Raw genomic sequence first — 72,089 nt, forward strand, 5'->3', positions numbered from 1 at the left:
TTCCCTGTAAATTTGAAATCATAACGTCGAGAAAATCTGAAGTTACAGTGATTTGTATATTTACCATTATTTCTATGAAGTCTAAATTAGAGCTTTTTTATGGCTTTTTTTTATATTAGTGCACAGAATTTACAAATAAAACTGTCTACATGACTGACACTCGGCATTCAAAAGATGATTATTCAAGCCTCTTTGCAGCTAGTCTGAGAATACTTTATCTAGAGACAACGCTACTAAAGTACTTTGAAGTTTTGGACCTATAATAAAGTAAATTTTGAGTATTGAATTACCACGTTCAATGTTTTTACCACTACTAATTGCAACAAAATCTTATCAATATGTTGATCAATGTGATTTAATAGCGTGATTGACCGCCTATTGTTGCTTCTCCGTTATTACAAGAGCAACTATACATGCACAAGAAACCAACGGATGTTACTTAGGATTAGTCGCAGCACTCTCAGTGTGTAAGTAATGGAATTCTCATTCCTTGTACTAAGCAATACCGCGTCCTGCTGCGTCCGAATACATGTCAATTGGGGTTATGGAATAAGTATTTACGTGATACTATCTTTGAGGAAGCCGTTGGAATCCTCTGCACTTCCACGAAAAGTAAATGGGAGTTTGGAAAATTGGAAGTGGTTATATTACAGATTCGTCTTGGTAAACAAAACGCTTAATTAACATAGTCCTAGGGATCATCACATCATTTTCACTGGTTATATCCTGTTATACCTCTCTTAAAACATAATGAAGTCATCAACATAATAAATAAAATAACATAAATAGTAATCCTTTTATATGCACAAAACATGACTGAATCAATGTATAAGCGATACCTTTGATGACGAACTATTCAAAGATTTCGCATGATGCAAATCATGTAGCATCAATCCAAAAAGTAATCTATCAGTATCTAAAGGAAAAGTCGACGCTTATAGTATCCAATAATTCTAGGAACTTAACAAAATATAAGGCTTGTTGCTTTTACATAATTGGCAAAACATGAAACAAAGGTAATTTCTACAATAAACTCCTACTAACTATTAATTGAACAAACACATATATAAACGTATCCCCTTCGCTGTCATCAACAAGATGTGAACCATCATATTTAACTTATTTAAAACACTAGCATAAAATGATCTCACTAGTTGATAATCCAACCTCGACTGAGCAACATGGTGCCACTTTCAAATTGTTCAGGTACGCCAATATGCTTATTTGGGCCATAACGAAACACTGCCCCGCAAAACGCGCAGAAATGAAACAAAATTCACAAAAACGAATCCATTTGCTTATGATTTAACGAAACACTGCATTTCTTCAATGTAAGATATAAGTTGAATGCAAATATGTTAAGATAATATGTGTCGAAATTATTAAATGCGTGTTGCGAACGCTATTTTAGACGATTGAAAAAAATCTTAATGACTCCAAAACTTCAAAGTACTCTAGTTATGTTGTTTGTTGATAAAATAATCTCAAACTAACTTCGAAGATAATTGACTACTATATTTTTTGAATGCCGATGGTCAGTCCTATAGACATTTTAATTTGCAATTTAAGTACACTTTCATAACAAAGGCATATAAATCAGCCCTAATTTAAACTTCACAGAAATAATCGTAAAATACAAATCACTGTAACTTCAGATTTCCTTGACGAAATGATTTCAAATTTACAGAAAAGCTGCTTGGATATCACATGTTTCGAATGTTTAATGCAAAGCTGGTGATAATTTGGCTGGTTTACAAGATAATAATGATGCACCGTTGGGAAATATTTATAAGCATGTGAATTTCCCTTCCAAAATAGCTCAAAACTTTCAAATCACTATAACTTTCGATTCCCTCGTTAGAATATTTTCAAATTCACGGAGAAGATGCTTGAATACTATATCTTTCGAATGGTAGGTGCCGAATTCATGGACATTTTTTTCTTTTAATAACGGTTTCTGGCACACCGCGCGGTAAGATTTTTCTCAAGAAATGCGGTGTCAAAGATAGATTTTTCTTGCTAGGTCGGCCTTGATTTATATTGCTGTTTGCGTTTGAGGTGCAAACCTTGGCTAACTGAGTTTCAAATGCGGTAACACAAAGCAATCAAAGGATAATTAGCAACCATGATCGATATCACCGCCAACCTAGCAAAGATAATCAAACTTTGGCTTCGCCTTACTTTTGAAAAATCCTACCGCGTTTGGTGTTCCCGCTTTTTATATTTGCGTTTCAAACGCACGCAGCAATACAATCGTTGCTAAGTGTCCTTTGATTGTTTTGTGTTTCCGCATTTGAAGGACGTTAAGTCAAGATTTGCATCTCAAATGCGAACAGCAAAAAAAAAAAGGTTTGTTTTTGAAAAAGTTCAAACTCTTCGGAACCTTGCCATCATATCGATGACATTTTTTACGAAATTCCCGTGAATTCCTAAAGTTGTGACATTTTCCAAAAAACACACTAAAAAAACAAAGCTAATTTCCTCAGCATTGGATTGACCAAAATTTTAAAACAAGGTGTCATTAGAACCGTAATCTTATATTTTCTGACGAGCGCTCACGATTCTTTTACAAAAAAAACTGAAAACTATTCAAAATCAATGAAACAGTCATTCAAGTCATCGTGCAAAAGTTTGAGTTCACCCCTCAGTATGGTGTATCGTGCAAAAGTTTGGGTACACCTGAACTTAGTTAAAACACGAAAAATCTGTGAATTATCAAACCAATCATGTATACGCTATTATTTGCGTTTGAAAAAGCTATGAATTATTAAAATCGGTTGAAAAATGGCTGAGATATTGAAAAAAAAAATGATTTGCGTGGCTCAGGTGAACCCAAACTTTTGCACGATTTGCATCATATTGAGGAGTGAACCCAAACTTTTGCACGATGACTTGAATGACTGTTTCATTGATTTTGAATACTTTTCAGATTTTTCCGCCAAAATTTCGTGAGTGCTCCTCAAAGAATATATGATTACGATTCTAATGACACTTTGATTTAAAATTTTGGTCGATCCAATACTGAGGAAATTAGATATGATTTTTCAGTGTGTTTTTTTTGAAAAATGTCACAACTGTAAGTTAAAATTTAGTATACAAAATAAAAAAAATAAATTTGGAAAAATACATACGAAGTAAGAATAACTCTTCGCCTTTCGAATGCGGCCTAGAGAGTTTCAATTGGACGTGTGATTACAGAGATATGGACTGAACACTTTTGTATGTTTTTAAAGGGGTGAACCCAAACTTTTGCACGGGAGTGTATAAGGCAATCTGACGTTTAATCACCTTTCTCTCTTTCACGAACTGGAATGTTCGCCCGATATCTTCACGCTATTCTGCACACCATCCAAAGGGAAAGCTGTACTCGTCCATGATTTTCCATAGCTGTTCGCGGTGGATGCTATGGTAAGCCGCTTTAAGGTGAAACAACTCGGAATCAAAAGATGGCCGTCACAATGGCTGACTTGTGCTCCTACTCACGTTTTCAAAGGCACTAAACTGGAGAAATAGCCGGGTAGTACACAAAGCCAAAATAAAAAGTTCACTGTTGTTGGATGCTCTCTTTGCGAGATTTGTGCCTTTGAAGTTCCAGTGTAATCTTAGAAGTTGATTCCAAACTGTGTCACCTTAAAATTGATCAACAGGTGATGCGTTGGGACTTGGTATTCACGGCATTTCTGGAGGATTTGCCGTACAGTGAAGCTTTGGTCCGTCGTCGAGCGGCCGTTGATGAAACCAGCTTGATAACTTCCCACAAACTCATTTGCTATTGGTGATAGACGACGGAAGATAATCTGGAATGGCACTTTGTAGGCGGCATTCAGGATAGTGATCGCACGATAGTTTTCACATTCCAGTTTGTCGCCCTTCTTGTAAATGGAGCTTATGACCCCTTGCTTCCACTCCTCCGGCAGCTGTTCTGTTTCTCCAATTCTGACAATCAGTCGGTGCAGACAGGCGGCCCATTTTGATGAGTTCAGCTCCAATACCATCCTTACCAGCGGCCTTGTTATTCTTGAACTGGATGATGACATCCTTAACTTCCCTCAATATGGGGGCAGGTTGGTTCCCTTCATCCGCCGTGCTGACGTAATCACTTCGTCCGCTGTCGTGACTATCTGTGCCTGTGTTCTCCGTGCCATTCAGGTGTTTATCGTAGTGCTTCTTCCACCTTTCAATCACCTCACGTCCGTCCGTCAAGATGCTTCCGTCCTTATCCCTACACTCCCTACTGCTCGTAGAACTATCGCATTTCTTGTGAACGATGCAGATTTTCCATTTTGTCGTATTCCGCTTCTTTCAGGCGGCGCATGTTGTCCCGGAATAGGCGGGTTTGCTACTTTCGTTTTCTTTTATATCGCTCAACGTTTTGTCGCGTTCCTTGCTGCAGTATTGCAGCCCGCGCTGCATTCTTCTCCTCCAAAACCTGCCTGCATTCTTCGTCGAACCAATCGTTACATGTCCTCCTTTCCACGTACCCGACGATGCTCTCGGCTGCGTTGTTGATGGCTGCTTTTATGTTGGTCCAGAAGTCTTCAAGAGTGGCTTCGTCAAGCTCGCCCTCTTCCGGCAACGCTACCTCGAGATACTGCGCGTATGCGGCAGCGACGTTCGGTTGGGCCAGTCGCGCTAGGTTATACCGAGGCGGGCGTCGATACCGTACATTGTTGATGACGGATAGTTTTGGGCGCAGTTTCACCATCACTAGATAGTGATCAGAGTCAATGTTAGCACCACGATAGGTTTTGATGTCGGTTATATCGGAGAAGTGCCGTCCATCGATCAAAACGTGGTCGATTTGTGATTCCGTCTGCTGTGGTGATCTCCAGGCGTAACGATACGGGACGCTGTACTGGAAGTAGGTGCTGCGAATGGCCATGTTCTTGGAGGCGGCAAAATCTATCAGTCGTAGGCCGTTCTCGTTCGTCAGCCGGTGGGCGCTGAACTTTCCAATCGTTGGTCTGAACTTCTCCTCCTGGCCAACCTGAGCGTTCAAATCTCCTATGATGATATTGACGTCGTAGCTTGGGCAGCGTCGTACTCGCGTTCGAGCTGCGCATAAAATGCGTCCTTGTCATCATCAGTGCTTCCGGAGTGAGGGCTATGCACGTTTATGATGCTAAAGTTGAAGAACCGGCCTTTGAGCCTCAACTTGCACATTCTTTCGTTAATCGGCCACCACCCGATCACGCGCCTTTGCCTATCACCCATCACTAAAAGCTGTTCTCAGCTCACGTGTGTTGCCGCAGATTTAAATCTATGCTTCCGATGAAGTTTAGAGATTTGCAGTTCCACATACCGAGTTTCAAATCGCTAGTCCATTTTCGTCGCTGTGGTCTTTGCCGATTGTTCCGGTCCGTATTTTCTCGTTGACGTTCCTGTGCTGCCGCAAGGAAGGTAGATACGAACGAACCGAACAGCTACAATGGGTAAGTCACTGTCGATTTCTATAAATTCGAAAGAGACACTCAGCAAGACGCCGAGGGAAAGGGGGGTTTGTAGCCTTGAGGTTACGCTTTCGCTTCATATGCGGAAGGTCATGGGTTCGATTCCCAGTCCCTCCACAAAAAACCCGTCCAGCCACCAGAAGATACCGTGCTTTGGGGAGCACATCCATCCTTCGTCAGTATCAGATGGTGACTGAGACAAACTGACCCACTTCGCAGGCAGCTAGCCTCCAGCAGAGCTCTCTCCTACCTGCTCGGTGTGAGTGGCCACGAGCACAGAGTGCCTAAAAAAAAATGGGCGCCGAGGGCAACGGTGTGCCGCACATTACTGGTTTTCTCCATCTGTATTTGCCACTGAGGGAGCGGTTTATAGCGATAGTAGACGTACGATTCACCCCATGTAGAGCAATAACCCAAGGGGAACTGACGTGTGTCAAAAGCTCTGTATTGCTCAGATTGTGAGCAAAACCGTTAACGTTCCACTGGAGGCAGAACTTGGTGGGATCGGGTAGAGTTGGTGTGGGGAACCGGGATCGGAAATCACAGTTCTCGGATGGTGAGTTTTTTGTGTGGGATGATGAAGATGATGTATCTTTGCTGTTCTCAGAGTGATGGCTGGGAGAATTTGGAGGAGTTATAGTAGTGGAACGATTTAGCGGGTCACCCCCGAGGGATACTCCGGAGATCTTGACGACGCAGGTGGGAACATCATCGAAACTATATGAAGGGAACCCGGAATAATCCTTGCTTCCTATAGGTTCATGTTTCCGAGGCATTCAAACGATGGGGTGTCAATGCATCGGTGGTGAACACCCAGAAGCGGTGAAATTGGATGTACAGCTAATGTGAGTGCAGCAGTGGTTCTGTCGGAGTTGATTTGTTCGGAGAAAAGGGGCCGGTTGTCCAAAGAAGATGACCCGGGTGTCCCTGATGACGGTGGTGTTGCCACTGCAATGGCGGCGGGGTTAAGGTTCTTAGAGTACAGCGCAGTGAAGCTCCGAGGCTGGTCATCCATTAAAGGTGACCTGGGGGCCATGTCGTTCTAGCAGTAGGAATGGTATGTTGCGGTATGGTTTCAATGACATCAGAATTCGAATCCTTGAGGGGCTTTGTGGACGATCCACTGACGTCCGAAAAGAGTGGCCCGGGGGGCTCTGGCAGTTAAGCTACAATAGGGTCCGGGAAGGGGTGCTCGGAATGTATTGTGCTCATGACGGGGTGGGAATTACCATCCGGGTAGGAGTGCCCGGGGTGCCATTTTTTTATTATAATTCAATTTATCTGCTAATCATTACTCAAATTTATAGAGAACATCATCACAGAATTGGATGATTTTTGTTCAAAAGACTGTGGAAGCATCATATTGTTTTGTACTCATTCAAAATTATGAACACAAATATTTGCAGCCATGTGAATTACAAATCATACTAGAGTGTCTATCCCGTGTTTACTGAGATAACAAATTTGAAAGTACACCTAAACTGCCGCAAATCGCAAGTCAGTATCATCTGTAAAAAGTAGACATTGAGAAAATTGACTGAGATGTTTTCAATCTCGTTTTCCATACAAATATTCAAAAAATTCTAGGGGATTGGAACATGAAATGAAACTTTCATAATTTGCTTTTCACTCCGTTACCTTTCCAAGAAAAATATATAAAGATGACCACATAACGATCATTTTTATGTTACACGATGCGAAAATCTGCAGTGGAACTGACAGGCGTTTACTTTTCATTATGGGACAATTCGACTTGGTGTTTTTCCTATTTTTACTGAACAAAAAGTGATTTCTCGTTAATGTAGGCGAAAGATCATTAGAAGATATGAAGAAAACTGATATCAACTCAAGGAGACGGACCTGGTGTAGTGGTTAGAACACACGCCTCTCACGCCGAGGACCTGGGATCGAATCCCATCCCCGAGATAGTCACTTAAAAAAAAATCAGTGACAACTTCCTTCGGAAGGGAAGTAAAGCCGTTGGTCCCGAGCTGAGACGAGACTCGCGAAGACGGTCTTCTTTTTCTGTGATTGCTGAGTTTTTTTCTTATTCCACTTTGTGCATACCAATTATGCGCAAGCTGTTCAAATCCTCACATGAACCTCTCAGCAAAAAATGATTAAGTTTGCATCACATCGAATCATAAATAGCCATTTGAGTGAAATTTCATGCCAGCAAACGTAGCAGACATTAGAAATAATTAATCTTCTGCTTAGATTTATCAGCAACTTTGGAAAAAACTGCTCCTCCGACTGAGGTTTTTAATAACAGTTTACTTTGAACACAATACTTTTCACTTTTTCAGCCATAAAAACGGTGGACTGCATTTGACGTTTCGTGAGAGGGGAATCTGGGCTGCATATGACGTTGATATTTTTCCTCTTCGCGAGTCTCTCTCAGGTCCCGAGATGAACTAGCCCAGGGCTAAAAATCTCGTTGATAAAGATAGAAAAAAAAAAAATGATATCAACTCAATTTGACCAATATGCAGATGGGACTGGCTTACGATTCACGGCAGTAAACTTCAGTCAATAATTTTCAGTAATTATTTCTAGCATGATCTACAATACCTTCAATGATATTCAATGGTTTCTTTTGTTCTAAAGTTTTTATGGCTTTACAGATGTTTGAAGCAAATTGCTTAAAAATTATGACTTAAGTTTTTATCATACTTCCATTCATAAACTTTATAGAGAATTCAAAAAAAAAAATCCATAGCAAACCCGTAATTAGTCAAACTAAGTTTTGATTTTTGTTAGGTTACTTCATCAGAATAAGAAAGTCTTATCCGAAATGTGACTTGCTATAATTAACATATTATTTGTATAATTGTATTGTTAAATTTGTACTTTCATTTCAACCGAAATGCTAGTTTTATTGAAAATTTGATAAAACCCGGGATTTCCTGGGACAAGGGTAGAATTTTGTCCCGATTCCCGGGACGAGCGGACACTCTAAATCATACAATTCACTGAAGGAGCTTTCGTTCAGTTTAGTAGAAGAACAGTTATAGGGTATTTGGCAACATTCTCAAATTTCACACAAAAAGCGATACAAGGGGCTGTCAAAAATCACCAATATTGGCGTTATGACATTTTTGAATGAACCCTTTGGGTTGAAAACGTGTTAGCATAGGAAGGAGCATTTATTATTTTTTTCAGAATAGTTATTTTGTAGACGACCAGGGAGCACATAAAATATAATAAACTAATGGTTCAGAATGATTATGCCAATGGAAAATAGTTCAGTGTTTGGATTTTGATCCGAATAAGCCGATCGAACCATATTCGGAGAGTGTGACAGTTCGTAAACCATAACAGTTCGTGACACATCGCATTCGGAGAGCCCTATGAATGTAAACATTCAGTCTCTCGATTGGTACGTGGTACGAGAGCAGCAACTCTCACAGACTGCTACAGTATCGAGCAATTCGTGTGATTTATGTTTTGCATAAAGTTGGTAATAACTTTCAAATTTTCTGGTAATTCAGCCTTTAACAACCTAATATTAATCTATTGGACTATTGAACACCTCTTTGGTTGCCAACATAGCACAGAAAATAGAAAATATTCTTGATGTTTCTTGATCAGAATGAGAGTCGGTCAGCGAATGTTACAAGGTGTTAACACACAGTGATCGCCAAAAAGTGGATGGTGTGTGGCTGTCTTGTTTTCGTTCATGGCTCGTTATCTTCCACGAACGATAAATGTCATACATGTTGTATGAATGCAGGTGGATAAATGGGATGAAATTATGGCTGTCAATGATCGTTAAATTTTCCAAAGCCTGAAATTGTTCAATAATCGATTGAGTGTGACTTTATTTTTGGGTTGAAAAATTGAATTACGGACGTTAACAACCATTTTCGAACTACCGGGTACCCCTGTTGGTTTGACCACATTTAATCTGAACCCTTTTTAATTTGTACCCCGCTAATTTGCACATCGTTCAGATTAAAAATGGTTCAAACGTCATTTAGCTTATGGACCGATGCACGAGTTCACTATCTGACGTTTGAGAGGTGCCTTGTTATTTACGTGACCATGGCAACGAATGAATTCGGCACCGCTCAAACGTCAAATTAGTGAACTCGTGCATCGGTCCATAGAACAGAGTAAAGTGGAATGGAACGCTGTGGAACGGAACGCAGAATCAAAACAAAACAGTAAAAGAGGTAACACGTTTCTATACTTCACTGCACTGTGACGTCACGCATCAATTTTGACAGGTACTGGTCCTGTTGTTTACAGTTTGGACTTAGTACTTTTTTCGAATCATTCTTAATTTCGTGAAAGTTTGCTGCGAGAAGAGGTCAAATCCACTGCAGATACCCACGGATCGTATTATTCTATCTTCCTACCGTGGACAATCGTCACCATCAGCATGCTGGTGATAGAAATGCGAAGATGAAAAAATGATGGAAAAAACGACTAAGTCCGAAACGTAAACAACAGGACCAGCAGCTGTCAAATAAGTGAGGTTAGGCTCGTCATATGCAGCGCTCTATGGTGACTTGATGTTCAAATTAAAAATGAACCCCGATGGTTTGCATGAGGTAGGTACCGTTCAAATTAGCGGGGGTGTACGGTATAATAAATTATAGAGTATGTATATTTGATGACATGTGGATGTTACTTGGAATTGTTTCCTGAAAACAAAGCCTTTCAAGTCTTGATTCTAGCTCAAGGATAATTTTTCACATCGCATTTTACCGTTTTTGCTATTTTGATACGAATGGAAAAACTCAAATTCTTATGTGAAACATGTGTAGAAAATAAAATCATTCTGAATAGGAAATAATATCTTTACTAAAATAACAACAACCGATAACATAATGCTCACATATTGTAAGTTTGGTCAATTATTAGAAAATGCATTTCGCCGAAGTTGGGTTGTTCTCGAAATCCATGCAAGATACTCTACTTCGGAAGTAGGGTGCATGTAACTTTTTACCGCGCCGACAATATTAAGGATTTTGCCCTCTAATAGACTCACACCTAAATAATTTTGTCACACCAAAATATTCTCCCACCATGTTTGCCATATATTGGATGGCGTCGTAGCTAACAAAACCAACAAGTAACGCACATGTAACGCATTATGTTGGATTGTACATTGAATGCAAGTTGCGTGCTTCTATTAAAGTGCCATAGAAACGGACGTGTGAGTATTTATTTTTCCACGTTCAAAATGTGCACGAGAATCTATTCCTCAACAAAACGAACAATAACGTATTTCGTATACTCCCAATACGACAATTCGTCCGGTGGGGTGTGCTGCTGTCGTCATGATGATGGTTGACGAGAGCAATGTCAAACTCATTCATGATTTCAAAACATTCGGAACAAAATATTTATTTTCACCGCTTACTTCACTTGTGTATGAAATTGAATGAGATCCAATGGTAGAGAATTCATTTATCTACCCAATGGTATTTTTAGGGGCAGCGGAGAATGTTCCGAAGCGTGTTTTATTCAAGCGCAAAAATCGCTCAGGCGAAAGTTCCAATGAAACTAACCTCACATATCCTGGTTTTCCAACCTCAAACTAGTGCTCCTACCAGCCGGATCTCAATTTTTATGAAAGTAGTGCAATAATACAAAAAACAAACGTATGTAGAACATAGAGAATGGATATTCCTACCTTTTCCGCCTAACTGTTTTACTGTGAATTGTCTTATATCAGGAAAATAAAACATTTTTCCCACAGCGGCGTGTGATGGATGCGTGAAAAATTAAATCTCTCATCATCTGACTAGTTACGCTACCAATGTATAGATGGCTAACAGTATGTTGCGTTTTGCGATTGGAAGCGTATACATTGAACGAAAACTCCGGTCGCACATAGAATGATCATTGACTCATCCGAGCCCCATACCTATTTTCAGACACAATCAAGATGATTTTCATCTGCGGAAAATCATCTGCTTACAAATCACTCCGAATGAAAATCATCCAGTCTTGGAATGATTTTTATCCTTCGAATAGATGCCTCAAATTAAATGATCATCATACATGCATGTAAGCAATCCCCATTCCATTGTAGTTAATAATTTAAAAGAATTCAAATAAAAAATAAACAACTTCAGAGCATTGTTGGTGAATGTACATTGTTATTTATTTTCTTAACGAGGTTATCATATATATTATTTACCAGTCTTCAGGAACAGATGCCAACCTACCGAATACATTGTATGACCTCCAAATACTTGCAGATTTGCGACCTGTGATTGGTAGATACCATTAAGAAGTGTTAAATGAATGATACAAAAGAGGCTAATGTAAAATTACAAGTGCAATTATCTGTAAAATTCACCCAGAAACGCTTGGAAAACCACGCTGCCGTCACCATGTTTACGTTTAGATTTAGAAGATTGTTTTGACATTTGACCATCCCCTTTTCATCTGATACTTCAGACAGTAATTCGCTCCCAAGACGACAATTCGTCCGGTGGGGTGTGCTGCTGTCGTCATGATGATGGTTGACGAGAGCAATGTCAAATTCATTCATGGTTCCAAAACATTCGGAACAAAATATTTATTTTCACCGCTTACTTCACTTATGTATGAAATTGAATGAGATCCAATGGTAGAGAATTCATTTATCTACCCAATGGCATTTTTAGGGGCAGCGGAGAATGTCCCGAAGCGTGTTTTATTCAAGCGCAAAAATCGCTCAGGCGAAAGTTCCAATGAAACTAACCTCACATATCCTGGTTTTCCAACCTCAAACTAGTGCTCATACCAGCCGGATCTCAATTTTTATGAAAGTAGTGCAATGATACAAAAAACAAACGTATGTAGAACATAGAGATTGGATATTCCTACCATTTCCGCCTAACTGTTTCACTGTGAACCGTCTTATATCAGGAAAATAAAACATTTTTCCCCACAGCGGCATGTGATGGATGCGTGAAAAATCAAATCTCTCATCATCTGACTAGTTGCGCTACCAAAGTATAGATGGCTAACAGTATGTTGCGTTTCGCGATTGGAAGCGTATTGAATGATTTTCGGTTTGGGACAAGGGAGATATTAAAATCCGTCATAAGTTGCATGCTATTCATTCGTGTTACCATTGTTCAATTAGCTGCCTAATACCATTCTATTATGATCTAAAGTTCATCTCTGAATTGGATGATTTTTGTTCAACAGACAGTGGATACATCATATTCCTTCAAAGTCATTCAAAATGAGGAATATAATGTTTTATGACCCTGTGAATTACAAATCATTCAATGTGCGACCGGAGTTTTCGTTCAGTGTAGAGTGGTTCAAAAAATCGATTTTTTTTATTTACTTTACAAATACGTAGAAGCTAGCGCCTTGATGTTTGGTGCGGTGAATAGTAGAACTGAAAATGATAAAAATTCCTTGCAAGAAATTAGATGCAATATTTTGTTGTATGCGATAAAACCGAAAATGCGAATCCCATGTGGTAAATTTGTTAGAATCTGTCATCATCAAGCAATGTTTGTGTACATCGGAATCAGCACAATATTCTTGAAATCAAGCGTGTGCTAGAATAAGGGCGTAAGTCGCATCATCGATTTCTCTTCATCAATCCTCTCTTCCGTTAATAAATGTGACAAGACACAAGTTTGTCACCATTTTTTGACCTCAGGACGCAAGGTTGCATCGTTGCCTAACGTTCTGAAGTGAAAAAATGCTCACAAACACGCATCTTGTCACCTTTATTAACAGAAGAGAGGAGCGATGAAGAGAAATCGATCATGCGACTTACGCCCTTATTCTACCACACGCTTGAAATTATTGCCGGTCTAATATGACTCACTGCAAACTAAAACATTTAAGACATATCAAATAGTCTTCCATTAGATCTTCTAAAGATCAATATAAATAAGGTAAGCTGATCAAATCAAATTAGGTAAACATTAATAACAACAGCTGTTTTAAGAATGGCAACGGCAGGATCAAATCAGGGAGAAAACGATCCAACCGGTCATGACTATCAACACGAAACGCTTGTCCTCTGGGTCGATACATTGTGGCGCAATCAGAATATAGTTAAGTTCGATATCGGAAGCGCAGTGAATGGAATCAATATCCCAAATGTCGTTCGGCACGCTTTCGATGACGTTGTCTTGCATGCCGAATTCAAAGGCGGACAGAAACTAACAAAAATGTTACAAGTCAAGCATTCAAAACATATGATTGACCAAGCTTACCTCTGTGAGAAGAAGAAGACGTACGTTTTAAAATATTTCAAGTCCTTTTTGAGCATTAAACAATTTATTAAGCTCGATGAACTGGAAGAACTTCTTATTTGGACGAATATGAGTATAGCCAAACCTATAGAAGATTGGTTTGTAGAAGCTGAACCATTTGATAAATGCAGAGATCTTTTAGAAAACAATCTAATTCTAAAATACCAGCGAATGAAATTTAAAGACGAAAAGTTTCAGGAAATAACGAAGGATTTCCTGAAACTTGTCCATCCCCGGGCAGCTCTCGTCGAAAAGTTTGTCGATGTGTTATTCAAAAAAGAAGAATGGACATCCAAACGAGCTGCGAAGGATTTTTACCGCATTATGGCCAAGGAGGTAATCGAATGCAATGGGCCAAACTCCATATTCAAGCAAAACTTTATCGAAGGACAGGGATTGCTTCCCGAAACGGTTCGATTCCGTGAGCAGTTTGAATCGAGCATGAAGGAAAAGTTTTCTGAGAAGAAACTGGGTACGTTTGCGATGGGTGAATTAAACAGTGCCGAGTACGCAACGCACTTCCAGCTTAAAGTGGATGCAGATTTTAAGGAAGGAAATGATCCGGATGTGCAGTGGAAGTCATGGGAAAACGTTGCAGATCAGAGTGACCTTGATGAGTTTGGTAAACGCTTCAGGCTTTACGTAGAATTGCCCAAGGAGGACGAATTTGAAAAACTGCTCAGTGCCAATGTGACGCATTTTCGAGTAATGAGTGAACTACTAGCCAAATGTGCATTTAAGAGAATGGTTTGTAAGGAACAAGTTGGAAATATTGTTAAATTACTACATCTTCGTGATAGCATGCATTGCGGTCCCTATATGAAGTTGAAATTTGAGGACTTAGAGAAGCTTAACGATGTTGTTGATAAATATTTGTCGGAATGGAAAGCACAGAAATATTTAAGCATCAGACAAATTGATGATGGAGAGGGTACACTTTCACGAATAATTTCATTGGTTGAAACATTGACAGCAAAAAAATATTTGGTGCAAGATATTAAAAATCTTAATGAAGTTTTCGAAAAAGTGCAATGTACTGCTAGTAATAAATATACAGCAGAAAAATGTATAGAGTGTTTAATCGTCACATCGGTACATAGCAACATACAAGAAGAAAAAGCGAAAACCCAACTGAAATCTATCAATCTTCCCATTATACTTGTTGGCAAAAATCTGCACAATTGCTTTAAAGATGAGAAAACCCCAGACAAACTCACGAATGTTGTGGATGAATATCTGTCGGAATGGAAAGCTCAGCAATATTTAAGCATAAAAGGAATGCAAGATGTCGAGTGTACACTTTCTCGACTGATTTCAGTTGTTGAAAGTTTGTTAGCTCCAATATCAAATAGATATTTAGTGCAAGACAATAAAAACCTCAGTAAGAATTATAGTGATCTGCAACAGATCACAAACGATGAACTAATAGTAGAAAATGGATTGAAGTGTCTAATCATCACGTCAATCAAAAATAGTAGAGAAGAAAACGAAGCTAGAAACAAATTAACATTAATCAGAGTTCCCACTATATTTATTGGCCATAGCCCACGAAATTGCTTTGAAGATGAGTTCGATACTAGTAAGTTAAGCAGGACTTGTAAAATTAAAATAGAGGATACAGAAGTGTCGTTATCTGATCTGCAAACCTCTACTGCTAAGAATGTTTTACAGGAAGAGCTTTTTCTTAAAGAAAATTTTCCAATCGTGCTCGCGCTCTATCGAAAACCCATGAGAATTGAAAGTAATCCTTTAATAAGAGATGAGAACTTTATCAGTAGAAATATCAAATTTTGTGAAAATGATGAATCTAAAACAATTAAAGACGATAAAATCCCTCACGACATGTCAGATGAGCTCGAAAGCTATAGCGACATTGATGGATATAATATATCTAAAATAATAAAAAACAATAAATTTTCAAATGTTATCATATCCGATCAAGCAGGAATGGGCAAAAGTACGGAGATGATTAACATTGCCATGAAGCTAAGAGAGCATAAGGATTACAAAAATCATTTGATTGTATACTTTGAATGTAAAGCCGCAATGGGTTATCTAAAATGTGACATCGTGACAACAATATGTAAAATGATGAAAGTAATGGAAAAAGCGCATGAATTTCTTATCAAGTCTCTCATACGGCAAAGGAAGGTTGTCTTACTGTTGGATGGAATCGACGAAATTGGTACGTCATGGCGAGAAGATTTGAAAGAGATGTTGAAAAGCATTTTGAACTTGGGTTTATTCAAAATTATTATTGCTACTCGACCACACTGTTACAAATTTATGGAAAAGATTTTTCACAACATAATCGTTTGCCAGTTACCTCCATTCAGTGAAGAAGATCAAATGGAATACTTGATACGATTCTGGAAGATTGATAGTATCGAAGATGATGACGAACACTATCAAATTAAGAAAAACATTGAAGGTCTGATTGCCAGATTTCGCAGTATGCTAAAAGATGGCTCACTTATTGGAATTCCCATGCAGACCTACATTATTGCAGTAATATATCAAGAAGCTATTCGCTCATCTGACTTTGAGCCACCTCAACCATATACAATAGGATTAATTTACAAAAAGTTTGTGGATTTAAAATTCCGTGAGCTGATCAAACGTCAGTTCAAAATGACATCCCATGCAGAAGAAACTGCCATCAACGCATTAGAGAGAAGTTTCATTCCCAACCACATAGAAATTGCGGCTCATGTTTACAACAATGCATCAGAAAAAGTGCTAGAAGTGCTTTGCAGCCAAGCTCAGATGTATGGTATCGTGCGACTGATTCCATCTGTTGGATTTGTACACCACACATATTTCGAGTATTTCTCCACTTTATACTTTCTGACGTATAAAACCAATGCAAGCAAAGAATTCTTTTCCTTCATGAAACAAAACTTATGTCCGTCTCGCCTAAGTATTGCCACCAAATTCTTGGATCACCACATCGGTGGAATCAACCCAAATGAAGAGCTACAAACGTTAAGGATTGTAAAAGGAGAAAAAGATGCAGAAAATGAAGAAATAGTCGAGTTTGTTGAAATGACTAAAGATTTCGAACCACCATCAACAGCACGACTCCATCCAGAGAAGTTACGAGAGTTTAATTACTATCTAGGAAAGCTCTCGCCTGCGGATCGATACACTCTCATTCGTAATTCGTTGAATCAGTCGGTATTTAATGTTCTTGAAGTTCTGTACGACAGTCTGCCACGCGATACAAAATGTTCGTTGAAATTCTGCTTTGGCAATAGAGCTCAGAAGAATTTCGTAAACCTTAAAACACTCGGAGGAAATCAGACACTACAACTGCTGGGCATTCTTCTGAAGAAGAACCCCAATAACTTTGTTCGCAAATATCTGATAGATTTCAGCGATGGGGACAAAGATTATTTCGAGATGACCTGTCGGAAACCGTTCGTTCAAGTATTGAATTGGTTGGTCGACGATCTTATCGCTACAATTGACGATCAAGAACGGGAAGCTCTATTCAGTTACATCAATCATCGTTTCGACAAGTACTTTCAACTTGTTGTGCAACACAACAATACCGATTTTTTTGAAGAAGCGATTAAAAGAACGAAAGCTTTGTGGCCTATGGACACCGTCAATAAGTTCCTTATGGATCGAGATGTGATGAATTTGTTCCTGAAAAATGTTGAGCTCAATCCTGACACGAAATCACTTCTAGTCGAAGAACGGATCAAGATGATAGCCCATTTGTACGATCTTTTCAAATGGGCTGGTTGTGGAAACGTGATACTTAGTGAAAGTTGCACCGCAGCTATCGATGTTTTAAAAAATGAAGCCATACAGAGTGCCTTTAGGAAACAATTCCAGAACCAGTGAAGCAATTAAATGTTTAATTTGATGAAATGTTTTAGAAATATATAAAAATCATTTATATTTATACCTTATATTTGTTATATTTTTATATTATATTTTTATAATAAATAACACACAATTTTATTTCATTTTGAGATCCGAAAAAAGTACCACAGACACGGTCGATACGACGAATTCTTCAAAACAAATAAATTTCAAATCATTGTAACTAATGGAGTGATCCCAACTCAGCACTATCCTGACTATCACGACCAAGAATACACTAAACTATCTTTGATGATGATTAGGTTCTACCAAGGCATCTGTCTATAGTACTGGAATAATCTGAAACACGATTTGTACTGATGACAGTCTCCTGTATGAAGGGCCAAAAATGAATGTGCGGACCCGCAAGCAGAGACACTTGCACGAAACCCGCGGCTGGGAATCTTCTTCCAGAAGAAAGTTTTCTTGAACAGCTGTTAAATCAAGCCCTCGATTGACAGAACACTCCCAACAGATGCGGTTGAAGAGCCCGCCCTCAATCCACGAAATGTTAACGTCAGGGAGGAGGCAGTTCTAAGCTCCATTCATATATGTAATTGTACGGGAGTGCTGATTTCTGGAGTATTTGTCATTCTGAGCTAAATTGAATGCGATCAACTAGTATATGGAACGAAACTGTGACATTATACTTGTTTTAATTATGAAACGTGGTTTACGGCCAACCAGCCGAGTGGAAGTTTAACAACTACCGAAAAGCTAAACATTACATATAATTTGCAATTGGATTAGATGGACAAATTGATGTGAAGATTTGCGAAAAAGTTACACGTCTTCTCAGTGAGAATCGAACTCACGACTCCCCGATCTCTAGTTGGGGCGCGTTAACCACTACGCCATGAGAGGACTCATGAACGCAGAAGTTAACCTGAATTCGATTTCAGCTCAATAATCACGTGGTCCTCTTTCGCAAAGTGCACCTCTTTCGGAAGAATTAGATGCCCATCCAAACACAACGCTTTCTATATATATCCAATGCCTAGCCCGAGAGCGCATTGTTTTTTAGATATAGGAATAGCACACTACACTAGCCAGCAACTGCGCTGGCTGAGGTTTCTATTGTGTGGGCTTCCAATGGGTCGCGACGTTCTCAAACGACCGGTTACGGAACATGAGTCCGTTGCTCGATAAATACTTGTTTTAATTATGAAACGTGGTTTACGGCCAACCAGCCGAGTGGAAGTTTAACAACTACCGAAAAGCTAAACATTACATATAATTTGCAATTGGATTAGATGGACAAATTGATGTGAAGATTTGCGAAAAAGTTACACGTCTTCTCAGTGAGAATCGAACTCACGACTCCCCGATCTCTAGTTGGGGCGCGTTACTATCGGGGAGTCGTGAGTTCGATTCTCACTGAGAAGACGTGTAACTTTTTCGCAAATCTTCACATCAATTTGTCCATCTAATCCAATTGCAAATTATATGTAATGTTTAGCTTTTCGGTAGTTGTTAAACTTCCACTCGGCTGGTTGGCCGTAAACCACGATTCATAATTAAAACAAGTATTTATCGAGCAACGGACTCATGTTCCGTAACCGGTCGTTTGAGAACGTCGCGACCCATTGGAAGCCCACACAATAGAAACCTTAGCCAGCGCAGTTGCTGGCTAGTGTAGTGTGCTATTTCCATACATAAAAAATAATGCGCTCTTGGGCTAGGCATTAGATATATATAGAAAGCGTTGTGTTTGGATGGGCATCTAATTCTTCCGAAAGAGGTGCACTTTGCGAAAGATGACCACGTGATTATTGAGCTGAAATCGAATTCAGGTTAACTTCTGCGTTCATGAGTCCTCTCATGGCGTAGTGGTTAACGCGCCCCAACTAGAGATCGGGGAGTCGTGAGTTCGATTCTCACTGAGAAGACGTGTAACTTTTTCGCAAATCTTCACATCAATTTGTCCATCTAATCCAATTGCAAATTATATGTAATGTTTAGCTTTTCGGTAGTTGTTGTGACATTATGTCAATTCTCCATATATTTGAAACGAATATCCCATACAAACTTCAAATTGAATGCGCCAGCTAGTGGAGCAACCAATCGTGTTGAAATTTTGTGAGAGCTATTTCCTTACCCTAAGGCACATATCTAGATGGTGCCCCGTTGAGTTTTTCTACATTTTTGTTTAAGGGCCAGTCTAATAGTGATGCCCAAGTCTTTATCTGCATATACAGATCGAGGATGCCACCGACGGGTGAATGACGTCAAATGCTTGTTATCATAATTCGATCTTTATAACTAATTGATAACATAATGAGTTATCAATTAGGAAAACTGGCTGGATAACAAAGCTTGTTATCAATGTGTTTCAAATGATAACACAATGAGATATTTATATGATATCTTTAGTATAAACTTTTGTTATCGCGTTTGTAATGTTGCCTGCTTATTCAACCAAAATGAAAACAAACTTTGTTATTAAATGCTTGTTATCGGATAATACAACTTATTATCTTTTTGTTACCCAACTTTGCTCGGGTAGAGGATCGATATCCTCCTGGAGAGCACAGCAATGAAGTCGAGACTCTATCACTCGATACATTTTCAAGTCGTCGGCAAACATGAGCTTAAGCGAAGACAGAATGTTACACATATCGTTCACAAACAAGATCAAAATCAAGGGTCCTAATTGGCTTCTTTGAGGGACCCCCGATGGTATTTCAAAGCTAGACGAATTTATGCCATTTATGTTGACAAAAGCTGTGCGGTCTGTTAAATAAGAACTCAGCCATTGCGTTGTCCAATCAGGCAGACCTAAACATCCACTGCTAGCATGTGCGATACTTTATCAAAAGCCTTGCTGAAATCCACATAGACTGCATCAACTTACTTCAACTAATGTAACCAGCGAGTTGGTGGTTGTAGAACGTTTCTTGACAAAACCGTGTTGATGTTCAGATATCATTGGCCGAACTGCTTGGTACACAGTACCCGAGCAAAGTCGAATTACAACCGCATAACATAGTGATAACAAGATGTACATCATGATTTCATTTAGTTACTTTTTCTTATCAATACGAAGAATCTTGTTATCAACGAATTTTGAGCTGTCAGATCGAGGATGCCACCGACGGGTGAATGACGTCAAATGCTTGTTATCATAATTCGATCTTTATAACTAATTGATAACATAATGAGTTATCAATTAGGAAAACTGGCTGGATAACAAAGCTTGTTATCAATGTGTTTCAAATGATAACACAATGAGATATTTATATGATATCTTTAGTATAAACTTTTGTTATCGCGTTTGTAATGTTGCCTGCTTATTCAACCAAAATGAAAACAAACTTTGTTATTAAATGCTTGTTATCGGATAATACAACTTATTATCTTTTTGTTACCCAACTTTGCTCGGGTATCGTATACGATCCTTTCCAAAGCTTTCGGAATACAGCTCAAAATCGAAATTCCGTGATAATTTTTGACATTATGTATGTTTCCAGTCTTGTGAATAGGGTAAGGTATATAACTTGGACATGCATATAATTTGGACAGGCTAGCCATTCTATGCTCATTTCCAATGAGATGGTGAGGAATATATGTACGGGAAATCATGTATTGCATTATTAATACACTATGCTACTTAATACTAATGACCATTTTCAAAACAATTACAAATTAGCTTCAAAACTATCAAAATTGTGTGAAACATCTGTGAAACCTACGAATGCAAGAGGACGTGTATTTCAAGAACATACATTAAATGCAATAATAGAGCTCAGAATTGGCATTCATAAAAAGTTTGAAATTGGCAATATGATAAAATATGTCTAAAATTTAAGCTTAGTTCATCTAAAATCTTAACATGAGTAGGGTTGTCGTAAATTAATCGATTATTTCGATTAATCGATTAATCGACTCACTAATCGATTTATTTTTCATTGATACATGACTCGCTCAATAATCGAGATAATCGATTAACTGACATCGATTATTGAATAAACTTTTGTCGATTATAGCAAGAAAATAACAGTTTCAAGCTACTGTAATGTTTGCCTTTAAAACATTGTGTTTTGTGCCTAAAAATATAGTGCTGAAGAAAAACCACGAAACATGATTAAAGACCTTTGCGCTTGATTTGATATTCTCTGTGGGTTTATTCAAAATTATTTTTCAAGATCGTCTCAGTAAAAAATTGATTGCGCAATATATAGTTGTACTGTTTATCGATAGATCTCTGGAAATACATAGATGATTTCAAGGGTTGTTATATTCGTATTACCGTTATAATCACGAATTTCGTCAAAATCAGGGTTTTATAGAGATTGTTTTTTTTTATATTCGTGGATTTATCTTGTTGTTCAAAATCATTGGGAACCTTCAACAATGTTTAAACATTTTTTGTTTCAAATGGAATAATTAAAACCAGTATTTCTCAACCAGTAGTCCAGTGGTGATCATCTTTGAAACCGCAATGCCATTCTAGGCAATTAACTGTCATTAACAAAACTCTAGGTTGTTTTTGATAGAATTCTAACAGTACCTTAGGTAGAATTCTAATTACAAAACTAAACCTTATAATCACTAAACCTTTATATGTGCAATTTCAACAAAACCTTGCAATGCTCTCTTTCTTGCGCTACAAATTTGTATGACCGTTCTTATGTTTTACGCTCAACAGTGAGGAGCACAAATTGTTTTAATGAATTGCCATTATTCAATTATTATTTGAAAAAAAAAATACTGCATTTTCCAGTGTCTTCTTAGAGGTTCTCCTGAGGTTCTTTACATTTTTAAAAGAATGTTTAAAATTAGGTTCAAAATATTTCTAAAACTCTCATAACATTGTTTAAACTTTTTTTGGACATTGGGGCTAGTTTTCGACAATTGACACGGAAAACAAGCAATAATTGTTTAGAGATATGCGATGGAGATCTGAAATTTCTTGACTGTCCCTAACTATTGAAAACGAACATATCCGTGTTGAAAGAAACTTTCAGTGAGTTCAAGGAGCGGCATTACATAAAAAATCACACTAATGCTTATTCTTCTTTTCTTGGTAGTACGTCCTCACTGGGACAACCCCCGAAAAATCTACAAGAAAACCCACATGTTTTCTTACTCGCACAGTCTTGCTGCGCCGCGTAGTTCTCCATTTGATATTCCGAAATTCGCCTCAAGAATCCTCACAAGAAATACTCAAGAAATTCAGCATGGATTCTTCTTGATTTTTTTAGTAATTTCTCATGGGATTGCTGCAACCATTCCTCTCAGAACTTCTTCAGGATTTCTTCCAGGCATTCCTCAGAGATTTGTTCTAGTATTTTCCAAGGTTTTTTTGTATGATTGTTTTAGGAAATTTCTGAATTATTTTCTGAAAGAAATACAGGAGAAATCTCTAGAAAAATCTCCGGAAAAATCCCTGAAGAATTCCTTATAAAATCTCAGGAGATGTTTCCAAATGTATCTTTGAACCAATTTCTGAAGCAATTTCTGGAAGAGTTTCTTCAGGCATTCCTCAATTAATATTTGATATACTGCCCATAACTGCATAACAGTCACAATCGACATTTTGGACAAATTGGAGTTAATACCATGGAGAGTCATCAAATGATAAATACTTTCAATCTACTAACTGAAATCTGTGAGATTGTGTTCGAAAATTCGAAAAAAACAAGTTGTTTTGTCACATTGCAATGCATTGGTAGTTACAACCGCATAACAGTCATATTGAGATTATAAATGAGCCGCGTAATGTAATAGCAATAGAATTTCTATCAGAATTATTTTCTGACTATTCACCTAGTATGCGATATGAGTTGTACAAAATATCAGCCTCAAATAATTACTTTTGAGTTCCTGATATTTTTTTTTTTTTTGAAATTTTAGTTTCCTCCCATGCTGCCATAAAATGCACACTTGGTATTCAATTTACTCAATGCCTACTTTTGTCGAATGTTACAAATATGCAGTTATGGCCAGTATGTTAATATTACTAGAAAACCCTTGAAGAAATTTCAAGGCGAATTTTTTTAACAGACTTCGTGGAAATCCTGTCAAAATAAAAGGAGGAAATCTAGAAAAATATGAATGCAATCTGAACGATTGTTGGTGAAATAACTGGATTTTTTTTGCGTAATCCCTTAATTTCTGGAGCAGTTATTGTTATTTTTTTTATAAATTCATTCATTTATTTATTTAATCTTCCATAAACTCCTTCCTGTTTATGTTTTAAGGAAAGTGTTCCAGTTATGGTCATAGTGGTTCCCTATTTGGCCATATGTGAAATTTTTATAGCTTTAACATTTTAAATCTTTTTGAATGTTTTAACATCAAGATATACCTTAAATTTAACTACTACAACACACCAAAATTTTGAAAACGTGAAGACATTAAAGTAATCACGTATGGCGAAATAGGGAACCACTATGTCCATAACTGGTACACTTTCCCTAGTTTTGTTTTTCTGTGGTATCATGAAGTGTGCCATTAAAAAATCAAACTAGGGAAAGTGTACCAGTTATGGACTATAGTGCTATAGTGCTTCCCTATTCGGCCATATGTGTTTTCTCGAAAACTTTCACATTTTGAATATTTTTGATTGTTTTAACATCAAAATTCATTCGATATCAAATACACAGAATGATTAAAAAAATGGAAAATAATCAAATTATCCGGTATGGCGAAATAGGGAACCATTATGTCCTTAACTGGTACACCTACCCTATTAGAAAAAGATCTAGTAAAACATTAAATTAAAATATACTAGTGCTGAATCAGCCGTAAGCGTTGAAAATCAGTATAAGAAAAAAAAAGAAATGATTAAAATTTAGCCGACAAAAAATAAAAAATATATCTAACAAAAAGTGAACTAGCACCCCTGCTAATTTAAACGATACCTTATGAAAACCAACAGGCAATTAATTAAATCAATTTGAACTTCTAGTCACCCTAGAACTATATTTCTTGTTACCTCTCTGGCTGTTATATTTAGATTCTGCGTGTCGTTTCACAATGTTCCATTTCGATTTACTCCGTTCCATGAGTAAAATGTCATTTGAACCATTTTTAATTTGAATGATGTGTAGATTAGCGGGGTGCAAATTAAAATAGTTGACCATAGTTGAAAATCTCGGGCTTCTTAGTCGAATAAGTTAACAATGCAAGTATTAAGGACATTTTTAGTTACAATTATGTGGAGTAAAAAAGCGGATGTTACTAAAGAATGATTGTTAAAATTGTTAAACAATCAATAATTTGTGTAAGTGAGTAGGATCATATCCATTTAAGTTCTATACAAATCCCACAGAGCAGTTGTTGATAGCTAGTCAATGTCATGGAGTAGATTTGAAGTAATTTGCATGGCACTAATCTTCCAACTGGCGAGGAACGTGCCTCTGGAGCCGGCCTTCTGATATATGTGTAGGAAAATTAAGTCGTATCTTTGGACGAATTCCTAGAAACAATCTTGAAGAAATCCCAGGAGGAATTTTAAGCCTAGCAGTTTTCCTGAAAACAATAAGAGAAACTGAAAACAACAAGAGAACAAATCTTTGGATAATGCAGTAGAAATCTGAAAGCATTCTTTAAGTAATCTCAAAAAGAGTTTTGGAGGAATCTTCGAAACCATGAACAAAGTTGGAATTTTTGATGAAATTCCTGAAAGTAGGAATTGTTTGATGTGGAATTGGAAACCCATTAAAAATTGTTTTTTGGGTGATTTAAAAGTCATTGAACATTTGTTACCCTCACTGAGAATGTGAAACTTTAGTTTAACCCCTTTACTGCTGCTATCATTTTTTTTTCACAATAAAACAATATTCAAATCGCAATAACTTTTTTGTTTGTCGTTATTTTTGCATATTTTTTCAAAATTTCTCGAAAATCTATTCATATTTAAGGATATATGTTGTTTTGATAATTAGATCGGATCGGATATCCTCTTTTCGGAACAATACATCAATGATAATATGTTATGAACAAATGAAGTAATTTGGTGCAGCCGTTATAAAGAAATGAGCATTCATATTTCTGGAACCACGCTTGCCAAACAAAGATCTTGAAAACTTCAAAAATCATCATAACGTAATTTTCAGGTTTCTCAAAGAATACTCAACCGATTTGTATGAATTTTCCAGAGGAGCTCCTTATTATTTTATATTGTATAGCCCACTTAGAAATGTCATATGGGAAGTGTTGGTCCCCAAAGAACATCGGAATATCTTTGAAACCAGATCACTGATGACCCAGATCATGAAAGTAGAATAATATTTTGTGAACTTGTGAAAAAATGATGCAAAAATATTGATGAACAAAAAGTTGAATTTGAATAATTTTTGTGGTGAAAAATATGAAGCTGCTGGTAGCGGGGTTAATGCATTACTTTCTCGAGAGATAAAAAAATACCCATATTTCCCGAGGAAAAGAAGAAAATCTAGGTTTTGGCCAATTCTATAATAGATTACCCCACAAATTCCCCTTAATAGTCTTCCTGATACTTCTTTTAGAACATCCAATAAAATCTTTTAGCATAATTTGTATATGACATTATAGTAAAATTTCATAAGATCAATAAAAAATTCAAAATAATGAGGTAAAATGTAGTTGCATTTTCTGTAGAAGCTCCAGTCCTGTCGATACGGATCAATTTCTAAGAATACTTACTAAAGATATTCATTCATTAAACCATAATTCATTCATTAGGGAATTCTCGCGACAATTTTGCTTTTCAAAATAAATTTCACTTCATTTTCTCACTTATCTTTATCTTTCTCCATATCTATATAACTAAAAATGGAATGATATTTGTATGTCATACAAGGCTGGTAGCAGGTCTCTTTTTACTAACTTGGTCACTATTTCAATGCAAGTCTCCATTTTTAATGGGAGATCCCTAAAGTTTTTATTTTATTATATTTGCAGTGAATCCTAGAGAAAATGTCTAAAAACTCCAAAGCAACATTTACACTCCCGTGTATTAGTTCACCCTCTAAAAACATACAAAAGTGTTTTGTCCATATTTCTGGGATTACAGGTCCAATTGAAACTATCTCATTTGAAAAACAATAAGTAATTAATACTTCGTAGCTAACTTTTGAAAAATATTTTTTTGAATTTTTATACTAAATTTTTACTTAAAGTTTAGGACATTTTTCCAAAAAACATAATGAAAAAAACATGGTTAATTTTCTCAGCATTGGATAGACCAAAATTTTAAATCAATATGACACATTGATTCGTAATCCTATATTTTCTTAATAGCACTCACGAAATTTTGGCAGAAAAAGTTTTCAGAGTTTAATATTCCAAATCAAAGAAACAGTCATTCAAGTCATCGTGTAAAGTTTGAATTCACCCCTCAGTTTGAGTTCACCCCATGAACTATTTTCAAGAATTCGAAAAATATATTAATTATAATTTTTTTTGGGAATTCTTCAGTAATTTCAAAAAAAGTTCATCCACGAATTTCTGGAAAAAATCTTTTGAGACATGTCTAGAAGAATGCCTGTAACTTCTTTGAAAATTTTCTTGTAAAATTTCCATACAATGTCTTGAGGAATTCCTGAAAATATTTTCTGAAGTTTACGTAAAAAAAATCCTCGTAACATTTTAAAACACATCCTGAATGACAAGTCTGTAGAAAACACTTTAGATATTTTCACTGATGCGTTTGTCCAGGACTCGTTCGTGCAAGAGAAAAAAACTCCACTGGTAAAATTGAAAAATAGAGAATACACAAAATATTATAGTTTTTAGTCGCTTATCCTGCTCAATTTTTGTTTGTGTACTCTCAGCCTGAGCAGAAGTGGATCAAACCTCATAGAAAATTCGCGGAAAGGACAAAATGCCACTAAAAAGCAATAAAAGCCTCGATAGCTGCACAAAAACCTGGACCCGCATGATCAGCTAACTACTCTGTTATCAATAAATGTATTATTTTAGATGTTTGTATTATATAGCCTCAATTTTTATTATGTTTAATGGAAATACATAATGAAGCCAAAAAGGGGTTTCCTACAGAACTCGGAAATCATGTATGTTCTGCAAAAATTGGTCAGTTCTAGTAGCAGTTTAGTAGTGTCTAGAAATTTGAATTATTTAATTATTGAAACCATAAAAAATGGAAGAGGGGTTCGCTGCAGAATCCTTACCGCTCAATTACACGGTATCAATGTAGGCAATAGCTTCAACCAATTTATCTATAGTATACTGATGATTATCTTAGTTTAAATAAAAAAAATCAAAGAATAATGTACTACACATTACCTCATATTCATGGTTTGGAAATTGGTTTTGTGATGAGATAAATTTCACGTGGGAACAATTTTAAAAACTGTTTTTAATTGAATTTCGGTAAAATGGGAGTAAGTTAAGATACATTAGTGATTATAGTGATGCATATATCAGTAAGAACTCGTTTCTATAAAAAATAATGTCGATGAATTCGATTAATCGATTAATGCTGGTCGATTAATCGTTATCCATAATCGACAATCTTGGACTGTAATCGATTATGAACTAATCGATTAATTGAGATTTTGCGACAACCCTAAACATGAGTATATAGGGCATAAATAAGGTGATGTCCAAAATAGATTATGGTTTTTGTTCTGTTGATATCATTTGGCCATCTGATGAAATACACTGGAATGTCGCAAGCATGCATACTTGCAGGCGTTTTATCGTGGATCTGATGATATTTGCTTGCATTAAATGAAATTATTGTTTATCACTAATATACCGTGGTGCATCAATACCCGGACGCTTAAGTCGACACAAATGTTCAAATGCTAATAGCAAGGTGTTGTTTTAGAATACCTTTAATGTAATATTGTTTCAAACCATGTTTCACTCAAGATCTCCACGCTACTGATGAGCTTTTTCGTAAAAACCATGATTTTAACATGAAAACCATTCAAATACTTGAGCATGTCTTGTCCATAAATCCGGACAACTGATGCAAACGATGTCTTTAAATCCGGACACTTATGAATCAAAATCCGGACATCTGTGTAATTGCACATAATATTCGTTTAAGTTTAATGAACATCATATCAATACACAATAAAATATAGATATTTAAAAAGCCTGATGTCTGCGTTTGCCCTATAATGTCAAAAAGAATAACACGTTTGTAATATTAGTGGTTTGATTACTTGAGCCGAGGAGCGTGTGGCTTGAACTGCAATCGTTGCGGCTCGAACTGTTATTATAAAAGTTAGCACTATTTATTTCACATGAATACTCACAAAGCTACAAATAGCTATTTTTTAAGTTTTCTCTTATATTTTCTTGCACAAAACTCACTTACACTAATTAAACCAGGGTCTTTTAGAAGATGTCCGGATCTTAAAACATTGGCTCGTAATCCCGGACAGTCTCTAGAAGCACCGAAAAATATGTATTTCTAACTTATTCACACACAAAGGAGTCACCAAACTTTTGAAATATCTTTTCTTAAACACTTCTGGTTGAAACTTGCTATAAAATATAGTACACAAACTTCTCTTTCAATCAAACGATTTTCGCGCGGTAATCGATCGTAAAAACTTGAATTGGAGTCAGATCGCGGCAAAATAACGTTCAACACGAACAAATTATTTGTTTTTATTTTAATTAATTATTTGACGATGGTTACTAGATTAAAAATAAATGTAAAGTTATAAGCATTGTTAATAAATAACGGAGTGAATAAAACCCAAACATATTGCCATTTAATTTAACTATAATTGACTAATATAACTAGAGTGTCCGGATATTGGTACCGTCCGGATTTTGATTCACCACGGTACATCTCAAGAAAATGAGGCTATATATATAATATAGTATATAACTATATATATACAGTATAGTATAGTATTATATAGTTTTTATTATAATCAAATTCCTCAAGTAACATTAAAGGTTGGCTTCAAACTTTTGCAAATCTCTTGGAAATTAGTCAATTAAAACTGTGGGACTTGTTCATACTTTCAAAGACGTTCATTCCTTCTTTGTCTACTTTTTATAAGCAAATTGGTTCCGGACAATGTTCCCGGATTTACCTAAAAAAAGTTACTTAATCTTTCAAAAGTTCAGTTTTTCCTCGCCATTCCTCCAAAAATCATTGATTCTATCAAATCTAATACTAAGATATTTCGCTGAAAGTTCTATTAGACATTTCTTTGAATAGTTTTTCAAAAGAAAAAATATTACATTTTTTTCCGCGAAGTTCATTACAAGTCCTTAAGAAATATTTCCAAAAAACATCAAAAATTGCATGAAAAAACCTTTTTTTTTTCAAGGAATTTCGCTTTAAATCCCCGGTTTGTTTAAAAATTGGAAAGAAAATTGTCTTTGAAACGCCTCTTGCCATAGAATCATCAGAGGAAATTTGCTGAAAACCTCCAGGAGAACTTTCGCTTTTTCAAAATTAGCAAGTAAAGTAATCTGTAGAAAAAAATGTAGCAAAATAACTGGGAAGAAGGAAAAGATTTATTAAGATATTCATAGATACATATATTGGTCTACTTTAAAAAACTTCTTAGAAACAATGTTATCAATTATTAGCAGAATCCATATTCTTGGTTTGAATTTTGTGCGATACGAGGGCGGAATTTTTAGAGGCTTTCTGGCAGAATTCTAGAAAACCATAAGTCAAAGAAAGATGAATTTTAAGGATAATTTCCAAAGAAGATTCTGATGGACCTTCTTGAGAAATTTGTAAGAAAAGCTGAATATTTCTGCATTAGGATTGAGATATATTTATCTAATATTTTGAAAACAAGTATCTCAGTTATCGATTGCAGTTAAAAGATTGCATGACGATTCATGTTGAATCGATCAATAATTTTTCATATAATTGAAAGTCTATTTTCGGTTTTGTGGTAACTTTTTGATAATGGGTGTGTAAACATGAAAATAGCCAACCAAACTGCTGTTCAGCATCATTTCAGTTAGAATTTTATTGGAGAATGTTAATGGAGAACGTGGGTTCCAATTTGTTTATAAAATAACAGAATTTGTAAAAAAAATCACCTGCAAAAGTGTTTCATGTTCAAATATGCATAACAAACACTTATAGGTTTGTATAAATGGGTATAAACTAATATTTCTAAAAATATATGGAATGATTCACGTTTCGACATTGAATTCAACATAAATCAAACATTTTTGAAATAGAGAAACTTAAAAGTAGATGGAGTACCGTGTACCTTTTAATTCCGCTCCTAAATGCTTATCTTTGACAGATACGCGTATTTCGACTACCACTTGCAGTCTTCTTCAGTGTCAGTTACTCGTATCCAGTGGACTCCATCTACTTTTAAGTTTCTCTATTTGAGATTCTGCTCAGAGGATTCGAACATTCATTAAAGAGGGGATTTTTGAAATATTAATTTTTCGAACAAAACCGAGTGAGGATGTCGCATACCTTCAGGCGTATAACATTATATGGAAATTTCTGACTTTGATTACAAAAATGGCCCCAATTTGTGAAAATGATGTTCGATATGAGATTTGAGACCGGATTCATGATCTACTTTAACTGGACTGTCAGGGATATGCAACGAATTATTTAAAATCTTATCAAAATGTTTGTAAGGATTTCAAAAATGCAATAATCTCATCGATTTTTAATATTAGAATATAAAAACTCAAATGCTATCGCTTCCAATGAAAATAGTCGTGACATGAAGTATCATACTAATACTCTTTACTTTCGCATATTTGACTGATTAACATAAATTATGTTATTTCGTCTAGTATGTTGTGAGTCCTTTATTATCAATGTTACCCGCATTATCAAAGATACACCGTTTAGGCTATTTGGAAAATTATTAGAGAGGTTTTAATTATCCGACTTCAACATTTTGTTGTTTCACCTTCCTTCGCATGGAACATTTTCCATACTCCAAACAGTACTACAGTACTACAAAATAATCGAAATTAAACTTTTCAAAAAAGTTTGTTTGGAATTTATAAAGGTATGAAAAATGTAGATGTAGATCCCATCAATATGTTCATCATAGTATCATGAAACTTCGGAGTTCATACAATATATTATCTAAGATTTTAATTACAAATATTTTCAGTAAAAATTCCATCCGTTTTAACACCAATAATATTCTAATAATAAAAGACGAAGGAAAAGAACAAGATTTTTTTGTAGTAAATCCTACAAGTACCACTTAAGCTTTTCTGTGAGAAACATTGTCAACAAGTTTCAGAAATTCTATGAATTATTTCTTGAATATTAAGACAGGAAATAAGTACTTTTTCCGAATTCTTGTGAAGTATTATTAAAAAAAATACCAACAAACTTCTTCCAACACGTTTTATGTGTTCTAGAAATCTGATATGCAGCGATTGGTTTAGGAATTTGTAAAGTAATCACTAAAAATATTGAAATATTCCTGAAGTAGTTAATAAGATGATAATTTTTTTAGTTTTTGATGGAAGAATCCTGAGATTACCATTCGTAAAAAAATGAAGTTATTTTTAGAACCTGAAAGTTATTTTTAGAACTAGTAAGAATATTTCTTGGAACTTATGAAGAATTTTTTTGAGAAGTTTAATAATGAATAGCAAAATCTTAGTTAATCTGGTGGAAAAAATATTGAAAAAAAGTCCCAAAAGAATCGTGAGTGCGGTTTGAAGAAAAAAATATCTCTGGGGAATACTCAGATTATACTCTGGTTAATTTTTTGGAAGAATCTTAGGGAAACAGTGGTTTAATTCTCTATGAAATTCCTGAACAAATTACTCGAGAAATCTTTGAAAAATTTCGCGGAAGAATTTTGAAAAAAAAACCGTTGAACGCTAGGAACTTTATAGGAATTTTAGATTTCTTCAAACATTTCATAGTTAGGTATTTTTAAACAAATAAAAAATATTTTTGAAAGCGTTTTGAAGTAATACGAGATGTTGTTCCTTTATTTTAGAGGAATCTTAAAATAATATTTTGTGAAAAAACACAGATAGATCTGCGGAGAGCTTCTATGAGAAATCATGATTAGTATTTTTACAATTGAATTATTTTTAATTTCTTGTGAGATATTATGATGAAACCAGGATGAGTCATTTATTTTTTTTGCAAGAAGTATGGCTAATTTTTGCTAATATTTTTTTTAACAATCTTGTAGAAGAACTTTACGACGAACTTCAAAAGCAAAACTGAAAAAAACTGGTTGCAAACTTTTTTAGGAATCCGTGGAATTAATCCTTGCTTGATGATCTTAAAGACATTTATGGTGAAACTCCTCAATAGTTCCAAAAAATCATAATCAAATTATTAATTAACAACCAGAGGATACTTTAAACGAAATATGGGAATTTATATGTAATAAGTACGTAGAGAACCTTCCAGGAGAAATAATTAAAATAATTTGTAATGCATTATCTGGCAGAGTTCTTCAATATATTTTTTAAACAATTCGATAGAGATTCTTCGAGACATTTTCTGGTAAGATCAGAAAGTCGTGGGAATCCCAGGACAAAATCAGTGAAAACTGGTAAATGAATTCTTGGAGAAAACACTAAAAATTACAAAAAAATAATTCCTGAAGAAAATCCCGTAGGAATTTTCAGAGGAATCTCTTCAAAACACATGTTTGAATTTCAAAAATTTCGTGGAAGAATAACAAAGGACATTTCTTGTGATTTTTTGTTAAAATTATTTAAGAAATTTTGACTGGATTACAAAATAAATGAATCTTTTTCGTAGCGAAAATTGAAATTTACAAATATCACCAATGTGCCGTGAAATGAGACAGAATAACAAATAATTAAAATCTATACAAATCTGTTAAAACTATGAAATTTTGCTATGGATGCTATAAATCCGTGGTCACCAAAGTGCGGTCCGCGGGCCGGACGTGATGTCTGCATCTCTTAAATCTGAAAAGTTCCGCAAAATTTTTCTTCGGGAAACTGTTCTACTCCCAAAGTTATGAAGAGTATCAAACAAAACTATTACGAAAACAATCCTCCATCAGGAATAAAAATGGTTGAAAAAAAAACAGGGCTGAGGATCACTGCTATAAAACTATGAAACTAAAAAAAACATGAAACTATGAAATTTTCTAGGCCCCCCTAGGCCCCATCCAGAAAAATTTCCTAGCTACGCCAATGCCTCTCATCCGTTGATGCCTCCAATGGACCTGGCCCCGTAGCGAAATGGATACACTAGGTCCAAGCTCTAAAGAAAGCAAAGAAAAAATAAGGACCTGGCCCCAACAACTTACCATCTAAATTTGTAAGACAGTTTGCTGCATCGCTCGCTGCACCTAGAATCTATGACAAAAGGTCGGACATGATTTGTTAGGTGGGAAATTTTTCCTTCTTTGAAAGAAGATTTTCGATCTTTTGTCCCTTCGTTTTTGTTCTTCGAGCTTTTGTCTTTCACTACCATTTCTATTTCTATTTACTGTTACTTATTTTCTTACTACCATTAACTGCCCATAACTGCATGTTTGTCACATTCGACATTTTTGACAATTTTGAGTTAATACCGGGGAGAGTCAGCAAATGATAAATACTTTCGATCAACTCACTGAAACCTGTGAGTTTGTTCTAGAAAATTTGAGAAAAATACCAAGTTGTTTTGTCACATTTGTAATTGTAACCGCATAATAGTCACATTGAGATTATACATGAGCCCCGTAATGAAAGAGCGCTGAAATTTCTATCAGAATTATTTTCTGACTATTCACCCAGTATGCGATATGAGTTGTGCAAAATTTCAGCCTCAAATAAACACTATTGAATTCTTGATAATTTTACGAAACTTCAGTTTCATCCCATACTTTCATAAAATTCACACTTGGTATTCCAATTACTCAATGCCTACTTTTGTCGAGTTTTGTGGCAAACTCCGAGGTATGCCGAGGCCACGGTTCACGTCCAGCGGCGCTTTGAACGGATCCAAGCTCCTGTTCAGGGCCAAACCCAGGGTGAAGCTCAGGGTTGAACTATGCGTACAACTACGGGTGAACTATGGAGTCCTGGATGTAATTCCCACCTCCCTTTTTCCACTTCCTATTAACTTTACTTTCTTACTAATTTATAAACTTTTGTCGTCGTTCTTAGTTGAATGCTACAGATTTAATGATCTTTGCGATGGCGGATTATTATCGACGATCGCAGCATTGTTTCGCCCATCATGCCCCCCTTTACACCACTCACAATGGCCGCCCATCCCTATCCTTCGGCGTAACGCGGGTAGATCACCTTCTCGAGGTGCGTTACGAGGTAAGATCTACCATATTGTACTCTTGTTGTAGCTGTTCTTGGTAATACTTATAAGTTACGGTTGGAAGAGTATAAGAGAGTGACAAGCCACTAAGACCCACCTATTTGTCCTAGATAATTTGGAGGTCGAAGTGGAAAAATGATCAATCAATCAATCAGCAACTGAGGCTGGTTTCAATTCATAAGACAAGTTCTTTCCGAGTTCAAGTGCTTATCTTTCGATATCTAGAAGGGAAACGATTCCGAATCAGTGGAGTAGCAGACCTCCTACCTTCTAAAATAAGCTTCTTGTTACAAGGAATCTAAATGTCTAAAGCGATGCAGCCTGTTCACAGTTACAAAAAACGATTTTGAAGCTTATAAGTAGAAGCAATAATTTGATACGCTAGAGTACCGATGCATGGTCAAAATAAGTATCATTCAACCAGCTTAGTGGCCGAACCTGTATAAGGGGTGCGGTTTTGCGAGTTTAATGGTGACAAACTGTTTTATCTGAAATGTATAAATATCGGTATCTTTTTCTAAAGAGGCTCTATGCAATATGGTTGTTGCGACCACGCATTCGAACATTTGAAAGGTGTAACGTGTTCGGTGTTAAATCCCCAATCCGGTGTCAAACCCTTCGTAAATCATGGTTCGTTTCAACTGAGTGAATTGAGTGAATATTGAGATCTCGAGTAATAAAATAGGATCAGATTGGTCTGTGACTCCAAAGTGAAAAGTCGATTTTTATAAGTTATTGTAAATTATAAATTTATATTTAAGTAATAATAACTGAATTTAACAATGGTAAAGATAGATAATTGTACAAAACACGACTACTTCAATATTTCTCAATAGTAATGAAGTGCGCTAATCAAGTTAAAAGCCTCATAAAAAAAAAAAAAAAAAAAAAAAAAAAAAAAACAGTAATGAAGTAGAACGACATGCACTAAACAAAAGGCATTGTTGTTTGGATTTTTTTTTTAATTTTATATAAATACGATTCACAATATCACGACAATCTCATAAATCTTGAACTCTTCAACACACCGCTGGTAACATCTATCGATATGAATAAAAATGGAAGGCAATGTTACGAAATGGGAGGGAACGGAAATCTTCGAAGCATACATTGGAGTTGATAGATTCTAGAAAACTCAACGGCTACTTGTTTTTTTTTTATTTTATTTTATTGATGTACAAGGGGGTCAGGGGCTAAGTCTCCAGCATAAGTTTGAAAACTCACACCGACCATAACACCGAGGGGGTTTTGGAGTTTGGGAAGTAGGCAACGCAACATCTTTGACCAGAAGGTTTTTTAAGTTTTGCTTCTACTCTTGACTTCCAATACACGTATGAATGATGCAAGGCCAAAAGAACATGAATCAGTCATACATATAGCGGTAGTGAAGTGTTTTGCCTAAGGATATGGAAAAGGAGGGATTTTGTGTGTTTTTTTTTTTTGTAAATAGCTCTGTGGAACAAGTTTGTTATTAGTTAAAAATTTAGTTGATCTTATTCACCTTGCAATCAGTAATAAGAATAATACTTAATACTTATCTTTTTTCGGCCAATACGCTGCCATGTCTTTCCTCTCGGATGATTTTTTCCTCGTTGTAATGGTGGGTTAGATATGAAAACAAGGATAAAGAGAAAAGAAATGTTAGTGATTGTTACATGCTGTATTGCCGTATTGACCTACAATGAAATCATACGAAATTCGCTCTTTGGATTCCCATGATAACAATCTCCATGCAGCTTCCGAGAAACTCCATGGCAATGATCACTGTACGCCATGTGTGGCATTCAGGACATCTTAACACAACTGATGACGAACAACAAAAAATGAATCCAAAAGAGCAAAAACCTTAATGTTTCAATGTAGGACAATCCAGCTTTATTGCATGTGAGAAGTTTTTAGTGATATTCTCACAACGGCCATTCAGAATGGTTCGACGGATGTAGATAAAAGATCATTATGATTAAATTAACGCGACGACATGTTAGTAAGCTCAAAACGATCATTATAGTTGCAACTTTTAATTTAAATAGTTAAGTTAAGGGTCGGTTATTGTATATAACATTATAGATAAGCAGAAGTATAGCACGAACGCGAAGTAATGACCTTCCATCCCATCTTCAAGTGCTCCCCACAAGCACAACACTTCATTCTGGCACTTTAGAACGTCCATGTTGTAACTTGTTCACACAAGAAATCTGCCTCGACCGAGTTGGCAGAACGCGCCCGTACCCCTTTCTGAACCAAAGGACAGGGAGAAAACTCAACGGCTACTTGTTGTAAATAAAACTGCATCTTGTTTTTATTCTAGTAATAAATATTTGAAATAAATACTGTTGGTTATCTTACACTACGATCAATCAAGCGCGCCGGTTCCACAATGATTGAAACAATTCACTTATAATCGGGTTTTGCAGTTCATTAAGCTTTTTGGCAAATTCGCCTTCAATTCGATGCAATAAAGCATACAAATCATGATCGCTCAGATGTTGCTCCATGAATTTTAGCACTCGGGTAACTACCTGTTCATCCATTTGTTCGCCTTTGAACGTTTCCATCAACACGAAGGGTATATTACGACTGATCAGGAAATCTTTTATCACTCTGGGGTGGAAGCGATTCGCTATCAAACCTAGCAAGTGCTCCAATAGAGTAGCTCTTCGATATTCAGCCGCTAGTTTCAAATATTGGCGCCACCTTCCCGCCAGGTATACTTGCAAAAGATCACTCTCATTTTCTTCATACAAATTGTTCTCAATGCAGAAGAGCTGTTCGATTACTGATCGGTAATCTCGCTTGATTGCCGTGGTTATAAAGTCGTCTTCATTGCAGTCGAAGTTTGTTATAATCTTCCTCACAACTTCGTTCGGGTGTTCATGGTGGAAGATCTTCAAAAGCTGCACAAAATCGCATTCGCTTGCATTTTCTAGATTTACCACAAACGGGTTATCTTCGGTGGAACCAACTTTGAAGCATATTTCATGGACTAGACTGTCAGGGAGGCTTTCGTAGATTACTTGGAATGTGGAAAACTCTGCTTTGGCCAAGCATCTTCGAAGGTATTCCAGCTGTTGTTCGAGAGTACAACATTCCACAAAAAATATGTGCCACTGTTTGATCTTGTCAGAGTGAAGTTTGTACTGTCGCAAACTGCGAAGTTCTTTGAGATTCATGTTTCGGGAAGAAGCGATTGCTCCAAACAGTTCTTGACGACAATCCGTTTTACTTATGTGGTATTCCAAGAAGGAATCAAGTCGATTGATTTCTGCTTTACAGAAATGTCCCACCATGTACTCATTGAAGTAGCATTGTTTGGCCTGATGACGTACTATATATTGAGCTGCGAAAAATTCTTCAAACATTTCATTTATGAATGATATTGCTCCGTTATCCATTCGAAGTAATCCGTATGGCTCCAGTTCAGTAAGATTGTCATGGTCAACTGTCTGATTTGTGGCCAAACAAAATGCTAATTCTGAATGATCCGCCTCGAAGCTTTTTTTTAGCGTTTGTAAGACAATTTCATGTGCTTGGCTGAAACGATCAAAAAACTTATCTGCAAAAACTTCAAAGATTTTGTCGACAAATCTCTGCAACAGCTCTGCTGCATTCCACTGTTGAATCGGGTGGTGGACTAAATCGTTCTCGTAGATCGATGCAACAATTTGAACGTGTAGAGGAACATCCAAAAAACTTTCATCATTAAACAGCGACTTGAACGTTTTTATGAGTTCATTTATTCGTGATTCGTTTGAAGAAAAGTTGCTTAATCGTTTCTGCAAAAATTGCAACTGGTTGTCTTTTGTAAAAGGTGAAAAGTGATAAACTGTTGAATTTTCGAGGTGTTGCTGCAAAATTTCCAATTTGTGAGGCCGCGTAGCGATCAATACCAGCTGCAAGTTGGCGTGTTCAAGCCAATTAATTATATAAAACGCGTTTTCTTCTTGTCTGGAACAAATTTCGTCAAATCCATCAATTAGGAAAATTATTCGACGATCATCTATCATTTGTTGTATTATGAATATCTTAATATTATCATCCGAATTGATATCCATCAATCTAAGAATAAGAGCTTTTAAATCGTATGAGCAATCGATCCAATCGACGCACTCCTTGAGATACACCAGCAACACGATATGGTCGTCGTAAGTTTTACTGAAATTCACGGCCAGCCGTCTCAGCAAAGTACTTTTTCCCATACCTGGTAATCCACACAAAATTGCTAGAGAATCGAAATCTGTTTCAAACGGGTCTAGGCTGGTGTCGTTTTTAGTTTGCAGATTTTGTGAAATGATAGGCTCTAGTTCAGAAGTTTCAATCGACTCTCCTATCACTATCTGTTGATAACAGTCCTTGGACCAGTCACTCAGAACTGTCATTGGAATCGTTCTCAAAGCTTGTTCGCTTAGTAGAGTGCCCAATTGGATATAACGACCTTGTAGCTGCACCGTCGTTGACGAAATTCTTTCTTTGGTTTCGTCCAAAAGGGAATCGAAATTTAATGTATCTGTATAAATTGTCGTTTCTTGATTTTGAAAACCGTCGACGTCTGATACAACTGTTATTACGCGGCAATCAAAATCTTTGATATATTCGAGAGCACTGCAATCTTTGTTTACAATAACGACTATCAACCAATCCATATGGTAGGTTTTGAATAAACTCATCAAAGTCGATAATTTTGTTTTCGACAAATCATTTTCATCTAAAAATATAAATTTTTCAGATGATTTTTCCAAAATAGCTGCAACTCTATCCGCCGAAACTTGTAGATTGCCATCAGCCTTTATAATTAACCTTTTAGACACATTTTCCGAATCACACATTAACACCACTTTTTCCAAATTTATCATCGAGTCGGCTTTGTACTTTAAACTATCTAACGATTTAAGGCGATCAGACTTTACTTTGATCATCAACTGGATTAGACGATCTAGATGAATACTTTGCAGCAGAATACCCCGTTCACAAATTTTCTCGATCAGATTATGAGTTGCGTTGTCGCAGTACCGTTGCAGCACATCTTCAAATTGTTTTTTCGTTGGGACATTTCCGTAAAATACCAATAACGATAGGAATTGCTGCACGTCCGCTTCGCTAACATTATAATCCACATTCCACGTAGCATCGCTGATATCGCTTTGGCTCAATCTACTATCTAATACTTTCAGTTGAACTAGCTCTGCAAAGGGATTCTGTTCAATTTGCCACAATTGATGAAAATCCTTCAGGTTTCTTCGTCGAAATTGTTCACTCAGAACTAATTTTAATAGATCGTGAAACTGTTTTGCTTCGCAGCAGAGATTCTTGCTAGGTTGTATAAATTCTTCCTTGAAATGACTTTCGTCTTTGAACACATCTTTCAATAATAAGATATAGAATCTTTCGGGTACGGTCTTCGTGCTAATAACTGATTTCTGCAACATCAAGTGCGCTATCGTTACGGCCAAATCATACAGTGGATGACTTGATTTGATTAGCTCTTTCTCAATCGTGACGTTAGACTCAATCCGATGCCGATGAATATCAAATTCAAATGGTTCAAACAAATCGCTCACACTTCTCTCGTTTCTGAACTCAAACTGTTCATCTCCCGAGCTAGAATTCTTTCTGTCCAAATCCGTTGTTGACCAAACTACCAGCTCCTTTATCGGCTTATCTATTCGATTTTGAAGCTGTAGATACGCCTTGAAGTATTTCTTCAAATCAAAATCACTCGCAGTCGGTCTATCCATCCGCTCGTTGAACAATATCCTTCTGTTCTTGTATCGATGTTGCTTGATGTCGAAAAGGTACAGTAAACATCTCTCTTGGCTCTCAACCTCACAGTATATATCGTCAAAGTATTTCGATTTCAAAATATGTCGTCCCACACTACAGCGATGTTGTTTGGCACGGGCTCTGCATAACAGATATGGAAGAAGATATCGCTCTGAGTAATGACTATCGACACCAGGAATCATCACTGCTGTAACGAGAAAAACAATATCAAAATTTCACCCACGAACAGAGGGTGATGATTCGCGAACAAAATTCCAACTTTGCGACTCACCGATTCAGAGAAGTCGTAATGCGTAATGAAAATGAATGAACTCTAGTTGCCGTCGTTTACTTCCACTTGGTGGGTAACCTATATGCGTACTGAGTTGGTTTCCATGGTCATTATTCAATTTGGCAACAGTTTCACTGTAGTAATGAAACACTATTTGTAATCTTCTAACTACGCCGATGATTTCATTATTTCAAAACAACAACATCGGATTTCTAATAGGATGTAAATAATTGTATGTATAAATACGATGTAAATTGTACGTCACTATCATCACCGTCATCGACAAGGTCTACACGCTGAGCAATGTCTCCTCAATTTGGGTAAAATCTACAAGTTCTAATATTTACCTTTTAGGCTTAAAGGTAAGTATGCTGTTTCACTCAAGAAAAGTAAACAAAGTTCTTGACTGTATGAGTCAAGAAATTTTCTACTGGGAGCCCCCTTCGAAATAATATCTCTTCTCAACTGCGTACTGCGATTTGAAAAATGTGATTTTCTGAACCATTTCTGGGAAGAAATTTTCCACGCATCGAGATAGGCGATTCCTTTTCTTGTTAGTAGCAAACCAGCCTCAAAGGTGAAACAGCTTGAAATCCAACTTCCAAGATTGCACTTAATCTTCAAAGGCACTAAACCAACAGCAATTCTTTATTAGCATCATTCCAAAGATTACATTTATTTCTTATATCTAGGTGTTTTGTGTTGGGAAACACCATCATCCTAATTTGGTAAAACTAAATTAACTTAACTAAATTTATTAACGACATATTACTTTCAATTGCCGTAGCAGTTCAGAATTTTTTCAGGTGAGTTGATATCCCCTGCTTTTAAGAGAAAAAACGCTTTCAATTTAGTTAACCTAATAACGCATTAGTCGTGACAATAGAAGATTGCAACGATTTTTCTCTAAAATTATTTGTTATTTAATTTAACATTTGTTCCAATGTTTCAACATTGGATATTCTATGTAACAGATTAGTACTATAGCAAAGAGGGAGCTTCAGAACCAATTTCAAAATTTTATTTTGAATCCTCTGCAAAGCTTTCTTCCTGGTATTCAAACAGCTAATTAGCACAGCATATAACATGGCTGGCCTGAAAATTTGTTTGAAGATCAAAAGTTCGTTATATGTTTTGTTTGTTTGTTTTGAAAATATACATGGAAAGGCGACACTACTACTATTACATAAATGATAATTCTAATGATTGTTTGAGTTACACGCCGCTTCACCTTGAGTTTTATAGGAAATATGTAAAATTCGCCAAAAAAAAAAATAGATAATCCAAAGAAACTGCATTTTTTCATTAAATAATCATGTTTTCGGGTAGTTTTTGTTACAAAACTAAGTCAAAACTATTTTTAGAAAAATATAATGTATGAACAGTATGGAAACAAATAAATTTGCTTCAAAAACATGTCAAAAGATTTGAAATCGGTTGAGTATTTATGAAGTAATGGTCAAACAAATGTGAAGACGGGGTTGGTGGTCTAATGGCTACCGCTTCTATCTACCACTCTTAATATATCACAGTTGATCTCAAAGTTCGAAGCATTTGCTAGAACCCGAGACGGACAGAAATAAACCGTTTCCCTACGCTTCCTTTCTATCGTCATTATAGCAAACCTTTCCTTACGCCTGATACATTGGCAGTCTGCTAACCAAACCAGCAAGCCTCTCTGCCATAAAAATTACCCCACCCCTTCACCCTTCCCGCATGAACATGTTTGGTGTTTCGTTCGGTAGTTATGAATTTTGAAAGCTTGAAATTAGAACAAAAACAGATAATTGATTTGAAGCACACTTAAATTATCTCCAAATTGACTGAAATTTTGACCAGAAGTTCATTTTGACATAAAAAATCAAAGTATTGGTTGATTGGGAAATTTCCAGACTATTTACAAGGTATGAATAGGTCTATTCTTATGTCACCCTTGATGAATAAGAACTCTCTTGAGGAAAATTTGCAAGATTTTCTAGATTATTGCTGAGATAATTGAAAACAAAAAAAAATATCTGGATAATATCCCGCAGGATTTTGTGCAGGACCTCCTGGAAAAGCATAGGACGAAATCTCTAAAAAAAAGTGTAGGAATAGTCGGAGGATTTCTTGAAAAAAATTATGTAGTGTCAACAGATGTGGAACCTTAAATAAACTTTTTTTCCCATTTTTTGAGAATTTTATTGAAAAATGTTTGTAAGAACTCTAGTAATCCTTGGATGGAATACGGGAGAAATTCTTAGCAAAAAATCTAGGGAAGCTCAATAACAAAATTTCTCAATTGGACCCTGGTTCTAAGCCCTTTTGGAAATTATCTAAAATTGTGAAAATCTCAGAAGCCAATACCGGCCAACACAGGTCGAATTTAAGAAATTATTTGAAACATTCCTCATAGATTCACTCGAATAACCCCTCCAGGAGTTTTTAGAGCAATTCCTTGGAATAACCGTAGATGAAATGGCGTAAAAATTCTTGTCGGGTTTCTTGGGAAACAATACTTGAACGAATTTAACCAAAAACTCTGAAATAAACTTTGAGGATTCTCTTGAAAAAAAAAAAACTGTGGAAATCTTTGGAAGATGTCGGAGTAACGACTGGAGAATTTGGTTGGAAAGTTAGTGAAAAAATATCTGGTAGAAGTCTAGATAGTCTTTGGGAAATAGTTCAAAGTAACACCTGAGAAAATTACTGGAGGTAGTAACGTTGAAATACTCAAGGATTTCCTGAAGCAAGTTCAGGAGGAATTCCTTTAGGCATCCTGTAAAAAATTACTAAAAGAATTGCTACGAGGAATTTCTTTAAGAATTTCTGGGGAGAGCCCTGTATTAGTTCCTGATTAGTTATTTTAGATTAAATCCCTGGATGAAACCACTAGGATAATGCCTGAAGCTGTTCTTAAGAAATGTAAGAAAATATTGTGCATTATAATTATCTGCAAGCAAGATAAGGAAAAATGAGACTTTATATACCATTTTGGTAAAAATAGAGACTTCAGAGACCTTTAGTCAAAAAAATAATTTTTAGGAATTTGCATTGTAATAGAGAACAATTCTCTAAAAAGAAACGTGCTACCGGCCCTAGCTATGTTAATCCTTTACTGATTAAATATAGATATATTGAAAACGTCCATCATGTTTTGGTAAGTCGATAAAATTCCATACCCGAAAGCATTTTCACTGAATATCTCAAATAGCGTTTTGATAGCGGCGTAGCCGAATTTTTTGTTTTCAAGTGGAGAGTTTTCTGGCAAATAATAGTAGCTCTGGGTTTTGATCTTTTGTCTTGTGAACATATTCTATCAAGAATTACTGATTCTACAACATTCCCCAGAAAACCATTCCCCCGAAAACTATTCCCCAGAATGTAACATTCCCCAAAATTTCATTCCCCAGAATGCACCATTCCCCAGAAAGCTATATTTTATCCATTTTATTTTTTTTTTTTCTTTTTATTTTTGCTTTGCGTGAGTCACTTATGTGACAGGCTAAGGTCTGATGTGACAAAACAAATATGTAGGTAGGATGGTTAGGGGCATAATGAACACACGGGGTGAAATAGACACCCCCTTATTCTCTGGGAATATGCATATTTTAGCAAAATTTTATAAACTGTCCGAAATATGTATTGCATATGAACTCTTTGACGGTATGAAAGTTTATGCTTTGTTTCATTTGTCCTCTGAAATTCTACTATATTTTTTTCTTCAAATTAGTTTATAAGCAAAGCGGTGGAATAATTTAATTTTAGAGCAAAGTAACTAACCTAGAGAGGTTTCTTCTTGCTAATGTGATAGGGGGAAGCACTTTTACATATCAGTATGTTTTGACACCCATTAATAATTAAGTTTTCACTAAATTCCACAAGTGTTCATTTTACCCGGATACCTTTTTATCAGTCGTGTTTTCGACCCAATTTTCTATCTCGTTTTACTGACATTTGATAAAGTTTTTCTCACCAGAATGGATCCAGCACGTCATACTAATTACGAACTCGGAAACCAGCCGAAAGCAACTGAAACATAAAAATAAGCATTTGCCTAATGTGTCCATTATGCCCCATAACCCCCCTATTCATGATTATTTTGAATATTATAAAAATATACCCTTCTTTCAGTAAATTCCCATAAAATATACAAACTATATGTTTATTTTTGCCTATATAGTGATGCACCCTTCTTTCAGTCTCAGTTATGCCCATATAGCATAAGGTCATTTGGCATAAAATGATTTGGTATAAAGTCATTTGTCATCCAGCCATACTTATGCTCCTTCTTTTCAAAAAGGTTGTTCTCCATGTTATGCCAATGTTATGTCAAATGATCCTTGATCATTTAATCAATCATGCCAAATGCCTTCTTGCCATTTGGTATCCTTACGGAACATTTTGTCTATGTCGTTAACAGGATAAGACTGGAAGAAGGGTGCATCACTATTTTGTGCAATATTGAATTAGGTAGTCATTTGTATTTTTTTAGACTTGACGTAAAGAAGGGCGTATCATTTTAATGTGCATAATAGTACCTTTTTTTTACCGAATTCACGTAATAGTTATATCGGAAACATATAATATGAAACTACTAACGTCTTTATTCCATTCGGGGTAGCCCCGAAGGGTAAGCTATGATACATTCTCTTAAAACATTGATGAAAAGCTGGATAGGTACATCACTATGTTTTATACAAATTGCACATACATGGAGGTTCAAAATCGTGACCTGAAAACATGAGATAGATTTATTGTACAAAAGTAATACTCTACATGTTGTTTCTATAACTAATAAGTGGTAATATGACGAATTTTATTTTACGAAATTGTAGCAACAACTTTTTAATAAAAATAATTTTTGTATAGGGGGAAGTCCTCTATGGCCGGACAGCCTCTATGGCCGGACAGTTTGAATTTTCCAAAAACGAATAATGATATTAAGATTTTAGTATTCCAGGATTATACCAAAACCCATTTTTGCAGTGTATACTGTTGGGCACCCCTAGCGCCGACTCTGACATTCTTCTACACTGTCGCCTATCGGCAGTGCCAACTGCTACGTCACCGAAGAAGTCTGTCATCCATTCTCGCGTTAACGTTCATAGCAGCAACATCGGGAAATAGAAGCTGGTCTTGTTTGAGCTTGTTTCGCGGACACGCGGTTTTTGGAAAAACAGAAAGTTTTAATATTTTTGATTGAAGTGGTGGAATTGTTCATGATTGAATTGATTATTTGAGTTTCGCGTTTTTTTTTTAAACATATCCATTAACTTTTATTATCTTTGAATTCAGAAATCCTAGAGAAAAAAAAATCAGCTAGAATAGGTTAGGTTTAATTTTAGTGATAAGTGGTGTAAATATAGGTTAAGTTTCAGTGGATGAGCTCAAGTGATAGTGAGTTTTTGGGGTTTGAGGACCAAGATGGCGTAAACCAGGACTCATTCCCAGGTAAGAACGACATAAAAGACGGATTAATGAAATGTGAAGTTAGACGAAAGTTGGAAGAAATTATCGAAAGTCAAAAAGCAAAAACCTGTAAGGTTGACAAAGGAACGGAAATGGTACAACGAAAAGAAATGACGACCAATCTGACAAACAAAATGAACGTCGATGGGACAGAAGAAAATGAAACAAACTGAATGAAGCAACTGGAATGGAAAACAGAAGGAATATGAAAAAGGACCCGAAAACAAACAAGTACACGACCCGCGAAAACTGGATCAAGAAGCTTACATCTTCCCCATAAAAATGTGTAATAAGTGCTGGCGATATGGACACAGACAAAAATCATGTAAGAGTAGGAATGACCGCTGCGAAAACTGTGGTCTTGAACATGACAAGCAGACATGCACGAATCCGACTAATTGCTATCACTGCAAACAGACGCACAGAGTGACGGACAAAAATTGCCCGGAAAGGATTCGCCAAGACAAGATTCGTTACGTTATGGCTAATGAGAGACTGACCTTCATTGAAGCATCAAATAAATTCCCAAAACCACAACAACTACAAGGCAGACTGGAATCATTGACAGAATTTCCCCCCATGACAGGAAACGACTGTAACAACACCCGACCAACAACCCGATCTCAAAACTCACTGACAGGTACAATTCACAAAACAGGAAACAATTTGAAACAACCGCAGGAAAAACCGTCCGAAGTAACTACAATCATAAACAAGATAAGCGCAATACAGAAATCCATCCTCAAACACGCAGATAAATCTAAGAACAACAAAGACACTATTGACACCGACATTCTACTGATTAACATAAGCGATCAAATTAAGTCGATAATTGAATCGGAAGTTATGAAAGGTCAGGCCAACCCAGCAAATACAGCATGGACAGTTACAGGAATTTAAAATTTATGCAACATAACATAACTAGTATTCGTCCTTCTGACACTCGTAAAGTACTGATAAACTTCCTCAATACAAATAGAATTGATATAGCTCTTTTACAAGAAATTTGGTTTAAACCTAATGAAGAATATAAATTTGCAGGATTTCAATTTGTTAAATTACTAAGAAATAACGGTTACGGAGGCGTAGGTATACTAGTCCGTAATGAAATAACATTTAAAAAATTTAATTTTCCAGATTTAAGCCCATTGGAAGCAACAGCCATTAAAACATTAAACACAGAAAAGCCTCTTTTAATAATTTCAATATATATACCTCCACTCCCTATAAGGAATCAAGACATTAAAGACCCGTTAACAAAATTACTAGAAATAATTGAAAAATCAGAATTACCAACAATACTAGCTGGAGACTTCAATGCTCATAGCCAAACCTGGAATTTGAAACAAAATAATTGTCCAAGAGGAGAGTTATTAGAAAAACTATTAGAAAATACAGCTTTAGTTAATTTGAATGACGGTTCCCCTACATTAATCAAATCACCAAACACAATTCCATCAACCATTGACTTAACATTTGCATCATCAGATATAGCACATAAAATTGAATGGAATATACACTTTGATGAAATTATGAGTAATCACCGAATTATATCTTTTGAAATATTAAACTCTGCTAAAAAATATAACTATCAAATTGAAAGTATTAACAAAACAAAAGCAATCAAAATGATCAATGAAATTGATGTGGAAACAATAACCGATCAACATAAAATTTTACCTATTATAAGAGAAAAAATCGACAAATCTAAATATTTAAAAAACAACAATAGAACTTCCAAAACATGGTGGAATAAAGAGATTGAAGAACAATTAAAAATGAAAAACTTTCTCTTAACAAAATATTTCAGAAATCCAACCTACGAAAATCTAAAACAATTCAAAAATGCAAAGGCTAAATTAAAACAACTCATACGAAAAGCTTCAAGAAATAACTGGAACATACTGATTGACTCAATAAAACCTGATATGGACTGTAAAGAACTATGGAATATAATAAAACGAATTGGAGGAGGTTTTCCCACCAAAAACAATAATCACTTACTGAATGATGCAAACTTAGCTAACAAATTTGTTGATATAAATTTTCCAGAAATAATTCAAACTTTAAACTATAATCAATCCCCAAATACATTCACAACTAACATTTCAATTTCAGAAGTACACAAAATTATACATTCCAAGAAAGATAATTCAGCTCCTGGAACTGATGGTATATCATTTCACATCCTTAAAAATCTAAATTCATCATTAATAATTAAAGTAACAGATATGCTTAACGTAGTTCTAAAATCATACGATATTCCTGAAGACTGGAGAGAGATAAAAATAGTTCCCATTTTAAACCCAACAAAGACCCTCTAAAAGCAGAATCATATAGGCCAATTTTGATGCTTTGTGTTTTCCTTAAACTAATTAATTTTGTGGTAAAAAACATTTAACAAATTTTCTAAAGGAAGAACAATTATTACCGGAATATTCATTTGGATTCAAACAAAAAATGTCAGCAGTAAACTGTGTTAACGCATTAATATCTCATATTAAAGAAGCTAAAAGAGAAAAAGAAATAGTAATAGCAACCTTTTTAGATTTATCTAAAGCCTTTGATAACGTCAACATTGAGAAATTATTAGAAATCCTTAACAATATACAGACTCCCCCCGAAATAATCAATTGGATATACCATTATCTTAGTAAAAGAAAAGTCATCCTGACACTAGCTAACGGAACAAAGATAATAAGAACTACTAACAAAGGACTTCCTCAAGGTTGTCCTTTATCACCTGTGTTATTTAATATTTATACTATGGAATTGCATAAGTTATCAGGAGAAGATAAGATTTTCTTTCAATTTGCAGATGATTTCACTGCTATAGTTAAGGCAAAAACAATACCTGAGGCAGAAGAGAAAATGAATACTTTTTTAAACCAAATTTTAAATATATTTAATAGTTTAGGAATGCATGTAAACCCCGACAAATGTGCAACAGTAATTTTTACAAATAAAGTTCACCCCACTACAAGAATCACAATAAATAATATACCAATAGAAATAAATCCCTTTCACAAATTTTTAGGAATAATTCTAGATCACAGATTAAATTTCAATAAACAGGTGGAATACTCTACTACAAAAGCTAAACGAAAAATAAATATATTAAAAATGATAACAAAAAAGAAAAACGGAGCACATCCGGAAACTGCTCTTAAAATCGCAAAAACGATTGTTCAACCCCATCTTGACTATGGACTTACAATATCAGCAGGAACGTCAAAAACATCATTTACAAAGCTAGAAACTATCCAACACTTGTATATTAGAACGGCAATGAGAATAGGTACTTAAAATCTACACCGAATCATGTTATTTTAGCCGAAACAGGAGAACTACCGTTAAAGGAAAGAGCAGAATATTTAGCTTTCAAAGAAATATCAAAAAATATTTACCATAATAACACTCCAATAGTTCCCATTCTAAATAAAATGATAGGATTAGAAGAAACACCAAAACACTGTTCATACTTAGAAAACATAGCTAACATTAACAATTTCCATTTACTACAGCTAGCCAAACCTAAACCATTCAACCCTATCAAAAATTTAGTAATTAAATCAAAAACAAAGAATTTAACAAAAAAGAATATTACAAACAAGGTACAAAAGCAAATAGTACTAGAAGTAATTCGATCACAATATACAAATAAATATCTTATATACACTGATGGATCTAAAATACAAGACAGAACTGGATACGGTTTTTATGATAGTAATGAAAAAACGTCATACAGCGGTAGACTTAAAACGCAATTCACCATAATGAATGCTGAACTATCTGCGATACTGAGGGCAATTGAACATATCCTTGAGAAGAATATTAAATATCCAGTGATATTAACAGATTCGAAAAGCGCAACCGAATTATTAAAGAATATTGAACCCACAGAGAATTATTTAATCAACGAAATTTTCCATAAAGTTAATCTATATAACGGCGAAATAATAATACAATGGATCCCAGGACATGTTGGACTTCTAGGAAATGAAAGAGCAGACTTGGCAGCAAAACTAGGAACGAATATGAATAAGATAGACGATCTGAAAGTAACTAAAAGCGACCTTTTACTAAACGTTAAGAAAGAAAACTACTGTAGGGGGAGATCCCCCAGTACCGGACAGCACCCAATACCGGACAAAGTCGAAACATTGAAAAATCATGGTCCAATCAAGACGGTGTATTAGTAATAAAGGAAGCTATTATGGAGACTAATGTTTGCGTAGAATAACACATCCTTGAAATATGCATGCCTTTTTAAAAAAATAAAAAAGATTGAAAATTTCAAAAAAATTGACGTATTGCCTTAATTTTGAGCCTTTTTAGTAATTATTTTGAATATGAAAAAATACTTTCGATCAAGCAAGCATATTCGAACATAATCCTAATTTGATAGTATGAATGAATTTTGTACCATATTTGGACTAAATATGGACAAATTACAATTTTGTTTAAGCACCTCCTGGCCCCCAGTTTCGGACAGCCTGATTTGTTATATGATATCTTTGTAATTATTGCACGAGTGTCTCAAAATACATTCATTTTTCATGGATTCCGTCGATCATGGTATCAAACATTCAATAAAATTAAGAAAAATGAACATTCAGAACAACATTGTAAAATGTGCTATTTTTCATCATATAAGAAAGAGGTTTTTGATGAACATCTTGCAAACTATGAAATACTCAAATTGTTCTTGTAAATGTTGCAAATCCATTGAATTGCTAATTATATAATATTCCTAAAGTAAACACATTCAATGATGTCCAAATTTACAGAATTCGAGGCATTTCCAGATTGTGTCCGGTATTGGGTGCCACCTTTCAAGATCGATCAATTTGGTACTAAAATACATCATCAAAATGCAATGTCAAAATTCATACTTATATTTTCAAATTTATTTTTGTACACTATAAAAATGATAATATTTATCATAAATGGGTAACACGAGCACATAAAACCAATATTTTTCGAATTATGAATTTAGTGGCTTAAGTGTCCGGTACTGGGGGATCTCCCCCTATTTGGAATCAAAGATACAAGACTAGGGTAATTTGCCCATTATTGCGGTATTCCCTATTATTGCGGTATAAGAATTAAACTCTCATTATAAATCGAAAACTTTATTTTTTATGGATTTTATTGATGATGATAAAAGCTTATAGTATTCCCAAGCTGTACCAGATAAATGCTTTAAAAATTAAACGATTATGATCGTTGTAAGAACATTTTTAAATGATGCATCAAGAAAAGCCTATATTTTTAACCAGTCCTTCTATCTACGGGCGGGTTTTCATAAACGTGTATTTTTAAGTTTAAAAACCAAAATGATTATATGCAACGGGTATATCAGTTCAGTATGGATGTAGTTTCATGATGGATATTGAATTTTGAATAAAAGTTCTATATGTTTTAGAATAAGCATATACCGCAATAATAGGACAATGAAAATATCTTTTTGCCTATTATTGTGGTATCTGTAAATCACATTCAAAAATTCGATATTTCAATAGTCATTTTAAATGTAATTGCCGAAAACATTAATTATATTATTTGGATACTATTTTTGGACACAATTTTGTGTCAATCAAACATTTATTTAGTCAAACAATAGATTTATGTTTATATTTACCCTGTAGTTGCTCTTATTTACAAATATATTGCATATAAACATAATGTTTTACCGAAAAATTACGTAAACTGATTGAAAATCGGAACACATGCCAAAAATACGTTGGAAAAATAAGATACAAGATTGTCGCAAGGAAACATTCTTTTAAAATTGCATTGGATTGATGAAAGCTAGTGAAAAAAGCACCAAAATTGTAGGTTATACTTAAGGCAACAAATTCATTATATAGCGACTACTGGTCTCAGATGGAAGAATCTTGTCTATTTACTTTAACATTGTCCAGCTACGACGGAAAAGGAGACGAAACCGGCAGAAAATAATTCGATTCTGTTGATTTGTTTTCGATTTGTGACATATAAATTAGTTTGCTTTATAGATATGTCCAAAGTCACACAAACTGACAGTACCGTGCAGTGTCATTAACATGTAGAGAGCATAATTTCAATGCTTGAACATTGTGTGGCATTGAACATTTACTGAATGTAATAAAATCTATGATTTTTTGTATACCGCAATAATAGGACGGCACTACCGCAATAATAGGACGAAATACCGCAATAATAGGACAGAAAAAGAACCTCAGATTTATGTTAAAAAATGTATGTTTGATTCCAAAACTTACTTTTTTACTTCACTATACTCCAGATAAAGGATTGTTTTAACACTTCACATTGCAATATACAATAATATTTAAGTTTTGGACACTGTAATACGATTTATACTTCAACACCATGCTTAAGTCCTCCATAATAGGACGGGTACCCTATTTCTACAGAGAAAGGTAAGCAACATTTTCAAGACGTAACTTCTAAGCCATGGTTTTACAATTCTAACTTACCCACAGACTTGACTATAATATTATCTAGATTAAGATCAGGACATACAGCAACAAAAGATAGATTACATAGTTGGAAACTTATTGAATCAGATAAATGTGAGCAATGTAATGTAACAGAAAACTTAACACATATTTTGCACCACGGCCCTAAATTTCAATCAGTTAGACAAAAATATCCAATACTATCACAATTTACAGACATTACACTTATTCTAGCTGAAAATAATACTGATAAAATAACCCAGATAGCTGAATTCATTAGAGAAATAAAAGTTAGTGTTTGAATATTAAATCCGTTTTGTTAACTGAATTCCAATAAATAAATAAACTTAAATTGACGTTTGGTCAGAACATACTCCCGGTACTGAAATCAAATATATTTGACTTGCTTATTCGCCTTTTCGTTAAAAAAAATGACATACGATGATGTCAAAATGCAAAACAAGACTTGGCTGAAATGGACCGATGGGTCTACGCCAAAGCGAGAAGAAGAAGAAGAAGAAGTCTGTCATCAGTTCGTACATATACGAGTAGCAGTACACCTGTGTGCAGAGCATGTACATTTTAATTAGTTTAATTGTTAATTATTGAATAAAGTTATTGTTTGTTACGAGTCATAATTCTCCGCCTTATTTCCCATCGTATCATATACAAACTATGATGTTTTAATGCCCAAACGTAAACAAACAGTAGCTGTTAAAAGTTTCACTCTGATACAATCTCCAAAAAAAATTTGAAACGATAAAATTTCATACAAGTGTAGCTACAAATGTTTCTTATAATTTAAGCTGAATTGTCTCCGTACGTTGACTTCAGTAAGTTTTGCATCAATCAAAATGCAAAATTTATTAGAAAATGTAGAATTTCAAAGAAAAGCAACCTTTTTTGTAAACCATTGCAAGTCCTCTATGGCCGGACACTTCTTGTCGTGTATGACCGGACAGTGAAAATGTTAACCTAATAATTTATAATTCGCTCTTTCATAAATGTAGGGTACAAAAAACAAACAGCAACAAAAATAAAGCATAAACAACGAAACTTTCGGTCCTTGGAGGCCTTATAAAGTGCTTACATGATGCTTTTAAGGCAAATAAGCGCACGAGAAGCAGCCACAAGATATGATGTACAGTCATCTCTCCATAATTCGATTATGAAGGTATCATCGAGTTAGGGAGATATCGTGTTACAGAAAACTAAAACTGTGCAAATATGCGATTCAAGGGATCATCGAGGTAGCCATGAACACCAAATTTTACTATGGTTCTCTAACTAGATACATATTGAGATACGGAGATCGAGTAAGGGAGAGTTGACTGTACCTAAGAGCACATTTCAATCTTCGAGCTGACAAAAAAAATTGTGAAGAACTATAAACGCGTTGAATTCTTGAAGACATTTTTATCTGTATACGAGCAACCGTTTATGCAACATAGACGGCGACATATGGCGAATCGATCTATGGCGCTGATCAGGAAGGAGTTTATGGAACTGACCTATGATCTCGCTAATATGCTTCATACGCTGTACATCATGCAAAGATTAGGGGGGTCTGTAGCCTTGAGGTTACGCCTTCGCTTCATAAGCGGAAGGTCATGGGTTCGATTCCCAGCTCCTCCACAAAAAACTCGTCCAGCCACCAGAAGACGCCTCACGGGGGACCGTGCTTTGGAGAGCACACCCATCCTCCGTCAGTATCAGATGGTGACTGAGACAAACTGACCCTCTTCGCAGGCAGCTAGCCTCACTAACACCAGAGCTCTCTCCTACCTGCTCGGTGTAAGAGTAAAAGAGTAGGAGAGGGTGAAAGTAAGATGTAAATATAGATAAGTTGAAAATAGATCTGTATCGGTAAAGAAGAAGCTACAGATCAACTGATTCCGGCACAGTAGTGGCCACAAGCACAGAGTGCCTTAAAAAAAATCATGCAAAGATTGAACCCACAAGGTATGTGCTGACTTACGAAGCACTCCTTGGCCTCTCTGTGGGTTTGGTGTAAACTTTGATGGTGAAAATCATAGTGTCCGAGCATAGAGGACATAGTGTCCGGCCATAGAGGACACATTTCAGTGCACACCATTTTTGGTACATAATGTAATCCATCATAAAAATGAATTGTAAAGGTTTATTTTTGTTCTCATGTGAGTTTTTACTTTATACTGTACGAAAATTAACGGTAAAACTAATATAGATTTTGAAATATTACCAAAAAACAAAAAGTGTCCGGGCATAGAGGACATCCCCCTACATGTACCTATGCGGGGTGACTTGCAACACTTTATTTCTAAGCAATTTAAAGTTTTATAAAAGTTAAAAATTTTTGTGTTAGGTCTACTTTATAATCAAAAAAGTAATAATTCATCAATCACCTACAGAAACTCGTTAGAATATTGTTCAGTTAAGATATTGAACCTTGATGATTTAACGCCTTTTTTCCCATACAAAAATAGCTCAATTATTTTCTTACAAAAATGTATTCTAAATGCTTCTGTACTGGTTCGAATGCATTAAATACATGAATAACAATACTTCACAAGTGTGACTAATAAAAAATATCAACATTTTGATGAAAAAACTAAATTAGCATTGAGTGTTGCAAGTCGGCGCACAAGGACGTTTAAAAAATTTCACCTTTTTGATGACTTTTGATATGACAAAATAATTCGATTCAATTTTCTATCATCTCATTCTGTAGGCGAGCCGGCCATTCAAAGTTCTACAAGGAATTTAGATTTTCAGATTACGTTTAGATCATGGTCTGGGGAGTGAAATTCTGGGGAATGGTACATTCTGGGGGATGAGATTATGGGGAACGGGTTTCGAGGGAATGGTTTTCTGGGGAATGTTATAGAATCAGAATTACTGCCTCAAAATGTTTTCCCTGATAGTGATCGAAATTCCCTGAGAATTCCAGGTTTTTCCCAGGTTGAATAAAATTCCCTGATAATTCCAGGTTTTTCGGTTCACCCTGTTTCTAGTCCAAATTCATTATCAAGCAAATTGGGGCGGAGTAGGTTGTATCAGCCAGGGACGCATTTCGAAGAAAATCACAACGCATACACAACAGCCGTTTCCAGAGGAATCGCATTGTCCCTTTGTTAAGTTAATATTCTGTCACAATTTGGTTTAACAATCATTTCATGTCCTCTCCGGACAGAGTTCACTGCAATTAGTTTAGCTTACCTAGTTTATCAGCCTATCGAATTGTCTTGTCAGCTTTGATTCAATATACAAAACTGCTGCACTTAAGCCATTGTCGTCTACGTCGCGTTGTCGCCTTGTGGCAGATTGTGTGTGTGATTCCGACGTGATCGTATCACAAAATATGATCGGGAAAAGCATCACACTTTGGAATGCTGATTTTTAAAACCAACCCAAGGAAATCAAAATGCAATACTCTCTTCTCAAGATGTTTGAGAAGAGGGCCACATGATCAAAAAGGCAGGGTTACGGAACATGGTGGAAGGTATGCTCAGCAACAGGATGCTTTTGAAATAAATACTAACCAAGGATATTGTGAAGTGAAGAATGGATGAGTTTGTGCTACCCTATTTACCAGGAGCCGCCTTGTTTTATAGCTCGGTATGCTGATCGTCTTCGCTGGACTCTTCAGTTTTACTGGGTTTGATTTCATCAACATTCGGCTCTTCACTAGCCTCTTCTTCGCTTTGCTTTGGCGTTTCTTCAATCACCTGTTCTTCCTCGGCTACAATTTCTTCCGTATTCTGCTCTTCTTCCTTACTGGTATTCTTTTCCACCTTGGGTGGCGGGGTTGGCTTGACCTTTGGTCGCCACAGTTTCAATTTATTTACTAAATACTTAACTTCACGATCCAACAGGGCCATCTTGTCGGTGATGTCCTTGACCGTCAAGCGGACGGGTTGATTGCGAGCAATCTTTTTCTGTTCAGCCACTTCGACTTTTTCCCACTCGATTGTTTCTTTGATCACTCGCTCCAATGTGTCGATTTCTACTTGGGTAAATACGTCCTTTTCGGGGTTTCCTTCCTTGGTGAAGTTACGTGCCTTATCCAAGAATCCATCGGCACCTTCAATCATCTTCTTCAAGGCACTCAAAGCTTCCGGCCGTTCCTTGTGCTCCCAATGCCGAGCATAAACCACATTTGCGGCAGTTTGCAGCTCATCCAACTTCTTTTCATACGTTTCGGCATCAGCGTCCGATCCGTCTTCGTACAACCATTCGGAAACTTCCGAGCAGTGCTTCCGAATCGAGTCGGCTTCCTCCTGAGTGGCGCACGAAGAATATTCTTCCTCGTCCAGCTTGACTTGGGCATCGATGACAAAGCTTTCCAGAGCATTCAAAGCTGTCTCGCGACGCTTCTTCGACTCTTCAATGTCGTTCAGGGCCTTGATTTTCTTGATCGAGGCTTCATATTGCGATCCTTCCAATGGTGAAATGTACAGCACCTCGACACGGGATGGGATTTCCTCTTTGATAGTCACGATCTTCGGTTTTTCAGTCTTGTTCTTGGCTGCTTCGCTATCTCCTGATAGAGTTGAATTTTCAGCTTTGGTGGCATCGTTCGATTTTTCCTCGCTGGATGTCTTCTCCGCTTCTTTATCTCCTTCAGTGGTGGCGTCTTCTTTGGAATCTCCGGAGAACAGCTTGCTTATAGTGTTGCCTAGCTTTTGCAGAGTACTCTCATCTTCTTCTACCACAGTTTTCTCAAAAACCAATTCAACGTTGGCTAATGAGAACAAACCAGAATCATCCAGCATGAAATGGGCCTTGATTCCTTTGGATTCAACATTATCTGCTTTGTGGGCATTTGCTTTCTTGGCCACTTTCGTCAGGCTCACTTTGGTAAGATTCAACGAGCCCAAGTTTTCAATCTCAGCCTTTCCAACAACGGACTCCAAATCAGCGTAATCAACAGCAAAGTCGAAATCGTCAGTATGCTTGTTGAAAGTGATTACCTTCTTCTGTGGATAGGCATTCATTGCTCCGAACAACGTTCTTCGAACTAATCGGGATTGACCGCTTTCGCCTTCGCGAGCGAATGCGACCTGAATTGGGAAAAGAACTGCGTCCTTGACGACGAACTTTTTCACCTTGAAACCGGTGGCCAAATCTGCTGCTCTGTAGACGGCACCCATGCAGGCCGCTTCATCGGCATTCAAGTTCTTCGCCAGTTCCTGCTTGATGTGCGCCTTCAAGATCTCCTGAACTTTAGGAACTCGTGTGTTTCCACCGAACAGAACAACCTGGTTGACAATGTCCAGTGTTAGCCCAGACAGCGATAGGGCTCGGTCGATGGGTGCTGTGATTCTTGCGAACAAATCCTTGCACAGCTCCTCGAACTGATCCCGAGTGACCAGCAGTCGGAAATCCTGTTCGTCCAGTAGACCCTCAATCTGAGCGTAGTGTTCGGTGTTAGCACTCAGCACGTTCTTCAACCTGCCAGCTTCCTTGAATAGCTTCGCCATCGCTCTTGGGTTCGTGAAGACATCGGTTTTGGTTTTGCCCATTTTGTTGAACTGTTGACCTAGGTAATCCCTCAATCGAACTTGCATTTCCAACCCACCGAGGGTGCGATCGTAACCAACTCCCAAAACCTGCACAACCGGCAGAATTTCCTTCGTGGCCTTGTCCTTCACCAGCTGGTAACTGATTACTGATGCGGTCGTTTTGTACGCTCCCATATCGTAAAACACAAAGTATTGAGCAGTTTCGTTGAATTCCTTCCGCCGGAAGATGCCATAGTTGAGACCGACGGCCGTGTAGTCGTTGATCAGTTGCAGCACCTTCAGGTTCGCCAACTTGGCAGCGGAAACCAGCGCTTGGCGTTCGGCTTGTCCGAAGAATCCGGGCACGACGATTACGCACTCGGTGATGGATTGGCCGGTGGAATCCTCGGCATATCCTTTGGCAACCTGGAGCAGCTGGGCGATCAGCTCTTCGATGGTGTACTGTTCGTCTCCATTTTTGAACACGACCGTTTTGCGCGTTGGGTCCTCGATGATGTCGTAGTATGGGAAACGTTTTCTGCAAGGAGAGAAAAAGATGAATTATTGAATTGTTGGTAAGGTTAAGAGAAGTAATTCAAAAACTTATTAGTCCACCAAATCGGTGACTAATTACACTCGAAAAAAGATTTTTTTACACTGACCATTTGCAATAGATTTTGATGGGTTGAATTTTCATAACACGTACAGTTTTTGTGCAAGATGGGAAATTTATTCACAAAAATCCATACATTTTGATGGAATGAACTTTAAACAACATTGACACAATATTCTTCTTCTTCTTGGCATCGTGTTTCCACTGGGATAGAGACTGGTACTCAATGAACACTTTCACAGTTATTAACTGCGAGCTTTCTATGTTTAAGTTGTCATTTTAGCATTCGTATATCGTACGGCAGGTATAATGGTACTCTATGCCCAGGAAGTATGAAAAGGATCTTGGACCGATCAGGAATCGGAGCCAGACACCTTCAGCAGAGCTTTGCTTTGAAACCGCGGATGTAAGCACTAACCTAAGCCCTAATAAAAATAATAATAATAATAATAATAATAATAATAATAAGCAACATAACTCCTGGGAGTCCATGAAAAACCACCATCTTGAGTAGGTGGGAGCTTGAGGTAAAATATCCTGGGCGTCCATGTAAAACCACCCTCGGCGAGCAGCGGCGCTTGAACCAAGCTATTAAGCACTGTAATTGGAGGAAATGCCAATGCAGAACCCGTAGCTTCCGGGAATGAAAGCAAACCCAGCAATGGAGACACGATCAATGAGGAATAGAAGAATGCGATCGCCCGAGAAAGGGAGCCCCTACTGGAGCTGGTCCTGGGACGGGGGATAGATCGAGCGGCCAGCGGCTGGAAGAGGATAATGTGCAAGAGCGGCCTTCCAGTCAACGGGCACAACCCGTACCGCGAACGCGAAACAGAAACGGCAGCAGCAGAAATCAACAAGGCCATGCTGCACCTACCGATGTTGCTGTGGCTGATAGACGTCACCTGAGCAAAGTAGAATAACAACAGGATAACATCATAATAACTATTTGCGTTATCTAGTAATCCCTTTGTTTTTTTTGTGTTATCAACTCAATGTGTAAAATGAAAACTGATTTTGTTATCAAATGTTATCAAAGAAAAAACACAATTCGTCGTCTATGGATTTATTTATTTTTTCATCGATATTTTTACAACATACTTTCCTAATTTATTTGTGTGTTGGGCTTGCAAGTCGAAATGTAATTTACAACGATATTTCCTTTGAGTATCGAAACACTAACACAAGGACGAATATTGTTTTTGATTGGCTTCAGATGATACTCAGCACTATTTTTATACGAGTACATGTTGTTATAGATTTCGATAACATTTAATTTCTTGCCAATGATGTAGATTTGATCGTTTCGATCGACTAGCACATTTTCAACTTGGAAAAAATCTGAACCAATTTTTACAAAAGAATCGTCGTAGCCTAACTTATCACAACTCTCCCGAGTACAATAGTGAACGCCTTCATAAGTGAATTTTACATGGTGACTGAATTCTCGTTCCGACACTTCATCGTCAATTTTCAACGTATCAGGTAGCTCATATAATGATTCATTAACAAACTTCAAATGGTATATTGGCTTAGAGCTCCACAGTTGTGAGAGCCACGTTTTGATCAGTTCATTTTCCGAAAAGGAAACATTGTGGCAAATACGATTCAATATAAATTTGTTAGTTATTTGAATAACTGGATGATTATTACCGGTCCTGAATCCCAAAATCATTCCGTTCCCATTTTCATATGGGTACAGTGAAGAGTTCCACAATGCTCCAAAATCCCTTGCACTATCAGCTAGGTGAGTCAGCACGTGAACATTGAAGCACATATTCTCTTCTCCATACAAAACTTGAAATTTGCGAACAAAATCCTTCAGTTGTTTTTTCACTTTGTCAATAGTTTTCTGAGTTAAATGTAGATCAAGTAGTTCGAATATACAAGTGGAAAGTAGCATGAAATGATCCAAATACTTTTTTGGCAGAATACCAACAGTACAAGGATAAAAATAGTGGAACAGCATATTCTCCCAGTCACTCGCTTTATTTTTTTTCATGTCCTCGATTTTTCCCGGATATCGCGAAAATGAACTCGGAGTTCTGATGGCCACCATTCTGCTTTCAACTACGGTCAACTGTTGTCCAATGTAATGAGGCTTGGTGTGATTGGACGATGCAGTGAAAAGCTCCCATAGTTGTTTAACAACACCCAACAAAACCGAATGCATGTAGTCGGGTGGAAAGCCTTAAAAATAAAGAGGAAAATTTCTTGAGTGATTGTCAAACATTTTAAAGAATATATTACCTCTCACTACATCAAAATGTGGTATGGATAGAAACACCGATAGCCCTTTTATTCCTTTTAGGGGCAAACCAGTGTTATGAGCCTCTATCATCAGGCGACGTGTTTCGCAATGTTGTCTGTTTTCACTCGATCTAAATGGATATCGTATTTGATTTCCATTAACTACTTTACCCTCATGGTAGCAGACAGAACAACCAAATTTTCCATTGAACTGTGTAGAATTTTGAAGCTTGGGTCTAGCAACAGAATCCAAGCAGTTTTGTATAGTCAATACGGTGTAGACGTCAGAATCTATAGTGAATCCATTACCCATTTTTACCATTTCTTCACAAAACTCCTTGAAGAAAAGCGGCATGTTTGGCTCGCCTTTGGTTAACCATATAGCGGCCATTAACAAATTGTTCTTATCAAATCGAATACGTGGTGGCAAATTGTTGATGACGACAAATATGGGGTAGCATGGCTTATTGATATTCCACCGGTATGCTGCAGCTCCATCTGTATTCACTGACAAAGTTATGATTTTTCCACTGACTTTTGTTTTAATTTCCTTAACCACTTCTCCTTTATTGATATCACTTATGGCCTCGCTTGCAATAAGAGCCTCATAATCCGTTATTTCCTTGCGGTATTTGATGACTGTTTCCCGTAATTGATGTTCAATGGGAATAGTAATGAAAAAATCAAATTTGTCACCACCACATTCAGGAATGGGGCAAACAGCTTGCTTCTCTGGAACTGATTTTCCCATTCCACATTGACATTCAGTGCAATAATACACCCTGGAAAACTTATGTGGATTAGGAAAAGAAGCCATGAATGTTTCAAAACATTCTGGAAATAATTTAGAGCCTGTCATTAAGTTTATCGTTTTAAGCAGATCTACTAAAGCTTTCTGCGTTAGGTGATGCTTAATATAATAGTTCAGAATCATATAGCGAGCTTCTTCTTTGGTCAGATCTGAATCAAATTTCATTGTGGGGTTTCTATCTGGAAGTATCTGAAACATTCAAAGAAAAATACGTTGTAATATTTTGTACATAAACAAACATAACGTTTTTGGAATAACGTGAACGCACAAAACTTCACGCGACATTCTTCTGACGAAACGATGCACTGCATTTTTTGCTCCCTGGTCATATACTTTATTTTTATAGTAGGTTTATATTGCAAATTTGATTCAAGTTCCGAGCGTCGTTTAATCAGCTGAAGGTTGCGTGATATTTTTATTAACGCCATGTGCGAGACAAAACCTACCTTGCTGAAATTGAAACATTCTGCTTGATTTGTTTCAAGAAAATCATCTGTAGTAGCTTCACTCTCAAATTCATAGTCGTCAGTATCAGATGACTGATAAGTACTCTCAGAATTATTTGTCTCGTTTCCATCATCATTCCAATATTCTACACTCAAATTCTCGGATGTGTTTGAGGAACCAGAACGTGGAATACTTTCAGAATCAATTTCGTTAACATCTTGTCCAGTTAGATTCTGAACAAGAGGTTCAGGTGCTGTGGGAGCTCCCAATTGGGCAGGCCTAGTACAACTTAACTCAGGTTGGGAGATGAAATCTGCCTTAGGCTTTTTTCTCTAAAAGACAACAAAGTAGTTTAAATTTGATTCTTGATGTTCGTTAGGAAAACGTACCTTTTGTAAATATTTTTTGTTTTGAAACTCGTTGCATATAAAATAATGTCGTTTATTGCGCCGATCACTCATATTGATACTTCTATTTTTACTCTCGAATTCTTGAAAATTTACAAAAATAACCGTGCCAAATTTAAAGATTTTTACAAGATTTAAAGTGGGTCATTCACACAAAAACACTTCATTTAAGGTGATACGTGAGCAAAGGCTCTAGCCGTTTTTCTAACGTATGTTTATAAGCATAAATTAATTTATATGTTAAGGTTATATAATTATTAAAAGTTTCAGGATTAATAAAACGCGAATAAAATTGCTTGACTAGTTATTAATGAAGAGGGTTTACATACGAAAGCGATTTAAAATATTTTATTGGCAATAATGCAGTACTACCTTAAACGCACTAGCATACCGCATACTGAAACATTCAGTAGGCAAAAATCAAATGCATAATTTTACTCCAAACTCAACATTTTTACTAGTGTTACTCAATTCGTAACGAAAACAAATTTAGAAAATAGTTCCACAAATATTAATTTAATAAAAAAAAAACAAAACATAACAGATTTGAAGAATAATTTATTATCGATAATTTATTGTAATTTTCAATTTTGTCCGATTATTTCACCAGTTTTACCTATTGTGCGCCGACACCGATGCTTTTTGTTTACCCGCTGTCAGTTTTCGTTTGCCGCAGTTAACTCGTGTTGTTTTCTCGCGTTCGCAGCAGTTTTTACGTAAGAATTCGGTAGTATATATAAAGAAATACTCGGTAAAATACAAAAAAATGGCACGCAAAAGATTAAATGTTGCCAAGAAGCGTGTTTTGAAAAAGGCATCCAACAAAAATGCAGATTTTGTCGTGCAATCACTACCAGAGCTGAAGGTAAACATAACCTCAATAATGTTAGAAAATTTACTCAAATCTCCCCCATATCTAACACCAAAACAATATTTTTCATGTAGCATGAACAATTGGAACAGCCAATACACAGAAAAGACGGTGATGCAACGGAGGAACAACTTATCGATATCCCGTCGGAATCATCCGGTAAGGAAACGGTGACAACGCCTGCGTACAATTTTGGAAGATATTCTGACGACGAAGACGTGGATATGATTGAACAACCGTCTTGGACCATCGCTTCGCAAATTCCCCGAACCTATCGTCGCAAGAAATCCATCGAGAATCTTCTCCAAGACTGGGAAGTTCCAGCAGTCCCATGCGAACCCAGTGACAGTAATCCGGACAGCACAATTCAGATTGTGCACATCGAATCGCTCTACGAAAGCACCAATGTTGCTAATGGAACACCTGATGTAGTCATTTTGAACGCTCAGCCAGGTAATTATTGAAATTATTTTGTATGTTCTACGCCCGGATTCTATTCTTGGCACTTTTGATTCACTTCGACAGTGTTTTTTTAAGCTTATGAGTGCATATTTAGCCACAATATGTGTCGTATTGAAGGACTACTTATTGCTAAGTTTTTGACAATTCGGCCAAGAAAAAAACCCATGCCAAAGTGAATCATGAAAGTGCTCAAGTAGCTCTGCATCTATGATTTTTATTATAAACATGTGTGTTTTACAGTATGTTCGTGTGGAAAATTTGAGGAGCTTGAGAAATACATCAAATTGTCGGAGTGTCTCCAGAAGGAGAAGGAAACCTTGCTACTCAAGAACGCCAAGCTGGAGGCTCAAAACGCCAAGCTACAGGATTCTCTGACGTCTAAGCTTCTACCAACGCCTGATAAGCCTTTCAAAGAAGAAGAAGAAGGTTTTCTGGACAGTGAAACATTACAGCGAATGTCTCACGAAGCTAGCGATAAAGATTATCTCTTTCTCAAATTTGTCATGATGAAGCTCTTCCCAGAAGGTTTTGTTGGGCGCTCAGTAACAGGGCGTACATCAAATAACCCATCAGGTCGTCGAAAGAAAATTGGATCCTGTGAAAGTCAAATGGATAAAAAGTAAATACACATGCAATTTGGTTTTGTATTTTTATTGATATATTTTCTAATTTTAGGACGCCTTTATGATCGACGTTTGTTTCTAGGTGATGACGCAGCAACGGCCAATACGTGCTACAGAGGTGCAGGACGTTTGATGACTCGGATTATTGCTAACGCTTCTAGATGATTAGCATATAATGCTTTTTTGATTATCTTTCATGTGAATTTTAAACTGTTGCTAACAATTGAAGCACATCGTCGCTTCATCCAACCTTTACTACTAATCTTTGTTGAACTGTTGATTTTAATCCCTTACTTGTAGAAATGTTCCGCGGAAATTTCTGTATTGATTTTTGTTTGTTTAGAACGATATAGAAGAAGCGATGTTATTTTTCTGTTGAGATAATAAAAATGTTGTTGTTACTCATACTTTACTGGAACAGAACTCTTGAAAATTCTGCATTATAAGGAAGCAGCACATACAAACGATGGCTGAAAATACCTGCATGATAACTCAATTTGTTATCAAATAATTTAGAATTTCAGTTATCATTGATCGATGATAATAACCAATTGATAACAAAATATGTTATCGACAATCAATATTTGCGTTACAGGATCAGTTTTCAAGTTGATCATAGTGATAATAAAAAAAGTTATCCTTGTGATATTGATAGATCAAATTTGTGTTCTCAATTATGTTATGTTGCCTGTTTATTCATCCAAACTGAAAACATATCAGGTTATCAAAAATTTGATAACCTGGTAACAAAAAGTGTTATTTGTTTGTTAACCAACTTTGCTCGGGCAGTCACTCACGTTGGCAGGCGGCCGACGGCAGCGGATCATGTGGACGAGAGAGATGAATATGTATGTGATTCGCTGCTACCAGAGGCGCGTCCACGATTGGCAAATATTTTGTTCACAGTGAAGCTAAAACCAATTATAACCCTGGACTGGAAATTGAAAGTAACTTTACTTGAAAGAATCAAACGAAAAAGGATGTAAGTGACATTTTGGTCGGTTTTGAGTTGAGTTGATGAAAATTTTAAACATTCTAGAGATATTCTCCGGTAATTTTCCCACTCAACAGAAAAAATCAAACAATTCGTAGAAGACTGGTTTGTTTTTTTTTGACTCCCATTTAACTTGAATGAAATGAAAAAATGCTGAAAAAAAACTTCAAAGTAGATTTTCTTCAACTAGGTTTTTGTCTTTGACAGCTCTTTAATTCTAACCTCCTCACTTTCATGCCAGTCGTTACAACAAGACAAAGACAGCTAAATGACTATAAAGGGCTGGTAGTGGCTAAGTTTTCAAAACAATTGCCGTTAAAACAGCCCAAAAGGAAGCAAAAAAAAAAAACAAAACGAAACCTGAAAGCAGCCAGGAGATAAGAGTTTGATTCTTCATAGTATCAGAGCAGAATTCTTTGTGACATTACGACAAGTAACACTTGTATGTGTTTTTTTCATGATTTTATCTAGGAATTTCATCAGAATTTATTCAGGTATTTGCCCGAATGCTCAGATATTGCTCCGAAAATTTTTAAAGGAGTTTTTTAGTGATAATTTTACAAGGTATTCCTCCACGAATTTTCCTAGGGAATTTCTCCTAAAGTTTTTTTTTGAGACAACTCAAAAAATTTACCCGGATTTTCCCAAGGTGAACCACATAAATTGAATGGAATTTCTCCAAAGATTATTTCAAAAATCATCGAAATTCCTCCAATTGTTTTAGGAATGTTTCAAGAAAGTCCTAACTTCTCCAAACATTTTAACCAGTGATTCAATCATCGATTTCCTTAGGACATCCTCCAAGATTCCTAGTCTTCTAAAATTCAATCAATAACTTCTCCAGAAATTTCTAGGGATTTCCTTTAAAATTGGTTTTCATTTTTATACAAGATTACAAGTAGAGATTTCTTTAAAGATACCTTGACCTTCTGCAATTCCTCCAGAGATTCCATCTAAGATTTCGACAGAAATTCATCTAGAGATTCTTTGATATTTTCTCAAATCTTGAATTTTTTCATGAATTCATCCTGGAACGTTTCCAGGGAAATCCATGGATTTTTTTTTTTTTGAAAAATAAATCCATGAGGTATTTCCAAAGAAAATTCTAGAATAACCTCTGATAAAACTTGGATAATTTTAAAGTCACCCTAATGAACAAGGATCTCTGAAATAAATCCTGAACTCTTGAGGAATTTCTAGAAGATTTTTTAGATAATTTGCTAAGATAAACGAAAAAGAATGAATCGAATCTCGGTTTAATTCCGCAGTATTTCCTAGAGAAATTTCTCGAAAAACATTGGACAGAATTTTGTGGAATCTACAGAAATGTATGGACTTATTGAAAAAAAACAGGTGTAAAAATATAAATAAGCTTTTGAAGATTGCATGGGAATGTTTGAGAAATTTTTAAAGTAATGTTCGGTAAAACTGCAGGCGTAATACTTGGATGAAATGCTGGACAATTCTAAGAAAAAAATAAATTTGTTCGAAGAACACCCCAAGGAATTTTAAATTTCTGGGAGGAAAAGTAGACGAATTCTTGAAGGAATCCACATGAAAAGGCGGAAGGTTTCTTGAAAGAAAAACCTTAAGCTATTTTTTCAAACACTATGGAATTAACTTTTGTGGATTTCCTCGGAAGAAATTTTGTTAAAATCTTTGGAAGATATCCAAGAATAACAACTGGAGAATTCGGTTCAAGGATTAGTAAAAAAATATTAGGAGGAAATTCTAGGATAGTTTTGAAAAAATGAGAAATTTACTAAATTTAGTAACCTTTGAAGTTTTTAAGAATTTCCTGGAATAAATTCTGGAGAAATGCCGCTAAGCATCCTTTGAAAAAAAATGGGAGAAGTGGAAAAGAAATCTCCCTCTGTAGGAGACTCTGAAAGTATTCTAAATAAAATGACTATGTTGATTCCTGACGCTTTTCCTCGCGGAATCTGAGACGAAATTCTTGAAGGGCCTGTTGATTCCACTAAAATCTCTGAAGGTTTCTTTGGAGCTTATACAATTTTGCAACATAATGAGGCAAAAAGAGAATTTAGAGACCATTTAGGTTTTCAGCTCAAACGGATGTTTGGTTCTCCAGATACGTGCTCTTGAAAATTTGAACTTTGGCTTTGATTCACCTTCACCTTAAAATGGATACAAGTCTCTTAAAAGAAACATACTAGCAGTACTGTCTTTAGGATCATTCATTGTTGTCAGTCTTTGGATCAGTTTTTTTACCATTCATATAAAATAAATATGAATATCCTTCATATTTATATCCTATTAAAATCAATTTTATTAAACAAATTTGACAAAAGTAGACTAACCTGACCAAACACCAAAACCTGACCGAAATTCCATAAAATATAAAATATTTCGCTAGAATTTCTTCAACAATTTTTAAATAAAAATCTTTCAAAAATCGTCGTAATATGCTCTAAACCTTTTTATGTATGATGCCACAAAATATCAGTTGATCAAATCATTTGTCAGGAATTAGCTAAGAACTACTTCTAGCAATTTCTGAACCAACCAAGAACTTTTAAAGACTGTACTTTGGGAGTTCTATAGAAATTGTGCTGAAAATCATCAAGATGCCATAGTGGAATTTGTTATTCTAACGATTAAAGAAGTTTCTTGTAGTAATTCTTACAATAAGTTTTCCAGGATTTTCACTAAAGCTACTCTCAATTGTTCTTCTCACGAGCCAGAACTGTTGGGGGTCATGCACAAACTATGTCACGTTTTACTAGCCATGAGACTACCATGAAAACCCTTATCGTGTTTTCCATACTCCATACGAATAAGAACGACGTTGATCGAGTTTGTATGTATATTGAACAGATGATAAATATGTTAATTTATTTTCCATACATTCTGTTGACCTTGTTTTTTTTTCGTTGAATCGTGGGTAGGACACTCCTTTGACTGTCCTACCCAGGTGTTTTTGTGCGTAGTGCATGTCCTACCTGTCCTACCCACTTCCCGCGCCACTGGCTGCTACTATGTCTGCACAAGGATGGAGACGGACATGTCTGGCAGATCAGGGATGCTGGAGATGTTCAACGAGCGATTTCCTCGCTTTGCGCGCCAGCTTGACTTGAACAAGCTGTACACACGGCAGCGTGCAATTATATCTCATAATATGCTCACCGCTGCAGAAGTGGAGTACATCAAGCTGAAAGTGCAGAGGGAAATAGGAGAGGAGGGGACAAGATCGAGCGATACGTCGAGAAGGAGTTCTGTTGGGCTGGATGCACCGATCACGAGTGAGAGTCGTGATTAGAGTTACATATTTCTCAGGAGCACACAAATGTACTGACGAGCCTCCAACCAAACCGTCTCTCGGCTCATCGGAATCCTAGTGTGCTGCGCTAGACGGAGGCTCACGAAAATTCTAAAAGCGCGCGCTACGTGATGTGCTCTCGGGGAGACTCGTCTCATGCGCTGCTCGGCGCTACGGCTCGCCTTCGGTATCCAGGGTGTGAAACAACTGCTTAGTTACGAATAGCCTCTACAACTATTTTCGCCTTATTATGCAGGTGTCTAGATGACCTACATGATATGGTCGAAGACTCGCGATCCAAGAGTTACAATTTCGATCCTCATTGAAAACTTTTGTAATCACTTCAATTATTGCGCTAAATTTTAAACAGCACATGTGACATAAGCGCATGAGACCGCAGTGAGACACATCACAAAAAAATCAGGCGCACCAAAAAAGGTCTCACAATGTACAGCGCTCCCGTGTGCTTGCAAGCAATGAGACTCCTGCACCTAAGGCTACAGCACGTGCACAGTAACTCGTGATTCACCTGCACCCACTGCTCCAGGACCGACAGCGGATATGCAACGACAGCAATTACGAGATAATAATAATAATAATAATAATAATAATGTAATATACCCTCCGACCTTATTAGATTTAACAACCTTTTGGGAAAATATTTCTTTCTTTTCGACCATAGGTCCTCGCGTCATCTTTAGGACTGTAAATTTCTAGGCTTTTTTGTCTTGAATGAACTTCTTTGAAAATCCAAGAAGTACAATTTTAGGTTTTTACGCTATTTTTTAATCCTAAACGTTTGAAAAGTAAAAATAAAATCGTTTTTCTTCACTTCCAAATACAAAATATCTTATATTTTTACATATTGTAACTATTCTATATCATCATCCATTCATCCTGACTTCATATTCTGTAACACAAGATGTACTATCTATTCAGTACTATTTCTATTCAGACTAGAAAATAGAAGACTGTGTTGAGTAATAGGATGAGGGGTAGTGGATTATTCGACGGTTAATTCAGGATCTTGAAACTCGGATTTATGTTATGCGGATCAAAGGCATTTTGGTGCAGAAGACCATTAGTTTAATTCCAGAATCGCATCTTATGAATAAAGCCTGAACATCGATCAGACCCAAATCCTTTTAGCTTAGCTTAGCTTAGACTGACTACATATATCAACATGGGCGTAAATAGCCATCAGACTTGAGGGGGCCACTGCCCCATCTCATCGAAGGTAGAAGTCGTATAGGATTTACTTAAAATGGGGTGTTAAGGACACATGTGGTTTTGAGGGATTGAACTTCTCTGTCAAGTTCGACAAGTCACAGAAACGTTAGGAGTCGATACCAGTCATCTGAAATGCTTGATTTGTTTGGAGGATTGTGAGCTGCATTATATGATAGAGTTAGTTTATTAATATAAACTTTTACAGACTCCATATATTGTAAAAGTTTCGATACAATTTTGTTCGTATACATTTATCTTTAAGACTATGGAATAATGCTGATAAAAATATGTGAGTAACTCTGAAGATAAGTAATTGAGATCACAACACAGACAAAAACTTTAGAAAACTGTGTACAGGTTACAACTCTTTTTGAAAATAAGTGGGGTGTTAAGGGATAACCTATTCCACTTTTTATAAGTTACTAAACTGATTCGACTTAAGTCGTCATATATTTCGATATACTTTTGGCTTGGTTATTATACATTTTCGTCAAAAAGCACACATTTTCATGATTATTTCAGAAATCCATCATAGAATCGTCATCATTGTTGTTGGCTTTTGTTCAATTATAAACATGCTAGGAGACGCTTGACATTTGAGTTGAACTTAATACCCCATTTTACGATACATAATACTAGAGATGTACCGAATATTCGGTCGGCCGAATAATCGAGCCGAATATTCGGGCCGAATATCTCGATTATTTTGATTTTGCCGAATATTCGGTCTGCCGAATAATGAAATCTGTTATTCATCCGAATAATAACAAAAAAAAATAAAATTGTAACAAAACATTATGTTTCATACGAAGGAAAATAAAAAAAACGATTAATTTATTCAAGTGATAATACATCAAATTTTCCCTTTGGTGGATTCCATGGATGGAGTTTGATACTAAATGTTTAAAAATGTGAGATTTTTTCCGTTCTACGGCATTGCGATGCTGCTCAATATACAAGCCATTCAATATTTCACTCATCTTGCATGGATTGTATTGTGGCATTATTTTTACGTAAACTGAAAGTGCTTTTCACCTTGGTTTTGTAAAAAATATGGAAACAACGAAAATTCAAACTTTTGCATTTATTATCGCTTGTGCCTATAGGAACACATGTGACTATAGTAGCACTATTTCTAATTCCTGTTCCAATAGCTTTACGGCGTAGGCAAAACAAAAAAAAATCAAAATCGTATGTTTATTCAAAAAAAAAACAAAGTTTCTCTACTATAGGAACAGTAGGTGTACTATAGGTGCAAGGGAGCTAGAATTTTAAGCAAAAAATCATTTCTTGAACAAAATTGAGCTGTGAATCATTGGTACTTAGATAAATAACTCCTGACATTCATGTCAAAAAATATTTTGAAACGATTTATAGAAAAATGGTCGTAAAAAGCTACTAGTGCGAATATAGGGGACTGTCTACTAAGGGAACACCGACCCTATGCGATGTATTTGCTCTTATTAATATGAAGCACTTCCAGGATGAGAAATAAAGCGACGTATTAACCTAGTTCCTTAAAAAGTTAAATGGATCAAAACTGCAATAAAAAGATACAAATCCCTTACTTTAGAAATATAAATCCTCAGAGCTTTTGACTTTTGTTTTTTCTTCACACGGTTTCAAAAGCTTAAAATGATCATTCCGATCAATTCTTCACCGTGGAAGCTATCCCTATTTAAAAACTAGGTGTTATTCGACCGCAATTAACGGTTTTATTCGGCCGAATATTGAGTCATTATTCGGCCGAATCATAACTTCTCAACTATTCGGTACATCTCTACATAATACTACAATGCTTGTTTTGATTATAATTATGAACCGGTGAAATATTTTATGAAGCTTTTACTCCCGACCTTTGAAAAAATGTGAATTGGATAAAATTTTCTGATCTTGTTTCTAT

At 36.1% G+C, this 72,089-nt stretch overlaps 3 protein-coding genes across 6 annotated transcripts in view; 1 reads left to right on the plus strand and 2 right to left on the minus strand.

The window, feature by feature from the left end:
• The first annotated feature begins 13,217 nt into the window (after positions 1-13,217).
• On the plus strand, positions 13,218-17,631 carry LOC5572684. 2 transcript variants are annotated; one of them, XM_021850082.1, is made up of 2 exons: positions 13,218-13,315; positions 13,369-17,631. In XM_021850082.1, the coding sequence occupies exon 2, from the start codon at positions 13,370-13,372 to the stop codon at positions 17,528-17,530; it is 4,161 nt and encodes a 1,386-aa protein (XP_021705774.1). In that variant the 5' UTR covers positions 13,218-13,315; position 13,369; the 3' UTR covers positions 17,531-17,631. The 2 variants fall into 2 exon arrangements, with proteins under 2 accessions (XP_021705774.1, XP_021705776.1); XM_021850084.1 differs by having other exon boundaries at positions 13,383-17,631.
• Positions 17,632-37,019: 19,388 nt separating this feature from the next.
• On the minus strand, positions 37,020-41,058 carry LOC5572850. 3 transcript variants are annotated; one of them, XM_001660558.2, is made up of 2 exons: positions 40,801-41,058; positions 37,020-40,713 (listed from the first exon to the last, which is right to left on the minus strand). In XM_001660558.2, the coding sequence occupies exon 2, from the start codon at positions 40,709-40,711 to the stop codon at positions 37,109-37,111; it is 3,603 nt and encodes a 1,200-aa protein (XP_001660608.2). In that variant the 5' UTR covers positions 40,712-40,713; positions 40,801-41,058; the 3' UTR covers positions 37,020-37,108. The 3 variants fall into 3 exon arrangements, with proteins under 3 accessions (XP_001660608.2, XP_021705523.1, XP_021705524.1); XM_021849831.1 differs by having other exon boundaries at positions 37,020-40,716; XM_021849832.1 differs by having other exon boundaries at positions 37,020-40,716; positions 40,788-41,058.
• A 14,742-nt stretch (positions 41,059-55,800) lies between these two features.
• Positions 55,801-72,089, minus strand: part of LOC23687683 (hypoxia up-regulated protein 1) — a 20,572-nt gene continuing 4,283 nt past the window's right edge. The window contains exon 3 of the mRNA XM_011494866.2: positions 55,801-58,736. Coding sequence (XP_011493168.2) covers positions 56,303-58,736 — 2,434 coding nt within the window. The 3' untranslated portion in view covers positions 55,801-56,302. The remainder of the gene's footprint in view (positions 58,737-72,089) is intronic.

Source organism: Aedes aegypti, chromosome 3 (assembly GCF_002204515.2).
Source record: "Aedes aegypti strain LVP_AGWG chromosome 3, AaegL5.0 Primary Assembly, whole genome shotgun sequence".
NCBI lineage: Eukaryota > Metazoa > Arthropoda > Insecta > Diptera > Culicidae > Aedes > Aedes aegypti.

What these genes read in the sequence shown, in the direction of transcription:
- LOC5572850 (XM_001660558.2), bottom strand. Translation starts at nt 40,711, where the DNA reads ATGATTCCTGGTGTCGATAGTCATTACTCAGAGCGATATCTTCTTCCA.
- LOC5572684 (XM_021850082.1), top strand. Translation starts at nt 13,370, where the DNA reads ATGGCAACGGCAGGATCAAATCAGGGAGAAAACGATCCAACCGGTCAT.